We start from the raw sequence: 72089 nt of genomic DNA on the forward strand, positions 1-72089 counted from the left end.
CCTCCCCTGCTGGCCCAGTCACTCCTAACTGCCCTCACTTGCCAGCATGGTTGCCTCCAACTGCCCTCCCCTGCAGGCCTAGTCACCCCTAACTGCCCTCCCCTACCAGCCTGATTGCCCCTAACTGCCCTTCCCTGAAGACCTGTTCACCTCCAACTACCCTTCCCTTAGAACCCGCTTGTGATGGCATGGGGCAGCCATATTGTGACAACGTGGGTGTGGACATTTTGTGATGATGTGACAGTGACCATCTTGTGACAAAAGAGTTTGACAATGTTGTCACGACATGGGGTGGCCATCTTGTGATGACGTCTGGGTGCTCATAATATGAGGATGTGGGAGTGGCCATCCTGTGGCAGCCATCTTGTGAGAACATAGATGTGGCCATGTTGTGATGACGTGGGGCAGCCATCTTGTGACATTAGGGTGGCCATCTTGTGATGATGTGGTGGCGGCCATCTTGTGGCATCCACCTTGTGATGACATGTGGTGGTCATATTGTGATGAAGTGTGGCTGGCTATTTTCTCGTGGCCATCATGTGATGACATGGGGGCGGCCATTGGGTGATAATGTGAGGGTGGCCATCTGGTGATGCAAGGGTGTGAGGATCAATTTGCATATTACCTTTCTATTATATAGAATTAGTTTCAGGTTTTATATTAGTTACAGTGTTACAGAGGACCGGAATAATCATACAATGCAGGAAAGTTTGGAGTTACACTTTATTCACTGTGGTGGGCTTAGAGAAAATGAATTCAAATTCTAAGCAAAGCTACAAGCAGAACTTCCCTTTTTATTAAGGAACCAGCCCTCTGTGCAATTAGTGGTTATCTCACTGCTGTCTTTGAAAACAAGCACAGTTCTAAAAATTATGGGCATAACTAGTCTTGACCTACAAGGTCCGACAGCTAAATTTATGGGCATATCTAGTCTCTGGCCTACAAGGTCAGACAGCTAAGTTTATTGTCCTCATTATTCAAGCAGGCTAAAGCAGGCTAGAAAGCAAAGTTATTTTTTTAGAATAAGAGGCCGTCTAAGAAAAACAGCAGAAAATTCCAAACAGCAGTTTTTACAAAATAGGGTTTTGGCTTCTCAACAGAATAGTGGTCAGACAATCATATTCTTTACAATGTGTTCTCTGATATTTCCAGTACCCACCTGGCATCATACCATCATTACAACACTATTGACTATACTCCCAATTTAAGTGACAATAGGCCTAGAGGTCACTTGTATTGTTCACCCTTCCTTTTCTTTCTCACTTCTTCCCTCACTTACTTTATATAGAATTTCAAATGTCCCAGAAAGCTCAGTGAAGGCCCTGGGACATGTTAATCCTTTTTACAGACCAGGATATTGAGGCCAATTCCAGTTGCCTGTGCAACTGGACTCAGGATGCAGGGAGCCCTCACAACTGCACTCTCCACCTTTCCTAAGGGACAGCCATGAGGCAAATAGAACTAACATCCCCGGAAGGCTTCTGAGCCTTGTTCTCCAGCACCTCTTCATCGTGGATGCTCCACATCCTTTTCTCTACCTGCCCCCGCTCCTATTCTTTATGGCCCCCGCTTCTGGAGAGCAGGTGGTAGGCTTTGCACTCTCTATGCAGGCACATGGGAACTGGGGGCTTGCTTTTGTGCCAAGGCAGGCTTGCTTTTGTGTCACAGCCTCTCAAGTGTGCAGGCCACAGTGATGCCAATTAGCACTAGGAGCTTTTCCGAACCACCACATTGGGGTACCCAGCAATGAGGCATCCCTCTGCTGAGGTGGCACCTCCCCTCAAACACCACCTCATAGCTGAGGGACTGCGCACCTCCGCACCAGCATCCTTCCATATCAGCATTTCACACCGGACCAACCTGAGTCATGGGGCCACTGTAGAACCTCACTCTCTGCTGGCAAGCAGATCCCCACCTGCCCACCCCTGCCCCTGCACAAGGCCCCTGCAGTGCACCTAGCCGTGGCACAGCTCTGTGCCCCTTGGGCTACCTGCCTCCTGGCCAGCAGCTTCGCCAATGCTGCAGCGCTCGCCCTGGAGCCAATCCTCAGGCAGAAGTTTGTCTGCTTGCCTGCGGACCCCTCGGCTGTGGCTCTGAGCTGGATGCTTTGCTGAAGCTACATCTTCGTTCAGGCAATCTCCTCAGACTCCCTGTAGCTTGGCTCCAGCAGCCCCACCCCTCCGTGGCTCCCTGTAGTCAGCACCTCACTCAGCTCTCTCAGGCTGCCCACCTGTCAGGATGCTGATGTGGCAACCTTTTGAGGGCAGTGGGGTCCTGGGGCAGGGGGTGGGGGAGTAACTCCAATAAAGTTTAGTAAACCACTGGTCAGCATTGGGATTGGGCTGCAGGCCCCAGGCTAGTCTGCCTGGGTGGAACAAAATCCTGCTTAGACCTCGAGTGCCACCCTGGGGCCCCACAACCCTGCCCACCCTGTGAAAGGTCATGATGTGACGGCGTCCCGGACAAATCTGCGTATCCCTCCATTATACATATATTTAGATGTGAACTTCATAATACAGGCAGTATTTAAAACTTATCATCATTTCTGGTTTAGCTTTACCCACATACTCACCAATTTTGTGTTCACCACTGGTTCTGCATCCAGTTCCTTCATTCTGTGTCCAATAACTTTCTTGCAAAAGTGTCTCTGATTGTAGGTTCTTTATCTGAAAATGTGTTCACTTTGTCCTTATTGTCTTTAAAAATAAATGTTTGTTATTGATTTCAGAGAAAGAAAGGGTGAGAGAGACAGAGAAACATCCCCTGACTGGGAATTCAGCCTGCAAAAGGGGCATGTGCCCTGATGCTCAACCACGGAGCCAGGGCCTTTGAGTTGTGACAGTATATACAGAATATGTTTGCCTACAGATTTCAGCACGCAAGCAGCTTCAAAGAAAAAAACCGCTTGCAGAAGAGAGCAGGAGAGGAGAATAGGAGCTTCAGATACACTCTGGAAAGCCAAGCCTGTTTTATTGGGAACGTCTGGATGGTTACAACTCTCTGAAGTGTACACAGGACATTTCTTCAGGAAAGCTCCTGCCAGCCATTGCAGAGGGCAGGCCCTCATTCAGAACTTTGGCCTTGACAGTTTGGCTTTCTCCTGCTCCATGGAACAGCTATCCGTGGAGAAAATCATGACGCTTTTGAGGGAGAAGATGGAGGCCAGGACACCCAGCGGCAGCACGTAGGAGATGCGCTTACTGTGGACCATGTCTTTGTTAACAGGAAACTTAGGTGGAAACTCTAGGGTGGTTTGGCCAGAAAGGTCTGTGATAAAGTTCCAGGCCACCATTAGCGTGAGGTAGAATCAGCTGAGGTAGAGATGAAGGGCGGAGGAGTTGTAGCAGGTGCGGAAGAAGTGTGGGAACTGGGCACAGATCCAGCTGGCCCAGATCCCAGAGTGCTGAACATCAGGGACACCGGCCCCCGGAAGTTGGCCAGCAGCATCAGATCCTGGCCATAGTAGATCTCATCCGGAATGCCCAGTTCTTGTTGAGCCTGGCAAACAGGGACACCTCCAACTTCAGGCCGGACACCTTAAGGGTTTCAACATAAGAAGTTTCCCAAAGTCCAAAGTAAGAGATGTGAAAATGCATGAGATGCTAGTTTCATCATCATTTATCAGAGAGAAGAACTGGAATGACTTAAATGTCTATTAATAGAAGAGTGTTTAACTCAATTATGTTACATTCAGGATTAAAGTGCATTATTACATGACTATTACCCAGACTGAACTGTCTGAAGAAATTTCTGTATCATACCAAAAAAAAGTGCATAATAATACATATGGTATGACCATTTTGTCAAAAGAAATACATAAAGATGTAATTTTATTTATATTTACAAATAGATACATACATACTTTTTTAAAAACTAGAAGGAAGTACACAGATCAGCTGAGAGGGGAAGATTTTCATTTCTATGTATGTATTTTTTGTAATTTGCATGGTTTGTAATGGAAAACATACTTACTTTCGTAGTTAAAAATAAACATGGCCTTGAAGATTTATATGTTGCCTAAAATAAGTCATGTCTATTTACTTTTTTGCTCATCCCTCGCTCAAAATCCCACCTTTACATGTTGGCTTCTTTCGGGTGCAAGTTAAAAATATCTTGATGTGTTCTGCATGAAGCAAGTATATCGTGTGAAGCAACATCTAGATTGTGGGCCAACTTATTTGGATCTCTTTTTCATTTGAACCCAAGGGAGCAGTTGCTGGACTAACCAGAAAATGGGGTTCCCAGGGCTTCTCTCTGCTGATTAACATGAGGGAATGAGGCCCACTCAGAGTGAATTCCATAGGGAGCTCCCCAGGAAGAAGCTATTTGGCTCCTCCAAACCCTAGCTCCTTGCTGGGAAGCCTGATATGCCCAGTAGAGTATTGACTCCCCAGGGGAAAATGCCCTCTACATGTTACCCATTGGAAAGTTCCCTCATGAGATGGGATGGGTTGACAGCCTGTCTGATGACGTCCTCGCCAACAGAGGGATGAGGGAATGGATCCCAGGCCCAGTGAGTTTTGGTGGAGTGAGGGAGTCAGGGAGGAGAAGGCTGCCTTTGCAGGAAAACATGCCAGCTTGTGGACCTTTGGGTGAGTCTGTGTCTGCACCTGGGGGGATGGGGATATGTCTTTCCTGAAGACCAAATTAGAAAGTCTCCTTATATCTTATTTAGACATTTTACCAACAGTCCATGTGGAAGGGCCTGAGCGTTCAGAAGATCGGAGATGGCACATATACTTGGGAACTGCAGGGAATGGGGATGGGTGAGGAATGTCCAGCCAACAGGAAATGGTCCACCAGGAGAAAGAACCCCTAAAGTGCAAGAGCTGTGGTCAGGTAGAGTGTGGGGCTCAGAACCATGCCAGCCCATCTTTGCACCGCTTCAAAGATTTCTTACATGTGTATATTGTGTTCTGTATGGGCCATGCCCTACTTCAAACACATGAATATTAATGCATTCAGTTAATATGACCCACTAATACATATATGGCTATGAATCCATTTCATAGATGAGGATCCTGAGCACAGAGAGTTTAAGTAACCTACTCAAGGTCACAGATATATAAATAGCACACCCAGGCTCCAAAGCCCTTACTGTTGACACGGTACTTTCTGGCTGTCGTAATATGGGTTGACATTTATTCATATCAAAATAGAAAATACTAGACCTGGTCTGTGTTGCTAAGTGGGTAGAACATCAGCCCACTCTAGGGTCACACGTTCAATTTGGTAATGGGCACATGCCTGAGTTTCAGGTTCAATCCCTAGCCCCAGTTAGGGTGCATGTAGGAGGCAAATAATTGATGTATCTATCACATTAAGGCTTCTCTCTGTCTCTTTCTCTTTCTCTCTGTCTTCATCAGTCCCTGTCCTCCCTGTTCTTACACTTGTTCTAAAAACCAAGGGGTCGAATATCCTCAGGTAAGGATTAACAACAAAACATAGTATAAATGAAAAGAAAATCCCATGATCATTTTAATAATGAGCATATATTGGCTTCTCTATGCCCCATAAAAATGAAAGTGACCCTGGCTGGTGTGGCTCAGTTGATTGAAAATTGTCTCATGTACCAAAAGGTTGGCGGTTCGATTGCCATCAGGACACATGCCTGGGTTTCGGGCTTGATACTCAGTAGAGGGGTTTGCAAGAGGCAGCCGATTAACGACTCTCTCTTATCAGTGATGTTTCTATCTCTCCCTCTCCCTTCCTGTATGACATCAATAAAAATATATTAAGAAGAAAAGGAAGGAAATTTGGACATATGCTACAATATGGATAAACTATGAAGACATTCTGCCAAGTGAAATAAGTCAGTAACACAGACATAAGTACTGTATCATTTCATGTATATGAGGTACATAGAGCAATCAAACTCAGAGTGACAGAAAACAACTGTGGGTGCCAGGGGCTAGGGAGAGGAGGGTTCATTCAAGACAGTTTCAGTTTGGGGAGGTGAAAAAGTTGTTGAGATGATGGTGGTGATGATGACACAGCAATGTTAATGTCCTAAATGCGGCTAAACTGTGCACTTAAAAGTGGTTAAAATGGTCAATTTTATATTGCGTTACCCTACCTAATAGTAGACAAATATGCAAATTGACTGCACCTTCACTACGTCCAAGCCACTCCCACCGGCCAAGCCACACCCACTAACCAATCAGAACGAGTATGGCAATTACGCCAACCAAGATGGCGGTTAATTTGCATATCAAGACAGCGTAGAAAGAAAGCCAAGAGTTTCAGAAGGGAGCAAAGCTCTGGAGAAGCAAGCAAGCCAGCCTGGGGGAGGAGAAGGGAGGAGCAGAGGCGGGACCAAGGGAGAAGGAAGGAGAGCAGGGGGGCTGGTGGAGAAGGGAGAAAAACCGGCGGGCATGCAGAGAAGGCAGAGCGGGAGAGAAGAGAGGAGCCCAGGTGGGACCAGGGGAGAAAGGAGAAATTCAGGTTGGCTGGTGGATAAGGCGGGGTAGGGGAGAAGGGTAGAGCCCAGGCGGGGCGGGGGAGAAGGTAGGAGAGCAGGTAGGGTGGGGTAGAGTGCAGCAGAAACCCTATTGCAGTATTCTTCCTGCAATGGGAACGCTAGTCCTATCTAATAATAGACAAATATGCAAATTAACCATACCTCCGACACGCCCACAAGCCACACCCACCATCCAATCAGAGCGAGTATGCAAATTAACCCAAACCAAGATGGCTACAGCCACAGAGAGCAAGGTTTCCTAGGTAACAGAGGAAGCCAAGCTTTCTGCCAGCCATTGCAGGCCTAAGCCTCCACTCAAGCTACAAAGTTTCAGTTATAGAAGGTAAACAAATTCAAACAAATGGCGGCAGAATGGAGTTTAAGAGAGCAGGCCAGTTGTTGCCGCCGGCCACAGGGGAAGCAAAGCTTTCCACACACCCTGGCCGGGCCCACCCACTTAAGGCAACAAAGTTTCAATTATAACCCCAACACAAATGGCTGCGGGCCTCGGAGGGAGCCCCAGGCTTGGCTCTGCTCCAGGCTACATGGTTTCAATTGTAGAAGAAAAATAAATTCCAGATACCAGGGCCTCCGCTTGGGTTGCCAGTGGGCATGGCCAGCCTGCAAACCACCACAGGCCCCTCGCTCAGGCCGCCCCATGCCCCAAAGGAACCCCACCCTGATCAGGGACACCCTTCAGGGCAAACCAGTTGGCCCCCACCCCTGTACCAGGCCTCTATCCTATCTAATAAAAGAGTAATATACAGATTGATCATCACTGCAACACACAATATAGCTGCCCCCATGTGGTCAAAGATCCTGCCCCCATGTGGACACAAGATGGCCACCACAAGATGGCCAGCAGGAGAGGGCAGTTGGGAGGGACCTGGCCTGCAAGGGAGGGCAGTTGAGAAGGACCAGGCCTGCAAGGGAGGGCAGTTGGAGGTGATCAACCCGGCAGAAGAGGACAGTTAGGAGTGACCAGGCCGGCAGAGGATGGAAGTTGGGGGCAAACAGGCTGGCAGCAGAGTGGTTAGGGGGTGATGAGGCTGGCAGGCAGAAACAGTTAGGGGCAATCAGGAAGGCAGGCAGGCAAGCAGTTGGGAGCCAGCAGTCCTGGATTGTGAGAGGGATGTCCGACTGCCGGTTTAGGCCCAATCCCTTGAGGGGTCCCAGATTGGAGAGGGTACAGGCTGGGCTGAGGGACAACCCCCCTCCGTGCACAAATTCGTGCACCAGGCCTCCAGTCTATATATAAAAAGCCCAGTGACCACAATGACCGGAATGACTGGTGGCTATAACGAGCACTGCGGCAGCCAACCTGCCTGATCTGGGCCCCAACAGGCCCCGCCCTCTGGCCATCCCAGCCCCCAATTGGCCTCCAACACCCAGTTTGGGAGTAGGGCTGGCTGGCCAATTGCCCACGGCCCCTCCCACCCTCCAGCCCAGCTTGATTGGCCCCCATTGTGGCAGACCAGCTGGACCCACCCATGCACAAATTTGACAAATTTGTACATTGGGCCTCTAGGATGTATATGTATATATATATATATATATATATATATATATATATATATATACACACACACACACATATATATATACATATATATATATACACACACACACACATATATATATATTGCATATATATACATATCCTATATATATATATATATATATATATATATCTTATCATATATATATATACATATCATACCTAATAAAATAATAATATGCAAATTACCATCACTCCGCTACGCCCACGATTCGGCCGGCTGGTGGCGCGGGGGGTGGGATTCAGGGTGGCCGATTGGCTGGCGGTAGGAGCGGGGTGGCGGGGACTCGCTCCTCTCACCGGCTTAAATGGCTGGCGCTGCTTAGGCCGGCGCTGCGGAAGACGCAGGTGGTGAAACTCGGGGTGGCCGATTGCGTGGCTGCTGGCACCAGTTTTCCACCAGCAGCAGTTTTCCTCTGGCCACCCGCCCGATCGGAGCGCCTCCTCGATCGGAGTTCCTCTCGGGGTATCCGATCGTGCTGGCGGGAGGCGCTCTGATTGGCGGGTGGCCAGAGGAAAACTGCTGCTGGCAGATAACTGGTGCAGGCAGCCAGGTGAAGGAAAAGTCTACTGCACGAAACTTCGTGCAACGGGCTCCTAGTATATATATACATATATATATATATCCTATCTAATAAAAGAGGAATATACACATTAACTATCACTCTGCTACACCCACAAGCCTCGCCCACAAGCCATGGCCACAAGCCAATCAGGATCGAGTATGCATATCAACCCAACCAAGATGTCTAGGGCCACAGAGAGAGCAGGAGGGAGGCTTTGGTTTTCCAGCAATGGAGGAAGCCAAGCTTTCCACACACCCTGTCTGGCCCAGGCCTCCGCTTAAGGCTACAAAGTTTCAATTATAGAAGATAGATAAATCCCAACAGAAATGGCTGCCACCACCGAGCAAGCAGGAGGCTTGGCTCCATTCCAGGCTACAAAGTTTCAATTGTAGAAGATAAATAAACCCCAGATATCAGCCCTCTGCTTGGGTCGCCAGGTGTCATGGCCGGCCTGCAAACCACCACAAGCCACTCACCCAGGCCACCTCACACCCCAAGGGAACCCTGATACAGGACACCCTTCAGGGTAAATCAGCTGGTCCCCACCCATGCACCAGGCATCTATCCTATCTAACAAAAGAGTAATATGTAGATTGACCATCACTCCAACACACAAGATGGCTGCCCCCATGTGGTCAAAAATCCTGCCCCCATGTGGACACAAGATGGCCATCATAAAATGACCAGCAGGGAAGGGTAGTTGGGAGGGAACAGGCCTGCAAGGGAGGGCAGTTAAGGGGTTACCAGATTGCAGAGGAGGGTAGTTGGGATCAAACAGGTGATCAGGCCAGCAGGGGAGGGCAGTTGGGAGGAACTAGGCCTGCAAGGGAGGGCAGTTGGGGCATTCAAGCCTGCAGGGGAGGGCAGTTAAGGGGTTAACAGGCTGGCAGAGGAGGGAAGTTGGGATCAAACAGACTGGTAGGAGAGCAGTTAGACATCAAACAGCCTGGCAGGGGATTGGTTAGATGGTGATCAGGCTGGCAGGCAGAAGTGTTTAGGAGCAATCAGGAAGGTAGGCATGCGAGTGGTTGGAGCCAGCGGTGGGATTGGGCATAAACCGGCAGTCGGACATCCTTCGAGGGGTCCCAGATTGGAGAGGGTTCAGGCTGGGCGAGGGACACGCCACTCCCCCTTGCACGAATTCTGTCCACTCCCCCTTGCACGAGTTTTGTGCACTGGGCCTCTCTCTCTATATATAAAAGGCTAGGCAACTTACTGTCTGATTAGCCAGCTGGTAGGTAAGACCCATACTGACCACCAGGGGGCAAACTCTCAACGCAGTGCCTGCCGAGTGATAGCAACTTTGCAGAATGCCAACTTGAACTCTGGGACCCCTTGGGGGAAGTTGGGCTGCCAGTTTCGGCCTGATGCCCGCAGGCCAGGCCAAGGAACACCACCTCCTGGAGCGATTCCGCTGACTCTGCAGATGCCCTTTGAACCCCTGTGCTGCCCCAGGTATGGCTGGCTGGGAAGGGACCATGGGAGGTTGGCTCCAGGGCATTTCTGGCACATCTTGACAAGTCCCACCCCGTTGGCCACCTTGTAATTAATTTCCTTTCAATATCCACAGATTCATGCACCAGGTCTGTAGTCTTATGCTATATAATAAAAGGCAAATATGCAAATCGACCAAACAGTGGAGCAACCAGTAGCTATGATGCACATTGACCACCAGGGAGCAGACACTCGATGCAGGAGCTGCCCCCTGCTGGTCAGTGCACTCTCATGGGAAGCAGGCCTAAGCCATCAGTCGGATACCCATCAAGGGCTCCCAGACTTCAAGAAGGTATAGGCCAGGCTGACGCCCCCCTTCCCTCTGAGTGCATGAATTTCATGCACTGGGCCTTAGTTCTATAATAATATAACCCTAATATGAAAATTGACTAAATGGCGGAATAACTGGTCACTATGATGTGCACTGAACACCAGGGGGCAGACGCTCCATTCAGGAGCTTCCCCCTGGTGGTCAATGCGCTTCCACAGTGGGAGCACCACTCACCCAGAAGCTAGGTTCACAGTTAGTGAGGGCAGCAGCTGTGGCGGGAGCCTCTCCTGCCTCTGGGGAGCAGGCAGAAACCCCCAGGGGTCCCAGACTGTGAGAGGGCACAGCCTGGCTGAGGGACCCTCCCCCCTCTCCCCAGTCCATGAATGTAGAGCACAGGACTGCTAATCTATAAATATAAAAAGGTAGTTACTGTAATGGCCATAACGACCTAATAACTGGTTGCTATGACGCCCACTGTGGCCAGCGAACTGGCTGATCAGGAGGTGGGGCCGGCGGCCAAACTCGCAGCCCATCCCCCCTGATGGCCTGCCCCTGATCAAACTCTCCAATCGCGTTCAAGAGCGGGTCCTGCCGGCCAAACACCCCCTCCCTAACTCCCTGGCCAGCTGTGCCCCTGATCAGCCCAGCCCACCAGGGCCTGAAGCCCCTCCCCCAGGCTGGCCCGCCCCTGATCGCACCCCCCCACCACAATAGGGGGTAGGGCTGGGCAGGCAACTTCCTGCAGCCCCTACCCCTGGTCAGCCACATTCTGATGGGCCCCCACCACACTGATTGGCCCAAAGCTCCTCCCCCTTGCCAGCAACACCCCTGATTGCCAGCCCATCTCGATAGGGGGCAGAGCTAGCCAGCCAACATCCTGTTGCCCCTTCCCCTGGCTGGCCACACCCATGATGGGCCCACACCACCCTGATTGGCCCACAGCCCCTCCCCCTGGACAGCCCCACCTCTGATTGCCACCCCACCTCAACAGGGGGCAGGGCTGGCCAGCCAATCTCCTGCAGCCCCTTCCCCCCAGTTCCACCCCAGAGAGGACCCCCCATCCCAATCAGGGACAGGGCCAACCAGCCAACCACCCATGGCCCTTCCCCAGGTCACTGGCACGTGATCAGCTCACCCACAAAACCCATTTGGGGCGAGGCTGGCCAGCCCACAACCCACAGCCCCTTACCATGGCTGGCCGTGCCCCCAATCGGCCCCACAAATCAAATCAAGAGTAAGGCCCACCAGCCAGTCTCCCATAGCTCCTTCCCCCAATCATCCCAGCCCTGATTGAAGGTCCTGATCATTCCCTGATTAGGGAGGGCCACCCTCCCAACCTCCCACCATCTCCTCCTCCCAACAGGCCCAGCCCCGCAGCATGCACGAATTTGTGCACTGGGCCTCTAGTTATAACATAAAAGGATCTAAGAAAGCTGAGTATTTATAAAGAGAAATATGAGTTAGATTCATGAAAGGAGCAAGGCCCTGTGATTCGACCAAGCTATCAGCTAAGAGGCTTGTAGACCAGCCTACAAATGTGATGGTGCTCATTTCTGTCTAATTAAGGAGCCAGTCCAGGCTGGTGTGACTCAGTGGTAGAGCATTGCCCTATCAACCATGAGTTCATGTTTTGATTCCTGTCCAGGGTACATGCCCGGTTTGTGAGATGGATCCCTAGTAGGGGGCATGCAGACAGCTGACCCATGATTCTCTCTCATCATTGATGTTTCTTTCTCTCTTCCTCTCCCTTCCTCTCTCTCTAAAAGCAATAAAAACATGTTTTTACAAAAAACAAGTTTTAACATAAATGATAAACAAATAAAGGTGGCCTACATTCACCTCTCTGCAGGACTGCTGATGACAGTTAAACTGTTCACAGAGCAAATAAAGGGTTTACATGGACACCCACTCAAGAAATCTTAGGGCTCTCTTAACTAGGGTAAAAAAATAAAGCGTAATGGTTACCCAGCCAATACAGAAGGCAGGAGGAGGACGTCTCAGAGGTACAAATGGTAGCAACTGTCAGGCTGTAACAGAGATGAGGAAACCAAACATTCTTATGTTTCCGTGGCTCCCAGGGCTGGCCTGCAGGCGCAACTTAAAGGGCCAGAGGCAAGGAACAGGTCTTCAAGAGTTGAAGTCTTTATACTGTAGAAATGTCCTTTTTGAGGTCTTAGACCAAATAGTCACTGTAATCCATCCGAGTGTTAAGTAGAAAAACTGGAAGTAGAGCCATGGTGATGGGGAGCAAGTCTCATGATAGGAAGCTAGTTCCAGGCCACGGGTGGCCTCCCTGATCAGTCCTTGAACCAGGACCTTGGGGTGAAACTGACTTGGGCCCTGGCTGTCACCAGACTCTGCTTCCATTTGGACCTTACTGTCTCCCTGGAAGAGTTCCTGCTAGGAACTCACACGGGTCACGTGAGCTGGGGATGGAGGTGGGCAGGGAAGAGAAGAAAGGGCCAAAGGGGGTGGCAAACAGGGAGAACAAGGTAGCAAAAGGGCAAAGTGACTCCTGAGTCAGGAAACACTCAGCTCACAGGGCGGGCACTGTGACAGGCACCTGCTGGTGTCCTGGAGCCCAGGAGCTGCTTCTGCTTGGTCTCCCTCCACAAGTGCTCTCACCGGGACCCCTCCCTGGCTGAAACCCCAGCAGAGGCCAGGCACTGTCCTACACTGACCCCCAGCCCAAAGGCCACATGGCAGCCTCTAGCTCCTGGGCACTTTGGGAGGATCCCAGGGAGGAGAAAGAATGAGAGAAAAACCACCTGCCTCAGGTGCCCTCACTTTGTGCTGCCCTAATGGGAAAGGTGCAGGACACATTCTCTTGCCTTATTCCTGTGAAAAAATAATAAAGTGAGAACCTTAAACAGTCATTCGAAAACAGCCCTTGACAAGGGCTTGGAACTCTTTTCCCTGCTTCCCCAAAGCAGAACCCATCGTGGTGGCTGCCTCACCTGCTGCCTCTGAACCCTTATGACCTGTCCACTTGCTCTCTGTTGACAGTGAAGGCAAAGAGGGGTCAAGAGACAGCTTTCCACAGCCCCAGAGGTTCTGGCATTCCCTGTATTACCAGCAGGAGGCAGGCGCACTGCCCTGCGCAGGGTATCAGGTTCCAGAATCTGGTCCTCATCAGAAGCATGTCTCCCAAGAGCTTCCTTTTTCAAATAACCAGAGGTTTGACTCACATAAACAACACACATCTGGTTTGAAACTTATATGTCCTTTCAATCTGTTAACAAGGCCTTCTTCGGGGAATGATTTCATGGGGGGAAACATGGTGTTTACCTTGGAACCATATCCCAACCATTCCACAGCAGCAAGGAGAATGGGTAAGACATCGCCCAAGGCCAGCCCTGAATGTCCCATGGGACACAGAGGCTCCTTTCAAAGCCCCAGGATGGGGGCCAGGGTCTCTCACTCAATGCAGAGGCTCTGACTTCCTCCCAGTTCTAAGGACATTGTGCAAATCACAGCAGGCAGAGAAGGGGCAAATCACAGCAGGCAGAGAAGGGGCTTCTACCACTTTACACTTACTCTATCAGAGGAAAGAGGGAAGCATCCCTTGCCCACAGCCAAAGGATCCAATGAATATTCTAGGGTCCTCTGGCACTGTTTTTGGAACACATGTTGAAATAGCTGACAGACTTATGCCCCAGGGAAAAAGTTTGTCAGACAATCTGCTCTCAGAGACTTAAGTACTCTTTGAGAACAAAGTCATTTCATGACAGCCCTTGGATTTCTCTCCTGTAGCTCTCAAATTGAAGTGAGTCTGTCGCAATTTAAACCTATTAAAGACCTCCCGCAGTTAATGGAAGAGTTTTAATTGAGTCCCTTGAAACTTCTGCAGAGTTTTGAGCAATGGAACAGAGGGTGTGGGTCAGGTGTATGTTATTTCCCCAAAGTTCTTGACTAGATGTTTTAGAGGCACTTCTTGCCTGAAAGACATCTAGTTAATATGAGCTGAAAGAAGCCAGCAGTCAGTGAATGAGCTGAAGTTGTTGTCTCTCCTGACATGCCTATCAAAATGATTTTGGAATGTAATGTAGTAACCCTAACCCTAACCTAACCCTAACCCTGTGCCTCAGGCCTGCCCTGGGCAGCTGGGGAGGGGGGCTTACACCTTACGCATGGAGTGAGTTGGACCACACATGAAGCATGGGAGAGAAATATTTTTTCACACAGGGTATACCTATCGGGTGTGGTTCTGATAGAAGTTATCTAGATTTGTAGAAACAAGACCTATGCCAACTGGGAATCTAATTAAGCTTTAAGAGGTAGGTAGCAATTTCAAAAACAGGACAATTGGCTCCTTTTCTTCAGCAAACCAAAATCTTTTTACAAAAATAGCAAAGAAGGTGTGGAAGGGGGAGTGCTTTAAATTGAGACTTAAGAGGCAGAGTGAACATATTATGCAATAAAATAAATAAAATTATTCACTTATTTTTTATAATATATTTTTATTTATTTCAGAGAAGGAGAGAGAGATAGAAACATCAATTATGAGAGAGAATCATTGATAGCCTGCCTTCTGCATGCTCTCTAATGGCGACTGAGCTCACAAACCTGGGCATGTGCCCTTGACCAGAATCGAACCTGGGACCATTCAGTCCCCAGGCCAATGCTCTATCCACTGAGTCGAACCAGCTAGGACTATACAATTATTTTTGAAGCATTTAAAAATTCTGGTATTCCATGATAACAATAAAAAATTGTTAATTTTAAAAGTATACTATGGTTATTCAAGGAAATGTACTTTTTTTAGAGACTAGTTTTGAAGTGTATAAAAATGAAGAAATGTGATGTCTGAGGTTTTCTTTAAAGTTCTACAGAGAAAGAAAAATAGAGGAAAAGAAGGGAAGAAAGGAGAGAGAAAATGAATATGGCAGAATCATGATACTTGCTGAGTCTGGTAATGGAAGGGGGATTTTCTTCCACTATTCTGCTTTTGCACATTTGGGGAAATTGCATATACAGGTGGAGAGATGTTAGGGCCATGACATAGAAGGTCAGGTCGGTTGTGTGTAGTGGGAGTTTGAGAGGGAGTTTTGAGAATTCCAGCAACTCTCATTTCTGTACAGTAGTTGTATAACATTAGTTATTTACCCATCAAGAGGCCCAGTGCGTGAAAAATCATGCACTGGAGGGGAGGTCCCTTAGTCCCGCCACACCCCCCCTCATAGGCCAGGAGCCCTCAGGGGCAACAGGCAGCGTGGCAATCAGGGGAAGGCAAACCCCCCATCATATTTGTGCTGCTGCCACTGCCTGAAGCTCAAGCCTCAGCCAGCCCTGGTTACCTGAGCCTTTGGTGGCCCTGGGAGGTTGGGCAGCCACCAACCATGACATTCCTGTGCCTCAGGCCTCCCCTGGGCAGCTGGGGGGCTGAGGGGATTGGGGGACTCCGGAGGCCTTTGACTGATCCATGGTAGGGATTCCCTATTCACAATCCAGATCCCCAGTACTGAGAGGGACAACATCCTTCCAGCTAGTCAGAGGCTTGAACTCACAGATCCATGCCTGTCATCCCCCTGGATCCAGCCCCTGGATTGAATTAAAATAATTGTGGCCACTAAACACAGTTACATTCCTTTCAGCAAAATGCTAAGCTGGCATAAACCTTTGCTTAGTATCCGTGTCCTGTACTAAGAATATGAAACCTTTTGTGGAGGCTAGGTCATAATGTGAGAAGACTCTCCACACATGTCCCTCCTTCCCTTCAATCAAGGAGGTTGTAAACCAACTATTAGCCATAGACTTGCCCTGGGTTTTGTGTCTGAAGAGTGGACAACACCAAGCCAGTTCCGGGAGAGCATTTAGGGGGACACAGGTGAAGGTCACTCTGGGGAGTTGGGTGTATGGAGGGCCACCCTGAGGGGCAATACAACCAAGTGAAAGGGAGATGTCATTCTGTGCGGTTGGATCCCATAATCAACGGACAATCAGCTCTCCAGCAAGAAACAGGTTCCGTGTCCACATGCCACTGCATTCTGGCCCTGGGCTGTCTCATTTGGCTCACTGAGTGGCCTGCCAGAGGAGCACCTGGGAAGAAGGCCACACACCCAGGCCCAGGGGCAGGGCTCCATGTGTGCTCTCATCTACCTTAATGTGAGGGAGTCAGTCCTGCTTTTTCTCCTTCTACTGCCTCTCATGCAGTGCCAACCACTCATGTGCTTGCTGCTCTCTGCTGGGTGTAAGCAGCTTCCTAGCTTGCCACACAAAGCACCTGGCCCTTCGTACTTTTTATTGCCGTTACTTTATAAACTTCTTCCTTCCCCTCTTCTAGTTTGGGCCCATCAACTTGGGAGCATATTTTACCATTTCTTAAGTACATTTCCTATTAATTTCAGAGAGAAAGGGAGAGGGAGAGAAGGATAGAAACCGCAATAATGAGACAAAATCATTGGTTGGCTGTCTCCTGCACATGCCCCCTGGGGAGTCAGTCCTGAACTCAGGCATCAGTCCCAACTGAGAATTCAATTATGACCTCTTGGATTATAGGTCTACTGAGTCACACCGGCCAGACACACTCTGCTACTTCTATTGGGGAGAGAAAATGCTGAAATATCTATAACAGAGAGGGAGCCCCCCAAAATCCAAGAAAGAGGATCAGAGAACAAGAAAATGCTTCTCTCTTACCTCTCTCTCTCTCTCTCTCTCTCTCTCTCTCTCTCTCTCTCTCTCTCTCTCTCTCTCTTTCCTCTCTCTCTCTCTCTCTGTCTCTCACTTGCACCTTGTCTTCCTATCTCCACCTTGACAGGGAACAGTGTCCATGATGGGAATCAGAACCTCTGGAATTTCGGAAAAGTATAAAAACGGGGAGGTTCTGGGGGAGGAAGGGCGTGGGCTAAACATCGCATGATCTGGGTGTTGGTTCCTCACCACACATAGAGACTGTGTCCCATTACGTTGTGGTGAGATTCACTTGTGGGGATAACTTATGTAAAGCCCTTGTCAGCATGTCCTGTTATGGAATTGCCCACTGTTATTAGTATTAATAGTGATTATTAGCCACCAGATGCAAGTTAAGGAAGAAAAGTGAAAGTCAGTGCACCCTGGCCAGTGTGGCTAGGCATAGTCTTGTGCATTACGAAGGTCACCTGTTTGAATCCTGTTCAGGCCACATGTCCAGGTGGCAGATCTGGTCCCCAGGCAACCATTAATATTTCTGGCTCAATGTATGCTTCTTTGTCTTTCTCTCTACATTCATCTCTCTCTAAAGAATCAATTAAAAAACCCACCACATTAAAACAAGGCAAAACAAAAGAAAACTCATTGCTGCATGTTGTCCCTCAACAGGGTGTCCTGCACTTGACACTTTATTTGTTCTGGAGACCACAACACAGAAATGCAGCAAAATTCTTCATTAGAATTTGGATTTTTCCATCAAAATATTTAATTAGGCACATTACCAAGGCAATGAGTCTTAGAAAGTGCATGTTTAGATAGAGACATCATCTATAAAAATGGGCATACAAGGGCCCTGGGTAGGTGGTGACTGGTGGTGCACAGGGATCCTGTACATGAAGGCCCTATGGATGGGGGTCTCCAGGCCATCAGAAAGCAAGCAGGGAGAGTAAGGCACACATAGTCGGTTTCTTACTATTGAATGTATCCAGAGTCTACCCATCTGCACAGCAGTCAGGCAGGTTGGATTTAGGGCAGCTGGGAGACAGGGCTGTTAAAGGGAAGCCTCTGAATAAAGAAGAGCCAAAGCCTGGCCTGCTTGGCTCAGGGGTTGAGTTTTGACCTTTGAACCAGTAGCTCAGGGTTCAATTCCCAGTCTGGGACATGCCTGGGTTGTGTGCTCCAAGCCCATAGATGTCTTGTAGGAAGCAGCCAATCAATGATTCTCTCTCACCATTGATGGTTCTAACTCTTTCCTTCCTCTCTGAAAACAATAAAAATAAATATATCTAAAAATATAAAATAACTTTGGTTTTGATACCCATAATGTCCATTTAAGAAACACAAGAAGGAGCCTTTTGTCATAGTCAGAATCTTTATGCTGTTCCTTCTTCTCCTTTAATCATCCTTTCTAGTCCACTTTCCCAGAGGATTGTATATAATGTGTTCTATTCTGTACTGGGGAGTTTGCTATTGTTTGCCTTCTTGTTTTTCTCTGCACTAAAGTACATTATCAATTCAAACCTACATTGGTAAAATTTAGCTGAGTAAATTTGATGTGCAAGTGGCTTTATTAAGTGTTTCACCAACCCAGTAGCATACCAGGTAGCAATGAAAAAAGGTCTCACTGAGCCAATATGAACAGGGCTTATTCCCTCACTGCCCCCCAATCTGACATGCTAGACTTTAAAGTCCTTAAATAAATGAGGTTCCAGCTTCCAAATTTTTCAATGAATTTCACATACACTATTCTAATAAAATTAATTTTAAGAAACCACCCATTTTTGTGGTAATTTTTAAAATTAATGTTGGAAGTTTTGTTGATAACTATACACTCAACAAGCCAAGAGGTGAATTTTTGAAAACGTTTCCTGTTCATGTTTTTGGTTTACATTCATTGATAAAAATACTGAGGCCTCATGATAACTCGATGTTTGGGTGAGCATACCCTTTATGGTACCTTAAATGTCAAATAGTTGAAGAGAAAGTGCATGAGTAGTTCTACAGTAAAATACATATCCCTATCAAGGGGCACTTTTGTTCATTTCATTCAGAGGTGTAATCAGGAAAGATAACTGGTTCTGTTTAAGTGCAATCTCTGTTTCAATCTTATTATTTCCATATCAGTCAGGTGCTGATGTCGTTTCAATAAGCAAAAGGATGCTTACATTTAGATTTCTCCAAACATTGATATCATTCCATATGTAATTTTTCTTCCTACTTATACTATTCCTTTAAAAGTTGAGGACATACAAAATGCCATAGGAAGGAGGTGAACAATTGTTTTGCAGACTTGTTGGAGGTTCCTCGACACTTTTTTTCATTTAGGTTTTCCAAGGAGAATACTTAATCTGTTTCATGCACTGGGCCTCTAGTATCTACACTAATAAAAGAGAAACCTGCAAATTAACCATCATTCTGCTATGCCAAGCCACACTCACCAGCCAATCAGGAGCGAGTGTGCAAATTAACCCAAACAAGATGGTGGCGGCCATGGAGCTGGAGGAAGCAGGAGGCTTGGGTTACCCCCGGCAATGGAGGAAGCCAAGCTTCTCGCCTGCGCTGGCCGGCCTTGTCATCTGCTCAAGGCTACAAAGTTTCAATTACACAACATAAATAAATCCTAGATACTTGCTCCCAGCTGGCCCTGACCTCCACTCAAGGAGGTGCTGAAAAGAAAAAGAACAAAAGGAGGGCCTAGGACCTTGGGTCGCCCGGGGGGGTGGTGATCAGGCCAGTATGGGATGGCAGGGGTCGTTGGGGGTAAGCAGGCTAGCAGGAGGGCTAGTTGGGAGTGAGCAGGTCATCAGTGGGGGTCAGTGGAGGTGATCAGGACAACGGGGAGGCATTTGAAGTGAGCAGGCCAGCAGGGGGGCATTTGGGGGTGAGCAAGCCAGTGGGGAGGGAAGAAGGGGGTGAGAAGTCCAGCAGGGGGGGCATTTGGGGGCAAGCAGGCTAGAAGGGGGGCAGTTGGGGGTGAAGTATGAAGGGCCAGGTGCTCTGTGTTGCAAGCTAGGAAGCTGCTTACACCCAGAAGAGAGCAGCAAGCACATGAGTGCCTGGCACTGCATGATTGGCAGTAGGAGAAAAAGCAGGACTGACTCCCTCATATTAAGGGAGATGAGAGGCACACATGGAGCCCTGCCCCTGGGCTTGGGTGTGTGGCCTTCTTCCCAGGTGCTCCTCTTGCAGGCCACTCAGTGAGCCAAATGAGACAGCCCAGGGCCAGAATGCAGTGGCATGTGGACAGGGAGCCTGTTTCTTGCTGGAGAGCTGACTGTCCGTTGACTATGAGATCCAACCACACAGTATGACATCTCCATTTAACTCGGTTGTATTGCCCCTCAGGGTGGTCCTCCATACACCCAAATGCCCAGAGTGACCTTCAACTGTGTACACTTAAGTGCTTTCCCGGAACTGGCTTGGTGGTGTCCACTCTTCAGACATAAAACCCAGGGCAAGACTGTGGCTCAGAGTTGGTTTACAACCTCCTTGATTGAGGGGAAGTAGGGACATGTGGGGAGAGTCTTCTCACATTATGACCTAGCCTCCACAAAGGGTTTCATATTCTTAGTACAGGACACGGATACTAAGCAAAGGTTTATGCCAGCTTAGCATTTTGCTGAAAGGAATATAACTGTGTTTAGTGTCCACAATTATTTGAATTCAATCCAGGGGATGGATCCAGGGGGATGACAGGTTTGGCTTTATGAGTTCAGGCCTCAGACTAGCTGGCAGGACGATGTCCCTTTCCGTACTGGGGATCTAACTTGTGAATAGGGAATCCCTACCATGGATCAGTCAAAGGCCTCCGGAGTCCCCCAATCCCCTCAGCCCCCCAGCTGCCCAGGGGAGGCCTGAGGCACAGGCAAGTCTTGTTTGGCGGCTGCCCAACCTCCCAGGGACGCCCAAGACTCAGGTAACCAGGGCTGGCTGAGGCTTGAGCTTCAGGCAGTGGAAGCAGCACAGGTATGATGGGGGGTTGCCTTCCCCTGATTGCCAGGCTGCCTGTTGCCCCTGAGGGCTCCTGGCCTATGAGGGGGGGTGGCGGGACTAAGGGACCTCCCCTCCAGTGCATGATTTTTCACGCACTGGGCCTCTTGTTGGGTAAATAACTAATATTATACAACTATAGTGCAGAAATGAGAGTTGCTGGAATTCTCAAAACTCCCTCTCAAACTCCCACTACACACAACCGACCTGACCTTCTATGTCATGGCCCTAACATCTCTCCACCTGTATATGCAATTTCCCCAAATGTGCAAAAGCAGAATAGTGGAAGGAAACCCCCCTTCCATTACCAGACTCAGCAAGTATCATGATTCTGCCATATTCATTTTCTCTCTCCTTTCTTCCCTTCTTTTCCTCTATTTTTCTTTCTCTGTAGAACTTTAAAGAAAACCTCAGACATCACATTTCTTCATTTTTATACACTTCAAAACTAGTCTCTAAAAAAAGTACATTTCCTTGCATAACCATAGTATACCTTTAAAGTTAACAACTTATTATTGTTATTATTGAATACCTACTTTTTTTAAATGCTTCAAAATTAATTGTATAGTCCAAGCTGGTTCGGCTCAGTGGATAAAGCATTGGCCTGGGGACTGAAAGGTCCCAGGTTCAATTTGGGTCAAGGGCACATGCCCAGGTTTGTGAGCTCAATCGCCAGTAAAGAGCATGCAGAAGGCAGGCTATCAATGATTCTCTCTCATAATTGATGTTTCTATCTCTCTCTCCTTCTCTGAAATAAATAAAAATATATTATAAAACATAAGTGTACAATTTTATTTATTTTATTGCATAATATGTTCACTCTGCCTCTTAAGTCTCAATTTAAAGCACTCCCCTTCAACACCTTCTTTGCTATTTTTGTAAAAAGATTTTGGTTTGCTGAAGAAAAGGAGCCAATTGTCCTGTTTATGAAATTGCTACCTACCTCTTAAAGCTAAATTAGATTCCCAGTAGGCATAGGTCTTGTTTCTACAAATCTAGGTAACTTCTATCAGAACCACACCCGATAGGTATACCCTGTGTGAAAAAATATTTCTCTCCCATGCTTCATGGGTGGTCAAACTCACTCCCTAGGTAAGGTGTAAGCCCCTCCTCCCCTACTAACATCCTCATCTCATTACATTCCAAAATCATGTTTATAGGCATGTCAGGAGAGACAACAACTTCAGCTCATTCACTGACTGCTGGCTTCTTTCAGCTCATATTAACTAGATGTCTTTCAGGGAGAAATGCCTCTAAAACATCTAGTCAAGAACTTTGAGGAAATAACATACACCTGACCCACACCCTGTTCCTTTTCTCACAGCAGTGATGAAATTTCAAGGGACTCAATTAAAACTCAACCATTAACTGGGGGAGGTCTTTAATAGGTTTAAATTGAGACAGACTCCCTTCAATTTGAGAGCTACAGGAGAAAAATCCAAGGGCTGTCATGAAATGACTTTGTTCTCAAAGAGTACTTAAGTCTTTGAGAGCAGAGTGTCTGACAAAATTTTTCCCTGGGGCATACGTCTGTCAGCTATATAAACATGTGTTCCAAAGACATTGCCAGAGGACCCTAGAATATTCAATGAATCCTTTGGCTGTGGGCAAGGGATGCTTCCCTCTTTCCTCTGATAGAGCAAGTGTAAAGTGGTAGAAGCCCCTTCTCTGCCTGCTGTGATTTGCCCCTTCTCTGTCTTATGTGATTTGCACAGTGTCCTTAGAACTGGGAGGAAGTCAGAGCCTCTACATTGAGTGAGAGACCCTGGCCCCCATCCTGGGGCTTTGAAAGGAGCCTCTGGGTCCCATGGGACATTCAGGGCTGGCCTTGGGCGATGTCTTACCCATTCTCCTTGCAGGTCTGGAAGGCTGGGAAATGGTTCTGAGGTAAACACCATGTTTCCCCCCATGAAATCTGTCCCCGAAGAAGGCCTTGTTAACAGACTGAAAGGATATATAAGTTTCAAACCAGATGTGTGTTATTTATGTGAGTCAAACCTCTGGTTATTTGCAAAAGGAAGCTCTTGGGAGACATGCTTCTGATGAGGACCAGATTCTGGAACCTGATACCCTGTGCAGGGCAGTGCGCCTGCCTCAGGCTGGTCACAAGGGTAATTCCAGAACCTCTGGGGCTGTGGAAAGCTGTCTCTTGACCCCTCTTTGCCTTCACTGTCAACAGAGAGCAAGTGGACAGGTCATAAGGGTTCAGATGCAGCAGGTGAGGTGGCCACCACAGCGGGTTCTGCTCTGGGGAAGCAGGGAAAAGGGTTCCAAGCCCTTGTCAATGGCTGTTTGGGAATGACTGTTGAAGGTTCTCACTTTATTATTTTTTCACAGGAATAAGGAAAGAGAATGTGTCCTGCACCTTTCCCATCAGGGCAGCACAAAGCGAGGGCACCTGAGGGCGGTGGTAATTCTCTCATTCTTTCTCCTCCCTGGGATCCTCCCAAAGTGCCCAGGAGCTAGAGGCTGCCATGTGGCCTTTTGGCTGGAGGTCAGTGTGGGACAGTGCCTGGCCTCTGCTGGGGTTTCAGGCAGGGAGGGGTCCCGGTGAGAGCACTTGAGTAGGGAGACCAAGCAGAAGCAGCTCCTGGGCTCCAGGACACCAGCAGGTGCCTGTCACAGTTCCCGCCCTGTGAGCTGAGTGTTTCCTGACTCAGGAGTCACTTTGCCCTTTTGCTACCTTGTTCTCCCTGTTTGCCACCCCCTTTGGCCCTTTCTTCTCCTCCCTGCCCACCTCCATCCCCAGCTCACGTGACCCGTGTGAGTTCCTAGCAGGAACTCTTCCAGGGAGACAGTAAGGTCCAACTGGAAGCAGAGTCTGGTGACAGCCAGGGCCCAAGTCAGTTTCGCCCCAAGGTCCTGGTTCAAGGACTGATCAGGGAGACCACCCCGTGGCCTGGAACTAGCTCCCTATCATGAGACTTGCTCCCCATCACCATGGCTCTACTTCCAGTTTTTCTACTTAACACCCTGACGGATTACAGTTACTATTTGGTCTAAGACTTCAAAAAGGACATTTCTTCAGTAGAAAGACTTCAACTCTTGAAGACCTGTTCCATGGCTCTGGCCCTTTAAGGTGGGCTTGCAGGCCAGCCCTGGGAGCCATGGAAACATAGAATGTTTTGTTTCTTCATCTCTGTTACAGCCTGGCAGTTGCTACCCTTTGTACCTCTGAGACGTCCTCCTCCTGCCTTCTGTATTGGCTGGGTAACCATTGTGCTTTATTTTTTACCATAGTTAAGAGAGCCCTGAGATTTCTTGGGGTGGGGTGCTGGTGTGTATGTAATCCATTCATTTGCTCTGTGAACGAGTTAACTGTCACCAGCAATTCTGCAGAGAGGTGAACGTAGGCCACCTTTATTTGTTTATCATTTATGTTAAAACTCTTCTTTTGTAAAAACATGTCTTTATTGCTTTTAGAGAGAGAGGAAAGGAGAGGGAGAGAGAGATAGAAATATCAATGATGAGAGAGAATCATGGGTGAGCTGTCTGCATGCCCCCTACTAGGGATCCATTTCACAAACTGGGCATGTACCCTGGTCAGGAATCAAACCACGAACTCCTGGTTGATAGGGAAATGCTCTACCACTGAGTCACACCAGCTGGGACTGGCTACCTTAATTAGACAGAAATGAGCATCATCACATTTGTAGGCTGGTCTACAAGCCTCTTAGCTGATAGCTTGGTCGAATCACAGGGCCTTGCTCCTTTCATAAAACAAACACATATTTCTCTTTATAAATGATCAGCTTTCTTATGTCCTTTTATGTTACAGCTAGAGGCCCTGTACACGACATTCATACACTGGGGAGAGGGGAATGGTCCCTCAGCCCGGATGTGCCCTCTGGCAGTCCTGTACCCCTTGGGGACTTCCTCCTGCTCCCCAGAGGCAGGAGAGGCTCCGCCCACTGCTGCTGCCCTCACTAACTGTGAACCTAGCTTCTGGGTGAGTGGTGCTCCCCCTGTGGGAGCTCATTGACCACCCGGGGGAAGCTCCTGCATTGAGCGTCTGCCCCCTGGTGGTCAGTGCACATCATAGTGACCAGTTATTCCGCCATTTAGTCAATTTGCATATTAGGATTATATTATTATAGAACTAAGGCCCAGTGCATGAAATTCATCACTCAGAAGGGGGTGGGGGTGTCAGCTTGGCCTATACCTTCTTAAAGTCTGGGAGCCCTTGAGGGATATCCCACTGATGGCTTAGGCCTGCTTCCCATGAGAGTGCACTGACCAGCAGGGGGCAGCTCCTGCATCGAGTGTCTGCTCCCTGGTGGTCAATGTGCATCATAGCTACTGGTTGCTCCACTGTTTGGTCGATTTGCATATTTGCCTTTTATTATATAGCGTAAGACTACCGACCTGGCGCATGAATCTGTGGATATTGAAAGGAAATTAATTACAAGGTGGCCAACGGGGTGGGACTTGTCAAGATGTGCCAGAAATGCCCTGGAGCCAACCTCCCATGGTCCCTTCCCAGCCAGCCCCACCTGGGGCATCACCGGGGTTCAAAGGGCATCTGCAGAGTCAGCGGTATCGCTCTGGGAGGTGGTGTCCCTTGGCCCGGCCTGCGGGCATCAGGCTGAAACTGGCAGCCCCACTTCCCCCAAGGGGTCCCAGAGTGCAAAAGGGCACTCTGCAAAGTTTCTATCACTCGGCAGGCCCTGCGTTGAGAATTTGTCCCCTGGTGATCAGTATGGGTCTTACCTATCAGCTGGCTTGTCAGCCAGTCACTTGCCTAGTCTTTTGTATATATAGAGAGAGGCCAGTGCACAAAACTTGTGCAAGGGGGAGGGGGGTGTCCCTCAGTCCAGCCGCAACCTCTCCAATCTGGGACCCCTCGAGGGTTGTCCGAATGCCCGTTTAGGCACAATTCCGCCACTGGCTCCCAACCACTCGCCTGCCTACCTTCTTGATTGCCCTCTAACTGCTCCCCTGCCTGGCTGTTTAATGTCTAACTGCTCCCCTGCCAGCCTGTTTGATCCCAACTTCCCTCCTCTGCCAGCCTGGTAAAATCTTAACTGCCCTCCCCTGCAGGCTTGATTGCCCCACCTGCCCTCCCTTGGAGGCCTGGTTTCTCCCCTGCTGCCTGATCGCCTGTTTGATCCCAACTACCCTACTCTGCCACTCTGGTAACCCTTTAACTGCCCTCCCTTGCAGGCCTGGTCCCTCCCAACTCCCCTCCCATGCTGGCCACTTTGTGATGGCCATCCTGTGTCCACATGGGGGCAGGATCTTTGACCACATGTGGGCAGCCATCTTGTGTGTTGGAGTGATGGTCAATCTACACATTACTCTTTTATTAGATAGGATAGAGGCCTGGTGCATGGGTGGGGGCCAGCTGGTTTACCCTGAAGGGTGTCCTGGATCAGGGTTCCCTTGGGGCGTGGGGTTTCCTGGGAGAGAGGCTTGTGGTGGTTTGCAGGATGGCCATGCTCCCTGGTGACACAAGCAGAGGCCCTGATATATGGGGTTTATTTATCTTCTACAATTGAAACTTTGTAGCCTGGAACCTAACCAAGCCTCCTGCTTGCTCCGTGGTGGCAGCCATTTCTGTTGGGATTTATGTATCTTCTATTAATGAAACTTTGTAGTCTGTAGCAAAGGCCTGGGCCAGACAGGGCTGCAGAAGCTTGACTTCCTCCATCGCCAGGGGCACACCTAGGCTCCTGCTCTCTCCAGCTCTGTGGCCGCAGCCATTTCTGTTGGGATTTATGTATCTTCTATAACTGAAACTTTGTAGCCTTAAGCGGAGGCCTGGGCCAGACAGGGTGTGTGGAAAGCTTGGCTTCCTCCATTGCTGGGGAAACCCAAGCCTCCCTCCTGCTCTCTCTGTGGCCCTAGCCATCTTGGTTGAGTTAATTTGCATACTCGATCCTAATAGGCTTGTAGCCATGGCTTGTGGGCGAGGCTTGTGGGTGTAGCGGAGTGATGGTTAATGTGTATATTACTCTTTTATTAGATAGAATATATATATATATATATATATATATATATATATATATACACATACATACATGCATACATACATATACATCTTAGAGGCCCATTGCACAAATTTGTCAAATTTGTGCATGGGTGGTGTCCAGCTGGTCTGCCACAATGGGGGCCAATAAAGCTGGGCTGGAGGGAGGGTGGGGCCGTGGGCAATTGGCCAGCCAGCCCCACTCCCAAACTGGGTGTTGGAGGCCAATTGGGGGCTGGGTTGGCCAGAGGGCTGGAGGATGTTGGGGGCCCAGATCAGTGTGGTTGGCTGTCGCAGTGCACGTCATACACACCAATCATTCCGGTCATTGTGGTCACTGGGCTTTTTATGTAGAGATAACACAATATAAAATTGACCATTTCAACCACTTTTAAATGCACAGTTTAGCCGTATTTAGGACATTAACATTGCAGTGTCATCATCACCACCATCATTTCAACAACTTTTTCACCTCCCCAAACTGAAACTGTCTTCAATGAACCCTCCTCTCCCTAGGCCCTGGCACCCAGAGTTGTTTTCTGTCACTCTGAGTTTGACTGCTCTATGGACCTCATATACATGAAATGATACAGTACTTATGTCTGTGTTACTGACTTTTTTCACTTGGCAGAATGTCTTCATAGTTCAACCATGTTGTAGCATGTGTCCAAATTTCCTTCCTTTTCTTCTTAATATATTTTTATTGATGTCATACAGGAAGGGAGAGGGAGAGATAGAAACATCACTGATAAGAGAGAGTCATAAATCTGCTGCCTCTTGCAACCCCCTCTACTGAGTATCAAGCCCGCAACCCAGGCATGTGTCCTGAGGGCAATCGAAACGCCAACCTTTTGGTACATGAGACAATTTTCAATCAACTGAGCAACACCAGCCAGGGTCACTTTCATTTTTATGGGGCATAGAGAAGCCAATATATGCTCATTATTAAAATGATCATGGGATTTTCTTTTCATTTATACTATTTTTTGTTGTTAATCCTTACCTGAGAATATTCGACCCCTTGGTTTTTAGAACAAGTGTAAGAGCAGGGAGGACAGGGACTGATGAAGACAGAGAGAAAGAGAAAGTGACAGAGAGAAACCTTAGTGTGATAGATACATCAATTGGTTGCCTCCTACATGTACCCTAACTGGGGCTAGGGATTGAACCTGATACTCAGGCGTGTGCCCATTACCAAATTGAACGTGTGACCCTACAGTGGGCTGAAGTTCTACCCATTAGCAACACAGACCAGGTCTAGTATTTACTCTTTTGATATGAATAAATGTCAACCTATATTAGGACAGCCAGAAAGTACAGTGTCAACAGTAAGGGCTTTGGAGCCTGGGTGTGCTATTTATATCTTGTGACCTTGAGTAGGTTACTTAAACTCTCTGTGCTCAGGATCCTCATCTATGAAATGGGATCATTTATATGTATTTGTGGGTCATATTAACAGAATGCATTAATATTCATGTGTTTGAAGTAGGGCATGGCCCATACAGAGCACAATATACACATGTAAGAAATCTTTGAAGCGGTGCAAAGATTTGCTGGCATGGTTCTGAGCCCCACACTCTACCTGACCACACCTCTTGCATTTCAGGGGTTCTTTCTCCTGGTGGACCATTTCCTGTTGGCTGGACATTCCTCACCCATCCCCATTCCCTGCAGTTCCCAAGTATATGTGCCATCTCCGATCTTCTGAACGCTCAGGCCCTTCCACATGGACTGCTGGTAAAATGTCTAAATAAGATATAAGGGGACTTTCTAATTTGGTCTTCAGGAATGACATGTCCCCATCCCCCCAGGTGCAGACACAGACTCACCCAAAGGTCCACAAGCTGGCATGTTTTCCTGCAAAGGCAGCCTTCTCCTCCCTGACTCCCTCACTCCACCAACACTCACTGGGCCTGGGATCCATTCTCTCATCCTTCTGTTGGCGAGGAGGTCATAAGACTGGCTGTCAACCCATCCCATCTCATGAGGGAACTTTCCAATGGGTAACATGTAGAGGGCATTTTCCCCTGGGGAGTCGATACTCTACTGGGCATATCAGGCTTCCCAGCAAGGAGCTAGGGTTTGGAGGAGCCAAATAGCTTCTTCCTGGGGAGCTCCCTATGGAATTCACTCTGAGTGGGCCTCATTCCCTCATGTTAATCAGCAGAGAGAAGCCCTGGGAACTCCATTTCTGGTTAGTCCAGCAACTGCTCCCTTGGGTTCAAATGAAAAAGAGATCCAAATAAGTTAGCCCACAATCTAGATGTTGCTTCACACGATATACTTGCTTCATGCAGAACACATCAGGATATTTTTAACTTGCACCCGAAAGAAGCCAACATGTAAAGGTGGGATTTTGAGTGAGGGATGAGTAAAAAAGTAAATAGGCATGACTTATTTTAGGCAACATATAAATCTTCAAGGTCATGTTTATTTTTAACTACAAAAGTAAGTATGTTTTCCATTACAAACCATGCAAATTACAAAAAATACATACATAGAAATGAAAATCTTCCCCTCTCAGCTGATCTGTGTACTTCCTTCTAGTTTTTAAAAAAGTATGTATATATCTATTTGTAAATATAAATAAAATTACATCTTTATGTATTTCTTTTGACAAAATGGTCATACCAAATGTATTATTATGCACTTTTTTTTGATATGATACAGAAATTTCTTCAGACAGTTCAGTCTGGGTAATAGTCATGTAATAATGCACTTTAATCCTGAATGTAACATAATTGAGTTAAACACTCTTCTATTAATAGACATTTAAGTCATTCCAGTTCTTCTCTCTGATAAATGATGATGAAACTAGCATCTCATACATTTTCACATCTCTTACTTTGGACTTTGGGAACCTTCTTATTTCAAAACCCTTAACGTGTCCGGCCTGAAGCTGGAGGTGTCCGTGTTAGCCTGGCTCAACAAGAACTGGGGCATTTTGGATGAGATCTACTATGGCCAGGACCTGATGCTGCTGGCCAACTTCCTGGCGCCGGTGTCCCTGGTGTTCAGCACTCTGGCGGTCTGGGCCAGCTGGATCCACGCACAGTTCCCACACTTCTTCCGCACCTGCTACAACTCCTCCGCCCTTCATCTCTCCCTCAGCTGCTTCTGCCTCATGCTCACGGTGGCCTGCAACTTTATCACAGACCTTTCCGGCCAAACCACCCTGGAGTTTCCACCTAAGTTCCTGTTAACAAAGACATGGTCCACAGTAAGTGCATCTCCTATGTGCTGCCGCTGGGTGTCCTGGCCTCCATCTTCTCCCTCATAAGCGTCATGATTTTCTCCATGGATAGCTGTTCCATGGAGCAGGAGAAAGCCAAACTGTCAACGCCAAAGGTGTGAATGAGGGCCCGCCCTCTGCAATGGCTGGCAGGAGCTTTCCTGAAGAAATGTCCTGTGTACACTTCATAGAGTTGTAACCATCCAGGCATTCCCAATAAAACAGGCTTGGCTTTCCAGAGTGTGTCTGAAACTCCTATTCTCCGCTCCTGCTCTTTTCTGCAAGCGGTTTTTCTCTTTGAAGCTGCTTGCCTGCTAAAATCTGTAGGCAAACATATTCTGTATATACTGTCACAACTCAAAGGCCCTGGCTCCGTGGTTGAGCATCAGGGCACATGCCCCTCTAGCAGGCTGAATTCCCAGTCAGGGGATGTTTCTCTGTCTCTCTCACCCTTTCTTTCTCTGAAATCAATAAAAACATATATTTTTAAAGACAATAAGGACAAAGTGAACACATTTTCCGATTAAGAATCTACAATCAGAGACACTTTCACAAGAAAGTTATTGGACACAGAATGAAGGAACTGGATGCAGAACCAGTGGTGAACACAAAATTGGTGAATATGTGGGTAAAGCTAAACCAGAAATGATGATAAGTTTTAAATGCCTGTATTATGGAGTTCACATCTATATATATGTATAATGGAGGGATACGCAGATTTGTCCGGGACGCCGTCACATCATGACCTTTCACAGGGTGGGCAGGGTTGTGGGGCCCCAGGGTGGCACTCCAGGTCTAAGCGGGATTTTTTTCCACCCAGGCAGACTAGCCTGGGGCCTGCAGCCCAATCCCAATGCTGACCAGTGGTTTACTAAACTTTATTGGAGCTGCTCTCCCACCCCCTGCCCCAGGACCCCACTGCCCTCAAAAGGTTGCCACATCAGCATCCTGACAGGTGGGCAGCCTGGGAGAGCTGAGTGAGGCGCTGGCTACAGGGAGCCATGGAGGGGTGGGGCTGCTGGAGCCAAGCTACAGGGAGTCTGAGGAGATTGCCTGAAGGAAGATGTAGCTTCAGCAAAGCATCCAGCTCAGAGCCACAGCCGAGGGGTCCGCAGGCAAGCAGACAAACCTCTGCCTGAGGATCGGCTCCAGGGCGAGCTCTGCAGCATTGGCGAAGCTGCTGGCCAGGAGGCAGGTAGCCCAAGGGGCACAGAGCGGTGCCACAGCTAGGTGCACTGCAGGGGCCTTGTGCAGGGGCAGGGGTGGGCAGGTGGGGATCTGTCTTGCCAGCAGAGAGTGAGGTTCTACAGTGGCCCCATGACTCAGGTTGGTCCGGTGTGAAATGCTGATATGGAAGGATGCTGGTGCGGAGGTGCGCAGGCCCTCAGCCATGAGGTGGAGTTTGAGGGGAGGCGCCACCTCAGCAGAGGGCACCTCATTGCTGGGTATCCCAATGTGGTGGTTCGGCAAAGCTCCTAGTGCTAATAGGCCTCACTCTGGCCTGCACACTTGAGAGGCTGTGACCCCTGCTATTGCCTTGGCACAAAAGCAAGCCTATTCCTGCCCCCAGTTCCCATGTGCCTGCATAGAGAGTGCAAAGCCTACCACCAGCTCTACAGAAGCGGGGGCCATAAAGAATGGGAGCGGGGGGCAGGTAGAGGAATGAATGTGGAGCATCCACGATGAAGAGGTGTTTGAGAACAAGGCTCAGAAGCCTTCTGGGGATGTTAGTTCTTTTTGCCTCATGGCTGTCCCTTAGGAAAGGTGGAGAGTGCAGTTGTGAGGACTCCCTGCATCCTGAGTCCAGTTGCACAGGCAACTGGAATTGGCCTCAATATCCTGGTCTGTAAAAAGGATTAACATGTCCCAGGGCCTTCACTGAGCTTTCTGGGACATTTGAAATTCTATATAAAGTAAGTGAGGGAAGAAGTGAGAAAGAAAAGGAAGGGTGAACAATACAAGTGACCTCTAGGCCTATTGTCACTTAAATTGGGAGTATAGTCAATAGTGTTGTAATGATGGTATGATGCCAGGTGGGTACTGGAAATATCAGAGAACACATTGTAAAGAATATGATTGTCTGACCACTATTCTGTTGAGAAGCCAAAACCCTATTTTGTAAAAACTGCTGTTTGGAATTTTCTGCTGTTTTTCTTAGACGGCCTCTTATTCTAAAAAAATAACTTTGCTTTCTAGCCTGCTTTAGCCTGCTTGAATAATGAGGACAATAAACTTAGCTGTCTGACCTTGTAGGCCAGAGACTAGATATGCCCATAAATTTAGCTGTCGGACCTTATAGGTCAAGACTAGTTATGCCCATAATTTTTAGAACTGTGCTTGTTTTCAAAGACAGCAGTGAGATAACCACTAATTGCACAGAGGGCTGGTTCCTTAATAAAAAGGGAAGTTCTGCTTGTAGCTTTGCTTAGAATTTGAATTCATTTTCTCTAAGCCCACCACAGTGAATAAAGTGTAACTCCAAACTTTCCTGCATTGTATGATTATTCCGGTCCTCTGTAACACTGTAACTAATATAAAACCTGAAACTAATTCTATATAATAGAAAGGTAATATGCAAATTGATCCTCACACCCTTGCATCACCAGATGGCCACCCTCACATTATCACCCAATGGTCGCCCCCATGTCATCACATGATGGCCACGAGAAAATAGCCAGCCACACTTCATTACAATATGACCACCACATGTCATCACAAGGTGGATGCCACAAGATGGCCGCCACCACATCATCACAAGATGGCCACCCTAATGTCACAAGATGGCTGCCCCACGTCATCACAACATGGCCACATCTATGTTGTCACAAGATGGCTGCCACAGGATGGCTACTCCCACATTCTCATATTATGGGCACCCAGAGGTCATCACAAGATGGCCACCCCATGTCGTGACAACATTGTCAAACTCTTTTGTCACAAGATGGTCACTGTCATATCATCACAAAAGGTCCACTCCCACGTTGTCACAATATGGCTGCCCCATGTCATCACAAGCTGGTTTTAAGGGCAGGGTAGTTGAGGGAGAACAGGTCTTCAGGGAAGGGCAGTTAGGGGCAATCAGGCTGGTAGGGGAGGGCAGTTAGGGGTGACTAGGCCTGCAGGGGAGGGCAGTTGGAGGCAACCATGCTGGCAAGTGATGGCAGTTAGGGGTGACTGGGCCAGCAGGGGAGGTCAGTTGGGGGAGACCAGGCTGGTAGTGGAGGGTGGTGGGGGAGACGTAAGCCTGCAGGGGAGGGCAGTTGTGGGGGACCAGGCCAGCAGGCGAGGGCAGTTGATGGGACCATGCCTGAACGGGAGGTTACTTGTGGGGGACCAGGCCTGCAAGGGAGGGGAGTTGGGAAGAACAAGGCCTGCAGGGGAGGGCAGTTGTGGGGGACCAAGCCTGTAGGGGAGTGCAGTTGGGGGCGACCAGACCAGCATGAGAGAGTAGTTAGGGGTAATCAGCCTTACAGGGCAGGGCAATTAGGGGTGACTGGGCTGGCAGGGGAGGGCAGTTAGGGACAACTAGGCCTTCAGGGAGGGCAGTTAGGGACAATTGGGCTGGCAGGGGAAGGCTGTTGAGGGGGGACAGGGATATAGGGGAGGGTAGTTGGGAGGGACAATGCCTGCAGGGGACAGCAGTTGGGGGAGACCAGACCAGCATGAGAGAGCAGTTAGGTGCAATCAGCCTTACAGGGCAGGGCAATTAGGGGTGACTGGGCTGGCAGGTGAGGGAAGTTAGGGTCAACTAGGCCTTCAGGGAGGGCAATTAGGGACAATTGGGCTGGCAGGTGAAGGCTGTTGAGGGGGGACAGGGATATAGGGGAGGGCAGTTGGGAGGGACAATGCCTGCAGGGGAGAGCAGTTGAGGGGGACGAGGCCTGCAGGGGGGGCTATAATGCTATCAAGGGATGGCAGTAAGGGGTGACTGGACCAGCATGGGAGATCAGTTGGGGGAGAGCAGGCAAGAAGTGTTGGGCAGTTGGGGAGGACCAACCCTCCAGGCGAGGGGTGTTGGGGGGGGACCAGGCCTCCAGTGGAGGGGAGTTGGGGGGACCAGGCCTGCAGGGGAAGGCAGTTGGAGGAGACTTGCCGGCAGTGGAGGACAGTTCGTGGGGGACACAGGCCTCCAGGGGAGGGTGGTTGGGAGATCAAGGCCAGCCAGGGAAGGCAGTTGGGGGGTATGAGGCCAGTCATGGGGAAACCCAGGACTGCAGCAGAGGGTCATTGCAGGGGACGATGCCTGCAGGGCAGGGGAGTTGGGGGGGACCAGACCAGCAGGGGAGTGCAGTTGGTAGGACCCAGACCTGCATGTTTGGTAATCACGGGAGACCAGGCTGCCAGGGGAGGGCAGTTGGGGGCAATTAGGATTGCAGGGGAGCGCAGTTAGGGGTGACTGGACCAGCAGGGGAGGTTAGTTGGTGGAGAACAGACAAGATTGTGGAGATAGCTTAGTACTTTGTTCAAAGTTAAACACACATACAGTTACAGCATGACCCACGCACAGGTCTCACTCCTACCTAACACTCCAGAAATGAGAACATACACCATGCAAAGGTTTAGACACAAATGTTCTCAGAGATGGAAGGTGTAAGAGCCAAAACTTAAAATGGATCTAAATGTTCCCAAACTGACGAAGGGATAAACAAACTGTGGTATATCCATACAATGGAAGATGGCTCTGCCATTGAAAGGAATGGTCTACTCCCAGGAGCTACAATACAGATGAACCTTGAAAATATTATGCAAAGTAAGAAGGGCAGACACCAAACGTCACACCAAGTGCAACTTGGCTGCACTTGTAAGGTTGGTATGGAGCTCCATTGTATGGATGTAGCATACATTATTTCACCAAACCCTACTGTTGGGTTTGCCATGGTTTCCCATTATTTAATGTAACATAGCACTGTGATGCCCATCTCTATCTTAAAGTATTTGTAACCAATTTTAATTGGGTCTTTCAAAAAATGTCCATAGTGGAACTGCCTGTTTGAAAGTTTGTACATATTTTTGCTGAATTTTGAGACAGAGAGCGCGGAAGGGAGAGAGGAAAAGAAAGGAGGAAGGAGGCAGAGAGAGAGGGAGGAAGGGAGGGAGGAGGGAAGAGGGAGGGAGGGAAAGAAGGTGGGAGGGAAAGAGGGAGGCAGGGAGGAAGGAACATTCACTTGGTGTTCCACTTACCGATGCATTCATTGGTTGCTTATTGTATGTGTACTGACCAGGGATTGAACTAGCAATTTTGGCCTGTTGGGAAGACGCTCTAACCACTTAGGAACCCTGCAGGGTGAAAGTCTGCATATTTTAAGGCTTTCAGTAAAAATTGCCAAAGGACCCTTCCCCAACAGAGCATGAGGATCTTCATTCTGGAATATGGAATTTCCCTCTCCAATATCGCCCTGCTCATCCCCAGGCGGCGGTTCCAGGCAGGTGGGTCCCACCCTCAGGATGCTCTCTATTGGTTTACAGTTCCCCGGGACACATAGCAAAGACCTCGCTGATCCACAGTGCCAACTGCCAAGTAGCGAGTTTCATTGTCACCACCTTAGGATGAATCTTATCCATGACTTGCATGGGACTGGCTGAGTGGCGGGTTTGGTACATGGAGAACAGCTCCACCCCCTCCCCAGGGCTGGCCTGTGTAGGGATGTGGAAGGTCTGCACTTACCAGTCCAACAGCCTCCAGAGCAGAGCCATAGCGTGTCACCACTACCCCTACAGTGACACCTACTGACTGCTCAATATCCGCATCTCTCAGCACCTCCTGCTGGCCGCCAAACTCCTGGATCTCTTGGGGAAAGTGCTCATGGTCATGAGCCTGCAGAGAGTGTGCGTGGCTCATCTTCAGAAGGAAAACACCTGCAATCTCTTCTTGGCTTCCGGAGTCCTGAGCATCATAGCTGGCACATTAATCTTCATTGCTGTGATATGGAACTACCACTCTGTGATGAATGAAGAGGGCATATGCTTCCCGCCATCCTTCCACATCCCCTTCAGGCCCGACCAGCAGTAGATGGGCAGCACCGTCCCTGTGGTGGTTCTGGCTGCCATCCTGATGCTGCTGAGTGGGCTGTTTACCCTCTCTTACCAGCTTTCCCCCAACAGCCCAGTGTACCCCAAGTTCTCAGAAGTGTGAAAATCCCACTTGCATAGCTTTGCAAATCCAACATGAGCAGTTTATGGGGGTGAAGTATTATCTGATGCTCTAGGAAATAGTTCCAAGGACTCACGACAATAGAAAAGGCCCTTTTAAGTTCTAAGCCCTTGTCAAGGGCTCTTTGGGAATGACTGTTTAAGGTTCTCACTTTATTATTTTTTCACAGGAATAAGGCAAGAGAATGTGTCCTGCACCTTTCCCATCAGCACAGCACACAGCGAGGGCACCTGAGGGAGGTGGCATTTCTCTCATTCTTTCTCCTCCATGGATCCTCAAAAAGTAGCCAGGAGCAAGAGGCTGCCATGTGGCCTTTGGGCTTGGGGCCAGCGTGGGACAGTGCCTGGCCTCTGCTGGGGGTGCCAGGCAGGGAGAGGTCCCTGTGAGAGCACTTGAGGAGGGAGACCCAGCAGAGGCAGAACTTGGGCTCCGGGACACCAGCAGGTGCCTGCCAAAGTGCCCGCCCCGTGAGCTGAGTGTTTCCTGACTCAGGAGTCACTTTGCCCTTTTGATTCCTTGTTCTTCCTGTTTGCCAGCCCCTTTGGCCCTATCTTCTCTTCCCTACCCACCTCCATTCCCAGCTGATATGTCCCTTGTGAGTTCCTAGCAGGAACTCTTCCAGGGAGACAGTAAGGTCCAACTGAAAGCAGAGTCCGGTGACAGCCACGGCCCAAGTAAGTTTTGCCCCAAGTTCCTGGTGCAAGGACTGTTCAGGGAGGCCTCCCCCTGGCCTGGACTAGCTCCCTATCATGAGACTTGATCCCCATCACCTTGCTTTCTCTTCCAGTTTTTCTACTTAACACTCGGATGGATTACAGTGACTATTTGGTCTAAGACCTTAAAAAGGATATTTCTACAGTAGAAAGACTTCAACTCTTGAAGACCTGTTCAGTGACTCTGGCCTTTAAGGAGCCTATTGTCATAGGCCTGCAGGCCAGCCCTGGGAGCCATGGAAACATAAGAATGTTTGGTTTCCTCATCTCTGTTACAGCCTGGCAGTTGCTACCATTTGTACCTCTGAGACGTCCTCCTCCTGCCTTCTGTATTGGCTGGGTAACCATTGCGCTTTATTTTTTACCCTAGTTAAGAGAGCCCTGAGATTTCTTGTGGTGTGGGGGTGTCTATGTAATCCATTTATTTGCTCTGTGAACAGGTTAACTGTCATCAGCAGTCCTGCAGAGAGGTGAAGGTAGGCCACTTTAATTGTTCATCCTTTATGTAAGACTTGTCTAGTTTAAGAACATGTTTTTATTGATTTCAGAGAGAGAGAGGAAGGGACAGGGAGAGGGAGAATAAACATCAATGATGAAAAACACGGATTGGCTGCCTACTGCACCACTCCTACTGAGAATAGAGTATCCAACTGACCAGGAATTGAACCTTGACCTCCTGGTTCAGAGGTTGACTATCAACAACTGAGACACACCAACCAGGCCCACAATGCCATTTAAAGTGTTCCTTCCACAGGTTGTTCAGGGTTATCTGGCCCGAAAGAATGATCGTTATAAATAAGGCAACTTCCATGAAAATCTGGCCATGAGATGGAATTTCTGGTATCAGCCTGGGAGTTCTCTCCTCCTGTCCCTCCCACTGTGGGGCCTCTCAGCATAAAGCCCAAATCCCTCAAAGCTCTCCATGCACTGGCTTCGATGCCCACTACTGTTCATCCTTTGTTCATTTCTATTCTTGTATTGCTGTACATGCCCCCATTTATCTACAACTTAAAATATACAAATATCCCTGGTAATCCCAGTAGATGCCATCTTGTTTTCTCTTCCCAGTGTATTTCAGAATGGGCAAAAATAAGATCCTGCTACACTCTTATAATTTTCTTATCCTCATTTTATTTATTTTTAGTTTTGTATTATGAATTTTAACTGAATTTTAGAGAGAGAACAAGGGAGATAGAGAATAGAAACATCTGTCAGCTGCTTCCTGCATGCCCCCTAAAAGGGACCATGCTGGCACCTCAGATATGTGTCATGACCAGAAATCAAGCCAGCAACTTTTTGGTACACAGGACAATGCCGGTGGTGGGTGCAGCTAAGCCACCTCAATCAGGGATCTTATTTCAATTTTAAATTCAACCCACCATGACCTTTTCCCATGATACTGAATTCTCTTCTCCTCTCATGTCTGCTGGGTACTACAGGGAATGAATTACTTTAATACTAAGTATTGCAACATATTTGTGTGCCAGAATTAATTCTCCATTGCTTCCTAAGTTTTTTTATTGTTTTTATTTTAAAAAATTATGCTCATGATAAATAACGTAAAGTTTTAAACAGCCACAGATTATTTAAAAAATCAGCCTGGTCAGGGTGCCTCAGTGGCTTAGTGTTGACCTATGAACCAGGAGGTCATGGTTCAAATCCCAGTCAGGGCACATGCCCGGGATGAGGGCTTGATCCCCAGTAGGGGATGTTCAGAAGGCAGCAGATCCATAATTCTCTCTCTTCATTGATGCATCTATCTCTCTCTCTTTCTCTCCCTTTCTCTCTGAAATCATAGCCTTAGTTCATGGCGCAAAGGAAGCCATTTACACAGGAATGCCCTTGGCACAATTCCTGTCTTGAAAAACAGGCAGAAGGGAACCAAGGTGTTTGGGGATTCCTGCTGAGGTGGGAAACTAAAGACAAGCAAGAAACCAGAGATATTACCTCTTTTAAGCTGAGGGGTGGCAATAGGTGTATTTACCCCTTGACAGGTCATAGAGCTGTACACTTAGATTTGGTGCATTTTTCTATATGAATGTGATTCTTTACAATATAAATAGCTTTAAAGCTCACCGTCCCTCTGATCCCATTGTCTGTAGGAGTTTGTAACATGCTGCTTGCACTTGGTATATTGTGGACATCTTCCCTTTGGTCACATTACATTCTACTTTTTATTTTATTTTACTTTTAAATTTCTCTTTGTGGTTGAAAATATTACAGATGTCCTTTTTCCCTGTCCCATTAACTACCTCCACCCTGAACCCACTCCAGGCATTCACTGAACTATTGCCTATATCCATGAGTTATGCATATACATTAAATGATTAATCTTATCCCATCGACCCACCCCCCTCTACACAACACACACACACACACACACACACACACACACACACACACACACACACCATCCCTCAGAGATTTGACATTCTGTTCTATGCTTCCATGTCTCTGGATCCATTTTGTTTATCAGTGTGTTTTTTTAATCTTTATTGTTGAAAGATTACATATGTCCCCCTTTTCACCCATCAACCCCCTCTAGCACATCCTGTCCCACATCCCAGGAATTCAGCACCCTATTGTCTGTGTTCATGTATTCTGCATATGCAAACAAGTTTCTGAGTTAATTACCTCCCACCCAATCACTTCCCCTTGCCTTTCTTCCAAGACTCCGCCCTCTGTTCCATGCCTCTATGTCTCTGGATTTACTCTGTTCATCAGTTTATGTTACTTATTAGATTCCACATTAGAGTGAGATCATGGGATACTTGTCCTTCTCTAACTGACTTCTTTTGCTTAGCATGATACTTTCCAGGTCCCTCCATGCTGTCTCAAAGGGCAAGAGATCCTTGTTTTTGATAGGTGCCTAGTATTCCATTGTGTAATCAAAAACTGTTAAAAGTTGGAGAAAGTGCAGAGAAATTAGAACCTGAATATATAGCTGGTGCGAATGTAAAAAACTCCCAACGGGCAGTTCCTACATTCACTGCAAAAGTGTAGCCACTTGGGGAGGCAGCTTAGTACTTTGTTCAAAGTTAAACACATACAGTTACAGCATGAGCCACGCACAGGTCTCACTCCTACCTATCTACACTCCAGAAATGAGAACATACACCATGCAAGTTTTAGGCTCAAATGTTCACAGCAATGGAATTTGTAAGAGCCAAAATTTAAATTAATCTAAATGTCCACACACTGACGAAGGGATAAACAAACTGTGGTACATCCATACAATGGAAGACGGCTCTGCCATTGAAAGGAATGATCTGCTCCCAGGAGCTACAATACAGATGAACCTTGAAAACATTATGCGAGGTGAGAAGGGCCAGACAACAAACATCACACCAAGTGCGCCAAACCCTACTTTTGGGTTTGACATGGTTTCCCATTGTTTAATGTAACACAGCGCTGTGATGCCCATCTCTATTGTAAAATATTTGTAGCCAATCTTAATTGGGTCTTTCAACAAATGCCCATAAGTGGAACTGCCTCTTTGAAAGTTTGAACATATTTTTTGTTGAATTTTGAGACAGAGAGGGGGAAGAAATAGAGGAAAAGAAAGAGGGAAAGAGGGAAGAACAAGGAGAAAGGGAGTGAGTGAGGGAGGGAGGGAGGGAGGAAGGGAGGGAGGGAAAAAGGGAGGCAGGGAGGGAGGTGAGAGGGAGGGATGGAGGGAGGGAGGAAGGAACATTGACTTGGTGTTCCACTTACAGATGCCTTCATTGGTTGCTTTTTGTATGTGCACTTACCAGGGATTGAACTAGAAATTTTGGCCTGTAAGGAAGACGCTCTAACTACTTAGAAACACTGCAGGGTGAAAGTCTGCATATTTTAAGGCTTTCAGTAAAAGTTGCCAATGACCCTTCCCCAGCAGAACATGGGGGTCAAGTATCTCCATTCTGAAATATGGAATTTCCCTCTCCAATACAACCTCGCTCATTCCCAGGGCGCGGTACCAGACAGGTGGGTCCCACCCTTATGACCCGCTCTATTGGTTTGCAGTTCCCGGGACACATGGCAATGACCTCGCTGGTCCACAGTGCCAACTGCCAAGTAGCGGGTTTCATTGCCACCACCGTAGAATGGATCTTCTCCATGACTTGCATGGGACTGGCCGAGTGGTGGGTTTGGTACATGGAGAACAGCTCCGCCCCCTCCCCGGGGCTGGCCTGTGTAGGGATGTGGAAGGTCTGCACTTACCAGTCCAACAGCCTCCAGAGCAGAGCCATAGCATGTCACCGCTACCCCTACAGTGACACGTACTTGCTCCTCAATATCCACATGGCTCAGCACCTGCTGCTGGCTGCCAACCTCCTGGCTCTCTTGGGGAAAGTGCTCACGGTCATGGGCCTGCAGAGAGTGTGCGTGGCTCATCTTCAGACGGAAAACACCTGCAATCTCTTCTTGGCTTCCGGAGTCCTGAGCATCATAGCTGGCGCATTTATCTTCATTGCTGTGATATGGAACTACCACTCTGTGATGAATGAAGAGGGCATATGCTTCCCGCCATCCTTCCACATCCCCTTCAGGCCCGACCAGCAGGAGATGGGCAGCACCGTCCCTGTGGCGGTTCTGGCTACCATCCTGATGTTGTTGAGTGGGCTGTTTACCCTCTCTTACCAGCTTCCCCCCAACAGACAAGTGTACCCTGAGGTCTCAGAAGTTTGAAATTCCTGGTTGCATAGATTTGTAAATCCACAATGAGCAGTATATGGGGGTGAAGTATTATCAGCATGATCTAGGAAATAGTTCCAAGGACTCACCACCATAGCAAAGGCCATTTTGAGCAGAAAGTGGGCATTTGCTTTATGTCCAAATTGGGCTCATTGATTGGTTAATGAACTTCCATTAAAAAAAAAATCCAAGCCAACCACTGTCCACCCATCTTTATTATGATTGGGTAAACTATGGGCCTCGTGCCCAAAGATTCGTGCACAGGGGGTTGGGGTCCCTCAGCACAACGTGCACCCTGTCCAATACGGGTACCTTCAATGAAGTCCTCTCCAATCCCAGGGTTTCTGTCTTTCTTTGCAATCATATGTGGGGATTGTCTGAGACCCCAACCCAGTTTGGTTTGGTGTTCACAGCTTCATAGAGGTCTTTTTTTTTTTTTCTTTGATCCATTGGTGGAGATTTCCTATAAACGGCAGGATATCTTTCCTTTAATATTTCCTCAAAACTGTGATGTCTCTTACTTACGTCTCTCACTTTTGCTTTCCCTCCATCCCCTATCCTCAACAGTAACTTGCTCTAGACTCACTTTGCTCTAGTGTTTTGGAGATCCAACAATGCGTCTGCCATCAGAAATATGATTCCCAGAATCCCTGGTGCTCCCCACGCTCTTGGTTTCACTTCTGGTCCATCGGCTACACAAACCAAAGGACTTTGAATGCCAGCCACCCCCAGGCAGGGCTGACAGGATAAGACAATCCAGTGGCATCCCCTGGTCCCTGGCCGCTTGGCATCTTACCCCAACTCAAGCTGCTCTGTGCCTGCATGCTTAGGCTCGGAGCTTCAGGGGAACTGGAACACACACTGCGTCACAACAACGACGCAGCGGGCGCCCCGCTCTGCTCCCAGCCGCTTGTTGCCTGTGTGTGTTCCCTCTGCCCACAGACCCGCCAACTTCATTGGGTGAATTTGCATATTCACCCCTGATTGGCTGTGTGCTTCGCGGAGGTATGGTCAATTTACACATTTTTCTATTATCCTTTCTAATAATAGAGCAATATGCAAATTAACTGTCCCTCTGTGACAAAAATGGCGGCCCCCATAGCCACCAGATGGCGGCGCCAATTCCCCTCAGCTCTGCTGCTGGGGTGTCCAGCTTGTCCGAAGGAGCAGCGAGGCTATATCCACCTCTGGAGGGGTTTTTGATCCGCCCCCAGACACGGCAGTAACAGCCTGAACAGCAGGGCATGGAGGCTTCCTTAGCGCGGCGGCATCAGGGAAGCCCCAGGCCCTGCAAACAGAGCCCAGAAAGCAGGCCATGGAGGCTTCCATGCCAGCGGAGAAGCCCCAGGCCCTGCAAACGGAGCCCGGACAGCAGGGCATGGAGGTTTCCTTAGCACAGCGGCAGCAGGGAAGACCCAGGCCCTGTAAACAGAGCCCAGAAAGCAGGGCATGGAGGCTTCCACGCCAGCAGGGAAGACCCAGGCCCGGCTAACAGAGCCAGGACAGCAGGGCTTGGGGACTTCCTTAGCGCAGCGGCGACAGGAGCACCCCCAGGTCCGGCAGTCAGAGCCCAGACAGCAGGGCATGGAGGCTTCGGCAGCAGCAGGGAAGCCGCAGGCCCAGCAAACAGAACCGGACAGCAGGGCTTCCCTGCTGCCTCCGCGCTAAGGAAACCCCCATGCCCTGCTGTCAGGGCTCTATCTGCTGGGCCTGGGGGTGTCCCTGCCGCCTCTGTGCTAAGGAAGACCCAGGCCCAGCAAACAGAGCCCAGACAGCAGGGCTTGGGGGCTTCCTTAGCAAGGTGGTGGCGGGAACACCCCCAGACCCCACAGACAGAGCCAGGACAACAGGGCATGGGGACTTCCTTAGTGTGTTGGTGTTGGCGAAGCCCCCAGGCCTGGCAGACAGAGCACACTGCAGGGCATTGGGGCTTCCTTCGCATGGTGCATGGTGGAGGCAAGCAGAGAGTGGAGAGCAGGGCATGGGGGCTTCATCTCCTTGGCTGCAGTGAAACCTCCAGGCCTGCAGAGAGCAGAGAACCACGGGGAGTGGGCCTAAGCCATCAGTAGGACATCCCCTGAGAGATCCTGGATTGTAGAGGGTGCAGGGTGGGCTGAGGGATGCCCATGCATGAATTTTGTGCACCGGGCCTCTAGTTATTATAGATAATCAATGTTATAAACCTAGTGTGTGAAAATGAGAATTGCTAGGATTCTCACAGCTCCCTCTCAAAATCCCACTAGAAACAACAAACCTGACCTTCTTTGTTATGGCGCTAACACCTTTCCACCTGTACATGTAATTTCCACTAATGTGCAAAAGCAGAATAGTGTAAGGACTATTAAAGGACACAGCAATTATCTGTCCTTTCATTAAAGGACACAGCAATTATCATTATTCTGCCATATTCATTTTCTCTCTTCTTTCTTCCCTTCTTTTCATCTATTTCTCTTTCTCAGGAAGATCTCCGAAGCAAACCCCAGACATCACATTTCTTCATCCTTATACACTTCAAAACTAGTCTCTAAAAATAGGACATTACCTTGCATAAACATAGTATGCCTTTAAAGTTAACAACTTTTTTGTTGATATTATCAAATACTTAGAATTTTTAAAGCTTGAAAAATAATTGTACAGTCCTAGCTGGTTCGGCTCAGTGGATAGAGCCTCAGCCTGCAGACTGGAAGGTCCCGGGTTCAATTCTGGTCAAGGGCACATACCCGAGTTGTGTGCTCAATGCCCAGTGGGTGCGTGCAGGAGGCAGTCTATCAATGATTATCTTTCATCATTGATGTTTCTATCTCTCTCTCCCTCTCCACTCATCTCTGAAATAATAAAGATATATTTTTAAAAAATCTTCTCTAATAAAATGGTAATATGCAAATTAACCATCACTCCGCTACATAAGCCACGCCCACCAGCCAAGTCACGCCCACCAGCCAATCAGGGCGAGTATGCACATTAACCCCAATCCAAGATGGCTACAGCCACAGAGAGCAAGGTTTCCCAGGTAACAGAGGAAGCCAAGCTTTCCATAGCCGTTGCAGGCCTAAGCCTCCACTCAAGCTACAAAGTTTCAATTATAGAAGGTAAACAAATTCAAACAAATGGCGGCAGAATGGAGCTTGAGAGAGCAGGCCAGGGTTGCCGGCGGCAACAGGGGAAGCAAAGCTTTCCGCACACCCTGGCTGGGCTCACCCGCTTAAGGCTACAAAGTTTCAATTGTAGAAGGTGAATTAACTGCCACAGAAATGGCTGCCGCCCCAGAGGGAGCAGCAGGCTTGGCTCCGCTCCAGGCTACAAACTTTCAATTGTAGAAGGAAAATAAATTCCAGATACCAGGGCCTCCCCTTGGGTTTCCAGGGGGCGTGGCCGGCCTGCAAACCATCACAGGCCCCTCGATCAGGCCACCCCACACCCCAAGGGAACCCCCACCCTTATCTGTGACACCCTTCAGGGCAAACCAGCTAGCCCCCACCCGTGCACCAGGCCTCTATCCTATCTAATAAAAGAGTAATATACAGATTGATCATCACTGCAACACACAATATAGCTGCCCCATGTGGTCAAAGATCCTGCCCCCATGTGGACACAACATGGCCACTACAAGATGGCCAGCAGGAGAGGGCAGTTGGGAGGCACCTGGCCTGCGAGGGAGGGCAGTTGTGAGGGACCAGGCTTGCAAGGGATGGCAGTTGGAGATGATCAACCCTGCAGGAGAGGGCAGTTAGGGGTGACCAGGCTGGCAGAGGAGGGAAATTGGGGGCAAACAGGCTGGCAGGGGAGCAGTTAAGCATCAACCAGGCTGGCAGCGGAGTAGTTAGGGGGTGATCAGGCTGGCAGGCAGAAGCGGTTAGGGGCAATCAGGCAGGCAGGCAGGCAAGCAGTTGGGAGCCAGCAGTCCTGGATTGTGAGAGGGATGTCCGACTGCCCGTTTAGGCCCGATCCCAGCCTAAACGGGCAGTCGGACATCCCTCCAGGAGTCCCAGATTGGAGAGGGTAGAGGCTGGGCTGAGGGATAACCCCCCGCCATGCACAAATTTCGTGCACCGGGCTTCTAGTAAGTGTATAATTTTATTTCTTTTATTGCATAAGATGTTCACTCTGCCTCTTAAGTCTCAATTTAAAGCACTCCCCTTCAACACCTTCTTTGCTATTTTTGTAAAAAGATTTTGGTTTGCTAAAGAAAAGGAGCCAATTGTCCAGTTTTTGAAATTGCTACCTACCTCTTAAAGCTTAATTAGATTCCCAGTTGGCTTAGGTCTAGTTTCTACAAATCTAAGTAACTGCTCTCAGAACCACACCCGATAGGTATACCCTGTGTGAAAACATATTTCTCTCCCAGGCTTAATGGGTGATCAAACTCACTCCCTGGGTAAGGTGTAAGCTCCCCCTCCCCTTCTAACATCTTCATCTCATTACATAACAAAATCATGTTCATAGGCATGTCAGGAGAGACAACAACTTCAGTTCACTCACTAACTGGTGGCTTCTTTCAGCTAATATTAACTAGATGTCTTTCAGGCGAGAAGTGCCTCTAAAACATCCAGACAAGAATTTGGAGACATAACATACACCTGAACCACACCCTCTGTTCCATTGCTCACAGCTCCACAGAAGTTTCAAGGGACTCAATTAAAACTCAATCATTAACTGGGGGAGGTCTTTAATAGGTTTAAATTGCGACAGACTCACTTCAATGAGAGAGCTATAGGAGAGAAATCCAAGGGCTGACATGAAATGACTTTGTTCTCAAAGAGTACTTAAGTCTCTGAGAGCAGAGTGTCTGACAAAATTTCAACCTGGGTCATAAGTCTATCAGCTATTTAAACATGTGTTCCAAAGATATTGCCTGTGGACCCCAGAATATTCATTGGATCCTTTGGCTGTGGGCAAGGGATGCTTCCCTCTTCCCTCTGATAGAGCAAGTGTAAAGTGGTAGAAGCATTCTTTAGGAAATGCCCCTTTCTGCCTGCTATAATTTGCACAATGTTCTTAGAACTGGGAGGAAGTCAGAGCCCCCGCATTGAGTGAGAGTCCCTGGCCTGCATCCCAGGGTCCCATGGGACATTCAGGGCTGGCCTTGGGCCAAGTCTTACCCATTCTCCTTGCAGCTGTGGAAAGGCTGGGAAATGGTTCCTAGGTAAACAGCACGTTGCCCCCCATGAAATCTGTCCTCAAAGTAGGCCTTGTTAACTGACTGACAGGACATATAAGTTTGAAACCAGACATGTGTTATTTAAGTGAGTCAAACCTCTGGATATTTGCAAAAAAGAGGCTTCTGGGAGACATGTTTCTGAATTCCACACATTGTCCAAACACATTTCTTCACCATTTCCTCACATTGATAAATGATTAACAATTCTTTTCCAAGTATTTCCTACAGTTTACAGTTGCTTTTCGTGATTCTCTGTGATTCCTTAGACTGGAGTAAAGTGTGCTTTCTGATCTTTCACTGGGATTTTCCCGCATTAGACCAACTTCTTTCTTCCCTCTGTGCTCACATTGAGGAATGCTTTTCACTTGTTTTTCAAAGCTTTGCATAGTTTACTGTTGCTTTTCAGTGAGTACTCAGAGGTTTCTAACACTGCTATACTCTGCTTTCTGCTCTCTTTCCTGGATATCACCACACTGTACAAGCACATTTCCACTTTCTTTCTCCAAAGAGCAATGTGACTTTTACTCATTGTCCAATCAGTTTGTGTAAATAAGTGCTGATTTTCAGTTACTATTGGTTTCTAACACTGTGCTGTGATGGGCTTCTGCTCTTTAGCACAAACTTCCCCACATTGTAAAACAGCTTTCTACAGTCTTTCCTCATGTTCATAAGTGATTTGCATCTGCTTTCTGTCTGTATTGTAGATATTATAGCTGCTGTTCAGTGATTTCAATGTGCTATCAAAAGTGTTCTCTAATGTATGTGTTGCTCTTCATCACTGATTTCTCCTTGTGCTCAAACACTGTTCTTCACTCTTTCCTCACATTCCAAAAGCTTTTCAATTGTGTTCTAACAGTTTAGTCGTTTACTGATGCTTTTCAGTGAATTCTCATTGGTTTCCAACTCTGTGCCATGGTGTATATATTGCTCTTTTTCTTTGATACAACCACCTTGTACAAACACCTTTAGAGGCACTTTCCTCACACTCCTACATGACTTTCACTTGTCTTCTCACTTTTAAGTGTATGTCACTGCTGATTTTCAGGGTATCCCTAGGGCTTCTAACACTGTGCTCTTGTGCATTTATAGCTGTCTTTCCATGATTTTCCTGCATTATACAAATATCTTTCTTCACGCTTTCCTCACAGTGAGGGAAAATGTACACTTTTCTTCCCACTATTTAGTATCCTTTCCTGCTGCATTTCCGAAGTTCTCGGTGGTTTCTTAGATTGGGGCAGAGTGCGCTTTCTGCCCTTTACCCAGGATTTTCCCGCAATGTACCAACTTCTTTCTTCCCTCTGTGCTCACAATGGGAAATCATTTATTGTTGTTTTGCCATTCTTTTAGATAGTTTACTGTTGCTTTTCAGTGAGTACCCATAGGTTTCTAATGCTGCTATACTCTGCTTCCTGCTCTCTTTCATGGATATCACAATGTACAAACACATTTCTAGACCCGTTTCTCACGTTCCAAAATGACTTGCACTTGTGTTCTATTTGGTGTTACTGCTGGTTTTCAGCGAATTTCTAGGGCTTCTTAAACTGTGCTCTCCTTGTTTTACAGCCTTCTCAAGGGATTTTCCCGCATTGTACAGAAACCTTTCTTCCCTCTTTGCTCACAGTGAGAAATATATACTTGATTTCCAACTATTTTGTATTGTTTACTGTTGTGTTTTTGAGAATTCACAATGTATCCAACACACTTATTGTATGCTTACTGCTCATTTCATGGATATCACCTCCTTTTGCCAATTCCTTTCTACATTCTTTCCTCAGATAGAGAAGTGAGTTTTACTTGTTTCCTAACCATTGATATCAGTAATTGCTGCTTTCCAATGAACTACTGGTGTTTTTTCATACTGTGCTATAGTGTGCTTTCTGCTCTATTCCAGGTATTTCCACTCATTGTACAAACATTTTTCTTTATCATTTCCTCATATTGATAAATGATTTACAATTCTTTTCCAAGTATTTTCTACAGTTTACTGCTTCTTTGCGTGATTCTCAGTGATTTCTTAGTCTGGGGTAGAGTATGCTTTCTGCTCTTTACACGGGATTTTCCCTCATTGTACAAAAACCTTTCTTCACTCTTTCCTCACAATGAAAAATGATGTACACTTGTTTTATAACTATTTTGTGTCCGTTACTGCTGCATTTCAGTGAATACAGAGTGATTTCTACCCAGAAATAGTATGCATACTGCTTTATTTCATGGATATCTGCACATTTTACAAACATTTTTCTACATTCTTTCCACAAATAGAGAAGTTTGTTTTACTTGTTTTCTAACATTTTTGGGATCAGTTATTGCTGCTATCCAATGAAATACTGTTGGTTTTTATCACTGTGCTATACTGTGCTTCCTGTTCTATGTAAAAGATTTCCACACACTGTCTAAACACCTTTATTCTCCATATCCTCACATTGACAAATGATTTACAATTCTTTTCCAAGTATTTCCTACAGTTTACTGCTGCTTGGCGTGATTCTCTGTGATTTCATAGATTGGGGTACAGTGTGTTTTCTGCTCTTTTCATGGGATTTTCCTGCATTGTACCAAATTCTTTCTTCTCTCTGTGCTCACAATGGGAAATGATTTATTCTTGTTTTGCAACTCTTTTATATAATTTACTGTTGCTTTTCAGTGAATACCCAGAGTTTTCTAATACTGCTATACTCTGCTTTCTTCTCTCTTTCATGGATATCACCACAATGTACAAACACCTTTTTAGACTCTTTCCTCACATTCCTAAATTACTTTCACTTGTGTTCTCTCTATTTGGTGTTAGTGCTGGTTTTCAGCGAATTCCTATGGTTTCTATCACTTTGCTCTAGTATGGTTAGTTCCATCTTCAAGGGATTTTCCCTCATTGTACAGAATCCTTTCTTCCCTCTTTGCTCACAGTGAGAAATGATATACACTTGTTTTCCAATTATTTTGTATTGTTTACTGCTGTGTTTTAGAGAATTCACAATGGTATCCAACACAGTTATCTTATGCTTACTGGTTGATTTCATAAATATCATCTCCTTTTACAAACTCCTTTCTACATTCTTTCCTCACAAAGAGAAGTGAGTTTTGCTTTCTTTCCTTTGGTATCAGTTACCACTGATTTCCTATTTATTACTGGTATTTTCTATCACTGTGCTACAGTGTGCTTTCCGCTCTTTTTTTTAATTTTATTTTTTATTTTTTGCTTTCCGCTCTTTACACAGGATTTTCCCGCATTGGAATAAATTCTATCTTCCCTCTGGGCTCACATTGAGAAATTATTACACTTGTTTTCCAATGCTTTTGTATTGTTTACTGTTGCTTTTCATGGAGTATTCAGAGCTTTCTAATACTGCTGTACCCTGCTTCCTGCTCTCTTCCATGGATATCACCACATTTCACAAACACCTTTCTACATTCTATCCCCACAGGACTATGTGATTTTTAGTCGTTGTCTGAAGCATTTTGTATAAGTTACTGATGTTTTTCATTCAGTTACTAGTGGTTTGTAACACTGTGCTATGGTGTGCTTCTGTTCTTTAGCACTCAGATGCCTACATTGTCAAAACTTTTGTGCAGTTTTTCCTCATGTTCATAAGTGAATTCCACCTGTTTTCATCTCTATTGTAGATATTAAAGCTGCTGTTCACTGATTTCACAGTGCTTTCAAAAGTGTTCTCTAATGTGTGTACTTCTCTTCATCACTGATTTCTCCTCGTGCTCAAACACAGTTCTACACTCTTTCCTCACATTCCAAATGCTTTTCAATTGTGTTATAACCATTTTGCATTTACTGCTGCTTTTCAGTGAATTCTCATTGGTTTCTCTGTGCCATGGTGTATGTATTGCTCTTTTTCTTTGATTCAATCACCTTGTACAAACACCTTTCTAGACTCTTTCCTCACATTCATAAGTGACTTTCACTTGTCTTCTCTCTATTAGGTATATGTCACTGCTGATTTTTAGAGAATTCCTAGGGATTCTAACACTCTGCTCTAGTGTGTTTACAGCTTCACTTGATTCTCACGCATTGTACAAATACCTTTATTCACGCTTTCCTAAAGGTGAGGAAGGTGTACGTTTGTCTTCCAAACATTTAGTATCATTTACTTCTATGTTTGTCAATACAGAGTGGTTTCTATCACAGTTATGGTATGCTTATGTTCTATCTCTTGGACATCCCCCCATTTTACAAACTCCTTTCTATATTTTTTCCTCACATAGAGAAGTTAGTTTTGTTTTCTAACCATTGGTATCAATGATATTCACTTGTTTTCTAAGTATTTCCTACAGTTTACTGCAGCTTTTCATGATTCTTGGTGATTTCTTGTAGAGATTACAGGTGCTGTTCACTGATTTGAAAATACTTTCAAAAGTGTGCTCTAATGTGTGTATTGCCCTTCAGCACTGATTTCTCCTCATGCTCAAAAACCGTTCTGGAGTCTTTTCTCATTTTCAACAGAGATTTTTACTTGTTTTCTAACTATTTTGTCATTTACTGCTGCTTTTCATTGAATTCTCATTGGTTTCTATCACTGTGCTATATTGTGCATATTCCTCTTTTTCATTATTTCATGGACTTTTATATTTAACTTTATGGACTCTTTCCTCTCATTCAAAGTGACTTTCACTTGTCTTCTCTCTATTTGGTGTACATCAGTGCTGATTTTCATCAAATTCCTAGTGCTTCAAACATTGTGCTCCAGTGTGGTTACAGCTGTCTTTAAGCGATTTTCTCGCATTGTACAAAAACTCCTTTTTCACTCTTTTCTCACAGTGTGAAGTGAGGTACATGTATTTCCAACAATTTTGTATCACTTACTGATGAGTTCAAGTAAATTCACAGTGGTTTTCTGGAATAGTTTGACAATCCTTACTGCTCTATTTCACATACAACACCGCATTTCACAAACTCCTTTTTAAGATTTTTTCCTCACATAGAGAAGTTAGTTTTACATGTTTTGAAACCATTTGCATCAGTTACTGCTCCTTTTCAGTGAATTACATTGGGTTTTTAACACTGTGCTACATATAGAGTGCTTACTGCTCTACTGAAGGGATTGCCACACATTGTAAAGACATTCTATCCCCACAAGACATAGAATGTTTTTTTATTCACCATTTCCTCACATTGAGAAATGATTTACACTTCTTTTCCAAGTATTTCCTACAGTTTACTGCTGCTTTTCTATAATTTTCCAGTGATTTCTTCGTTTGGGGTATATTGTGCTTTCTGCTCTTGACCTGGGATTTTCCCAAATTGTACCAACTTTTTTCTTCCCTTTGTGCTCTCAATGGGAAATGATTTACTCTTGTTTTCCAACCCTTTTATATAGTCTACTGTTGTTTTTCCGTGGGTACCCAGAGTTTTCCAACACTGCTATGCATTGCATCCTGCTCTCTTTCATGGATATCACTTCATTTTACAAACACCTTTCTACTTTCTATCCTCACAGAGCGATGTGATTTTTACTTGTCTTAAGCATTTTGTATAAGTTACTGGTGTTTTTCATTCAGTTACTAGTGGTTTGTAACACTGTGCTATGGTGTGCTTCTGCTCTTTAGCACTGAAATACCCAAATTGTCAAACACTTTTGTATAGTCTTTCCTCATGTTCATAAGTGATTTCCACCTGTTTTCTGCTGATTTCAAAAGTGCTTTCAAAAGTGTGCTCTAACTTATGTATTGCTCTTCATCACATGTCTCCTAGTGCTCAAACACCGTTCTACACTCTTTCCTAAAATTCCGAAGTGATTTTTCACTTGTTTTCTATTTTGTCATTTACTGCTGCTTTTCAGTGAATTCTCATTGGTTTCTAATATTGTATTATGTTGTGCATATTGCTCTCTTTTATTGATTCAACCGCATTGTACAAACACCTTTCTAGACTCTTTCCTCACATTCCTAAGTGACTTTCACTTGTCTTCTCTCTATTTGGTGTTTGTCACTGATGATTTTCAATGAATTCCTAGGGCTTCTAAGACTGCTCTAATGCGGTTACAGCTTTCTTTATGTGATTTTCCCACATTGTACAAAAATCTTTCTTCAACATTCCTCACATTGAGAAATGCTTTACAATTCTTTTCCAAATATTTCCTACAGGTTACCTCAGCTTTTTGTAAATTCTCAGTGATTTCTTATATTGGGTATAGTGTGTTTTCTGCTGTTTATATGGGATTTTACCACACTGTATCAACTTCTTTCTTCCCTCTGTGCTCACATTGAGAAATCATTTACTCTTGTTTTCCAGCCCTTTTCTATAGTTACTGCTGCTTTTCAGTGAGTACCCAGAGGTTTCTAACACTGCTATATTCTGCTTATTGCTCTCTTTCATGGATATCACCACATTGTACAAACACCTTTCTAGACACTTTCTTCATGTTCCAAAGTGATTTTCACTTGTCTTCTCTCTATTCCGTGTATGTCACTGCAGATTTTCAGTGAATTCCTAGGGCTTCTAACAATGGGCTCTATTGCGGTTACAGCTGTCTTTATGTGATTTTCCCACATTGTACAGAAACTTACCTTCCCTCATTCCTCACAGTGAGAAATGATGTATACTTGTTTTCTACTGATATTGTATCGTTTACTGCTGCGTTTCAGTGAATACAGAGTGGTTTCTAACACAGTTATAGTATGCTAACTGCTCTATTTCATTGTTGGAGACTGGGTGTAAGCTGACAGAGTCCTTGCACCCGAAGGGACCGACAAGAATGAGTCCCTTCCCACGCAGTGTCCCCTGACTTGTTTTGATCTAACTTGTTTTGATGGCACATTCCTATTGTCAGCAGATGAGTAGAATAAGAGAGGCCTTTCATAGCTTATCAAAATTCTGTAAATATTTACCAAGAACTTGGCCTCTTGCTTTACCTTACAGATTAAGAAGAACAGAGCGTACATTCCTCTTTGTTGACCTCCTATTCAGTATTTGTGTATAAAAGGCATTGTATAGTCAATAAAGCGAGCTGCAGTAGTTCGTCAGCTTGCTGAGGTGCAGTGGATCGATTACTACCTGCAGAGTCCTCCTGATCCAGCTGTCCTGTCTTTCTTTCTTTTCTCAATTCCCACCTCCCTACCTCAAACTGGTTCAACCTGTCAGGCTGGCCCTGTGAAATTGTCACCACAAAAAGGGACCTGAGGACTTGGGAAGCATGGTGAGGAACTCCTCAAGGTAAAGAGTGTACTCAATAAGAAGCGAGGAGAAATGTTTTGATAGTCGGGAGTAAAGCATGGGACAAGTAGAGTTTAGAGAAAATGCCTTTTATGGGAAAATGTTGAAGTCTATGTGATCACAAAATAATGTTGTTTCTTGTTCAAATTAGAATCTTAGTGTGTGTAAGGAATTTAAAATCTGTAATAAGTGGAACTCCACTGCTAAAACTGCCTCTAGTGAGGAGAGATTCAAAGGTGGCAGGAGAAGGCAGGGCTATCTGCTCTCCTGCAATAAGATTACTTGCAATGAGATTACTTAAGGTTACATTTAAAAATTATAAGAGAACTCCGAGGGAAATGCTAATCTTGGCCAAATTGGGTGTGAGTTATTACTTCAGAAAGCCAAAAAGAAAGAAAAAAATGAGATCTGTCTATCTTTAAGCATGAAAAGAAATTTGGCCAGATCTCTTACTAACGTTTCCCCTGAAGTAAGCAGGATGTGGGGGAAGGGAGAGACGCGTGACAATCCAATATGGACACCCACTCTCCCAGTATACATATTTAAAGTTTCCTTTCTCGCCATGAAAAAGTCTTAAAAATTTAGAAATGTGTCTGGAATTTCTGTATTAGTGGGGAGAGAACTTAGCTGTAAGACAGAATGCGCGCATAGTCTGATTTCAGACATTTAGATTGTTTTCAGCTGGAATCTCTCTGCAAAAGCTATAGAAAATTATAAACCCAGAACTGGTTCTCTTTCCTAAGAAAAATGGCAAAAATGTCTTCTTGAAAGAAATTCAAGCTAATTCCAGCAGCAGGATTCGCATTTCCATAATAAAGAGTAGTTTTTAAGATACTAATAAACCTCAGTCAAAGTTAACTTTTAAAGCCTTCAAGAAAATAAGTAAATTTATCTGTCATAGAATTTATTCAAAGTGATGCTTTAAAATAATTATAATTGACTCTAGAATCTCAAAGAAATTGTTAAAATATAGATAAATAATGCATTAATTACAAAGATCTAACTAGCCCAGATAACTGGCTATGACCTTTACTAATAGAGGAAGAAGGCCGCTTGCCTTTCCCCCAGCAGACAGGTCAGACTCCTGCCAGTAGCCATTTTAAGGAATGTGGTAGTTTACATTTAAATAAACCAAACCTGGTTTTCCAGAGCCACTGGCAAATAAAAAGTAAAGTTTAAATTTGCCTCATAAAAAACCTAGAGGACAGAATTAAGGCTATTGATTATGTCTCGCTTTTTTCTTAGAAATATAAAAGTGTTGTTAATGGAAGAATTACTAAATATTTAACTTACAAGCTTTGAAAGTTTAAAGTACAAATTATATTAGGAGAAATTATATAATTGTGGTAATTAAATATCTAAAGTATAAGAACTTATTTTTGAGAAAATAAAATGTATTTTCTCTAATAACAGTTTAAGATCTAATTGATATGTTAAGATAATTATAAAAGGTATTATAATCTTTAAATCATATATAGATATAGATAAATGTATTTGATAGTTTTTTTTTCCATGTTAAAATTTCAAGGTCTTAACAGAGATGGTTCTTAGAAAGCTCCAAGGGCCTGGAGTTATACAGGAAATTTATTCTCTCTTCTTAAAGGAAATCTTTTAAAAACAGACCTAATATACTTGGGGTTACATAGAAAACCTTGTCAAGTAGAAATTAATAAATATTTTGTAAATATTATAAATCTTTTGACCTCTTAAGAAGGGCAAAGTGAAGTAACTAAATATTTCTAAATATTACTTCCAGTTTGAAATTGAATTGCCATGGCCTAGAGCAAAGAATATCCTTACATAACATTATTTTACAAAGTTATTATAATTTTTGATATTTTACAACAGCATATTGTACAATTATCCCAAACAAACTTACAAACTAATTCTTTGAATGTTTGGCAGCAATTTTAAGAAGGAGTTGAGGCCTCTTAGGAAGGCACTTGAGCATTCTATATTGGCCTCTCTTGCTCTTTTTGCCAAGAGGGACTCTCCCACAGCTGTTGCCAGAGCTTTCTGTTCATGCTGAGGTTGAAGTATCATAGTGGATGGTACCATACTTCTGTCTCTTGCCCAATGGCATGAGCTGGGCCCTCCCTGGAGAAGAAACCTGGGTTCCCCAAGATATATGATCAGTGCCGGGGCCCCGCTAGCAGGCGAGGGGATCCCAAGGCAGGTGCTGGGCGTGGAGGCCACAGGGGCATCGGCTACCAAGGAGACAGAACTGAACCTCACATCACCCTGCTTGGCCCCGGAGGATGGCTGGTTAGCCAGAGATGGGTAAGATTCCTCAAGGAAGGAACAACCTAAGATAGGCACAGTAGCAGAGGGGCCATCAGGAGAGAACTTGGGGGTCAACAGAGGTGAGGCACAGAACCTCACCCCCCCCCCAACATTGCAGGGGCCTGAACACTCGCCCCTTCTGAGGGAGGTCTCCTGCCCCATGGCTGCTTCGCGCTTTCCATGCCCAGCTCAGATTGGGACCCAGACAGCAGGGACAGGCTTGGCTGGCAAAAGCTGCCCTATATCTAAATCCAGCTTAACACCAGGAATGCTCAGGGCATTCTCAAGGATGCAAAATAGTTCTTTCGATTAATATTTACAGGGTAAACTAAGATTGTTATTAGAGTATCAAATTTAACAGTAAAATAGTAGTCAAGTTTTCAGATTAATTTAAATTGGCTAATTGAAATAAGTGAATAGTTCATCTCATAGTAATATTGCTTAACATGCAATGAACCTAAAGCAGTCATATTTTTGTGAAGAAAATTAAAATTTAAAGTTATCAAGACTACATTATACAAATTTTCCAAAAGCCTTCTAATAATTAAATCAAAAAAAGGGGAGATAGTGGAAAAATATTCTGTGAGGAAAAATATCCTAAAAGTAAATTACATGTAGAAAAAAAAATTTACTTTGAAAATTAATTTTCATTTGTAATACTCACAGCAAGACACCCATAAAATCTTATGGTGTCATAATAAGCCAAAGGAAAATCATTTGGGCAAAAAATAAAAAAGGATCCTAAGTCAAATTTATAGAAAAGATTTATTTATTAACCTTTGGTCTAGAATACGTTTGTATATTTCCACAAAAACCCATATAGATTCCTGCAACAACGAATCCCAGAGAGGACCTGATAGAACTGTTCCAGCCACAGAATAGGTAGTGGCCCATAAGAACAGAGGAACAATAGTCCAGAAATAAAAATAGTAAAAATGCCTTACCTTGCTAGCAGTCAGTACCTATACATTGCTGCAGGTAGCCCAGGACCACAGGGCAAGGAAGGTCAGTGTGCGTACTTCCAGATCATGTGTGCACACTCTTCTGCATAGAAATAAAAATATTTGATGTTTTGTGTTCTACCAGGACCCCTGACTTATGGGCTTGGCTTATTTCTAACATAGGGAATAGTATTAACTGCCACATTAAAAGAAATGTTATACCTCAGGCATTAACCATTTTTACAGATAGATCCAGTTCTAAAAAGCCTGGATCTACTACAGCAGGGGAGCAAATGTCCTTCAAACCCCTTATATTTCAGTAGAAATACAAGTTCTCATTTATACCTTAACAGATTTTGCTACAGAGCCCATCAACCTATAGTAACAGTGCTTATGTGGTAAGTATAGCAAAAAATTATTGAAACAGCTACTATAGAGCACACTAATTCAGAGGAACTTTTCATTTAATTTTCAGTGTTTAAAATATTATTGGAGAACAACAATTTCCATATTTTATTAGAAGCATTGTCCTCAATATATTATCCACCTTCCTGTGCCAACTTTAGGGGTAAATCCCTGAGGACTTAAACATAATCAAATCTAGCAAAATAAATATCACTCAATTGTAGAAAGATCCAATCGTACTCTTGAAATAATTTACTAAAAGAAAAAGGGGGAGACAGTTGTTATGTGTCACCTCAAGAGAAGCTCAGTCATGCTTTTGATACTTTAAAAATATTTTGAATTGTGATGCAGAGGATCGTACAGCAGGTGAAAGGCATCAGGCCTCCTGTACAATAGCCTCCTCCGAGTCAGCTAGGTGGAAGGAAGCATAAACCAGAAAAGAGTTTTATCAGATTCAGTAATAATGTGGGGAAGATGTTGTATTTTATATCTTTCCAGAATGAGCAATACTGCCAATTCGGGTACCAGAGCGTTACGTGTGCCCAATGGACCCAGAGAAGCTCCTTTGTCCCTTCCCTCAAAAGGACTAAGTACTGCCCTAATGACAGCAAAGTGGAGGAAGAAGAAAACTGAAAGCTACACAAGGGACTGAGATACCAACATAGAGTCATCTGAAGAAGTTAACGACTAAAGTACAGCAGATTGTGGAAAAGCAAGAATTTGAAGCTACTTCTTCAACCATGTTCCTATACACCAGCAGAAAAGAGACTTACTTTCTTTTAGTAGCTAAAAATGTTAACATGTCCATAGTTTTGATTTCTCTCTTATTGTTTTGTTATTATTTAATAGCCAGAGTTTTGCTCTTGACATTCAAGTTTTGAAATGATAACATGTATGTAGTTCAGTTTTGGATTGGCATTGTTTGCAATTATTTTAATATTAGAGCTTTATTATTAACTAGAGGCCCAGTGCACTGGGGAGGGTGTCCCTTAGCCCAGCTTGCACCCTCTCTAATATGGGACCCCTCGGGGGATGTCCAACTGCAGGTTTAGGCCCAATCCCTGTGGAATCGGGCCTAAACCTGCAGTTTTACATCCCTCTCACAATCCAGGACCGCTGGCTCCTAACCGCTCACCTACCTGCCTGATTGCCCCCTAACTGCTCCCTTGCTGGCCTGATTGCCCCCTAACTGCTCCTCTGCGGGCCTGATTGCCCCCAAATACCCTCCCCTGCTGGCCTGGTCACCCCCAAGGCTTTTATTAGTATAGATATGACCCTGCAAAGAAAATATTACTAACCCTGCTTTACAATAAGGGCTTGACAATTGAATCATTAGGACCAGACACCAAGATTTCCTTTCTTTGAATAGTGGAGGGAATACTTATCTTGTATTTAAATTGTCCGGAAATTAAAATGAGATAATGACCTAGAAAAGTATAAAAGCACCATATAAAGACAACTGTCTTTTTAATGAAGTGGTAAAATGAAAAACACTATTTTTATTCTCCCCTTCCTTCCTTTACAACTTTTAGTTAAACTTTGAAATTTATAAAAATTTTACTCCAATTTTCATTTCTTTACATTCAACATTATTTTGTATTGGTTTCAGGTTTTATATTAGTTACAGAATAGTGGTTAGACAATCATATACTTTACAAAGTGTTCCCCGATATTTCTAGTACCCACCTGGCATCATACGATCATTACAACACTATTGACTATATTCCCTATTTAAGTGACAATGGGTTTACAGGTTCCTTTCAGTCTTTCTTTTGTGTTGCTCGTCCTTCCTTTTCTTTCTCACTTCTTCCCTCATTTTCTTTATATAGTATCTCAATTGGCCATCAAAGCTCAGTGAAGGCACTGGGACATGCTCCATCCATTTTACAGACCAGGAAACTGAGGCCAATTCCAGTTGGCTGTGGAACTTGACTCAGCACACAGGAAACCCTCAGAGCCATGCTCTTTGCGCTTCTTAAGAGGCAGCCGCCCGGCAAACATAACAAACCTTCCAGTCAGGCTTCCGAGCCTATTTCTTAAGCACCTCTTCATTGCGGATGCTCCACATTCTTTCCTCTCCCCATCCCCTGCCCCGCATTCTTTACTGCCCCAGCTTCTCCGGAGCAGGTGGAAGGCTTCACACTCACTGCCTAGGCATGCTCTGCCATGGGGCAGGGCACCCCGGGCTTGCTTTTGGGTCAAGGCGGGAGCAGGAATCACTGCCTCTGAAGTGTGAAGGCCGCCTGGGTGAGGCCAATTAGCACTGGGAGCTTTTCTGAAGCACATCAGTCAGGCCAGTACCCTGCAGTGCAGCACCCCTCCACTGAGGTGGCACCACCCCTCAACCCCCGTCTCAGGGGTGAGGGTCCTTGCCCCTCTACCAGGAGTCCTTCCATGCCCCTTGATCCCTGGCTGGGCCCACCCACGTCTTGGGGGCACTGCAGAACCTCTGTCTCTCTGCAGAGGAGGCAGATCCTTGCCCTAGGTCTCCGCAAAGCTATGAATCTGTGGCCGGAGGCCTGGTCTGGGTCTCAGCAACCCCATGCCTGCAATGTTCCTAGGGACCCCTGGAGCGGCTGGGTGGGCCCGGCCACGCCCTCCCCCCCTCCCGGTTGCCGAACTCCCCAGGGACCCCTGGAACTAAGGGGACTGGGCGCTGCCATCTTGATCTTCTCAATGGCCGGATAGGCCACCCCAAGTCCCGCCCCCCAGCCTCCCGCTGGCCCAATCGTGGGTGTAGCAGAGTGATGGTTATTTGCATATTACCATTTTATTAGGTAGAATGTTAAAATTTTACTTTTAATATTAGTAGCTTAAAATAAATAGAGAAGGGGGAACTGTTGGAGACAGGGTGTAAGCTGACAGAGTCCTTGCACCCGAAGGGACCGACAAGAATGAGTCCCTTCCCACGCAGTGTCCCTGACTTGTTTTGATCTAACTTGTTTTGATGGCACATTCCTATTGTCAGCAGATGAGTAGAATAAGAGAGGCCTTTCATAGCTTATCAAAAGTCTATAAATATTTACCAAGAACTTGGCCTCCTGCTTTATCTTACAGATTAAGAAGAACAGAGCGTACATTCCTCTTTGTTGACTTCCTATTCAGTATTTCTGTATAAAAGGCATTATATAGTCAATAAAGCGAGCTGCAGTAGCTCGTTGGCTTGCTGAGGTGCAGTGGATCGATTACTACCTGCAGAGTCCTCCCGATCCTGCTGTCCTGTCTTTCTTTCTTTTCTCAATTTCCACCTCCCTACCTCAAACAGGTTCAACCTGTCAGGCTGGCCCTGACATTTCTAGGATATCCCCACATTTTACAAACTTCTTTCTACATTCTTTTATCACAAAGAGGTGACTTTTACCTGTTTCCTAACCAGTTGTGATCAGTTACTGCTGCTTTCCAATGAATTACTCGTGGTTTTAACACTGTTCTGTAGTGTTCTTCTTGCTCTATTTGAAGGGATGCTTACGCATTGTACAAACAACTTTCTTCAACATTGCCTCACATTGAGAAATGCTTTACACTTCTTTTCCATGAATTTCCTAAAGTTTACTGAAGTTTTTCGTGATTTCTCAGTGATTTCTTAGATTGTTGTAGAGTGTGCTTTCTGCTCTTTACATGGGATTTTCTCACATTGTACCAACTTTCCTTCCCTCTGTGCTCACATTGAGAAATGATTTACTCTATTTTTTTCCCATTTTTTTATTAAGGTATTATATGTGTACATATTTGACCATTGCCCCCGCAACCCACTCCCATACATGCCCTCACCCCTCAGTGTTTTGTGTCCATTGCTAATGCTTATATTCATGCATACAAATCCTTTGGTTGATCTCTTATCTCCCCCACCTTTCCCTAACCTTCCCACTGTAATTTGACAGTCTATTTGATGCTTTTCTGCCTCTGTATCTATCTTTTTGTTCATCACTTTATAATGTTCTTTATTATCCACAAATGAGTGAGATCATGTGGTATTTTTCTTTCATTGACAGGCTTATTTCACTTAGCATAACATTCTCCAGTTTTATCCAGGTTGCTGCAAATGGTAAGAATTCCTTCTTTTTTGTGGCCGCATAGTATTCCATTGTGTTGATGTACAATAGTTTTCTCATCCAGTCATCTGCTGATGAACACCTAGGCTGTTTCCAAATCTTATCTATTGTAAATTGTGCTGCTATGAACATAGGGTTGCATATATCCTTTCTGATTGGTGTTTCTATTTTCTTAGATACATATCCCTAGGAGTGGGATTACTGGGTCAAATGGGTGTTCCTTTTCAGTTTTTTGAGGAAACTTCATACTATTCTCCACAGCGTCTGCACCAGTCTGCATTCCCACCAGCAGTGCAAGAGGGTTCCTTTTTCTCTGCATCCTCGCCAAAACTTGTCCTTTGTTGATTTGTTGATGATAGCCATTCTGACAGGTGTGAGATGGTACTGCATTGTCGTTTTGATTTGCATCTCTCAGATAATTAGTGACTTTGAGCATGTTTTCATGTGTCTCTTGGCCTTCCTTCTGTCTTCTTTTGAAAAGATTCTATTTAGGTACTTTGCCCATTTTAATATTAAATAATTTATCTTCCTTTTACTAAGTTGTATAAGTTGTGTGTAAATGTTGGAGAATATAACTTTATCAGTGATAACATTTGCAAATATGTTCTCCAATACAGGGGGCTTTCTTGTTCTTTTGTTGATGGTTTCTTTTGCTGTGAAAAAGCTTTTATTTTTATGTAGTCCCATTTGTTAATTTTCTCTTTAGCTTCCATTGCCCTCGGAGCAGTATCAGTGAAGATGTTCTTTCAGCATATGTCTGAGATTTTGCTGCCTGTGGATTCCTCTAGTATTTTTATGGTTTCCTGTCTTATGTTCAAGTCCTATATACATTTTGAGTTTATTTTTGTGTATGGTGTAAGTTGGTGGTCTAGTTTCATTTTTTTGCATTTATCTGTCCAATTTTCCCAATACCATTTATTGAAGAGACTGTCTTGAGTCCATTGTAGGTTCATGCCTCCTTTGTCAAACATTAATTGAGCATAGTGGTTTGAGTCAATATCTGGATTCTGTTCCATTGATCTATATGTCTGTTCTTGTGCCAGTACCAGGCTGTTTTGAGAAAAATGGTTTGTAATACAGCTTGAAATCTGGTATTGAGGTGCCTCCTACTTTATTACTCTTTCTCGGGATTGCTGTGGCTATTCGGGGTCTTTTTTTATCACGGATGATTTTTTGCAGAGTTCTTTCTAGGTCTGTGAAATATGCTGTTGGTATTTTAATGGGGAGTGCATTAAATCTATAGATAGCTTTGGGTAGTATGGGCAATTTAATGATGTTGATTCTACCAATCCATGAACATGATATGTTCTTCCATCTTTTTACTTCTTCCTCTAACTCTTTTTTCAGTGTCCTGTAGTTTTCTGCTTATATTTCTTTTACCCCCTTAGTTAAGTTTATTCCTAGGTATCTTAAATTTTTTGGTACGATGGTAAATGGGATTTCCTTTTTAGTCTCTCTTTCTGTAAGTTCACTATCGGTGTATAGAAATGTAATAGATTACCTGGCATTAATTTTGTATCCTGCTACATTTCCCAATGCATTTATTAAGTCTATTAGTTTTTTGATGGAGTCTATTGGGTTTTTTTATGTACAATATCATGTCATCTGCAAATAAGGACACCTTTACTTCTTCTTATCCAATTTGGATTCCTTTTATTTATTCTTCTTGTCTAAGTGCTGTGGCTAATACTTCCAGAACTATGTCAAACAGGAGTGGTGAGAGTGGGCATCACTGTCTTGTTCCTGTTCATAGGGGAAATGGTTTTAGATTTTGCCCTTTGGGTATGATGTTAGCTGTGGGTTTATCATATATAGCTTTTATTATGTTGAGGTATGATCCTTGCATTCGCACCTTGTTGAGAGATTTTATCAAGAAAGGATGTTGAATTTTGTCAAATGCATTTTCTGCATCAATTGATAAATCTATGTGATTTTTATCTCTCAATTTGTTTATGTGATATATCACATTTATTGACTTGAGGATATTTTACCATCCATGCATTCTTGGGATAAATCCTACTTGGTCATGGTGTATGGTCTTTCTGATGACTACTGGATCAAATTTCCTAAAATTTTGTTGAGAATTATGGCATCTATGTTCATGAGGGATGTTGGCCTGTAATTCTCTTGTTGTTGTCTTTATCTGGTTTTGGTATTAGGGTGATGCTGGCCTCATAGAAGGAGATTGGAAGTGTTCCTTCACCTTGAATTTTATGGAATAGTCTGAGGAGGATAGGTTTTAGTTCTTTTTTGAATGTTTGGTAAAACTCCCCTGTGAACCCGACTGGCCCCAGGGTTTGTTTGCCAGAAGCTTTTTGATGACTGCTTCAATTTTTTTCCATAGTTATTGTCCTACTGAGCTGTTTAGATTCTTTTTGACTGAGTTTTGGAAGGTTATATTTTTCTAGGAATATGTCCACTTCCTCCAGGTTGTCCAGTTTGTTGAAATGGAGTTGTTCATATTATTTTTTAACGATCCTTTTGCATTTCGGTGAGGTCTGTTGTTATTTCTCCTCTTTCATTTCTGATTTTATTTATTTGGATCCTCTCTCTTTGCTTCTTGGTGACCCTGGCTAGAGGTTCATCAATCTTGTTTATCCTTTCAAGAACCAGCTCTTGTTAGTTGATCTTTTGCATTTTGTTTTTGTCTCTGTCTTTTATCTTTGCTCTGATCTTTATTATTTCCTTCCTTCCACTTACACTGGGCTTTTCTTGTTGCTCTCTTTTTAATTCTTTGAGTTGTAGGGTTAGGTGATTTATTAACATTGTTCCTTGTTTTTTGCAGTAGGCTTGTAGAGCTATGAACTTCCCTTCAAGACTGCTTTAGCTGTGTCCCATAGATTTGGGATTGTTGTGTTTTCATTGTAATTTGTTGTCATGTTGTTTTTTTTATTTTTCCTTTGATTTCTCTGATAACCCAGTCATTGTTTTATTGCATGCTGTTTAGTCTCCATGTATTTGATTTTTTTGGATTGTTTTTATTGTAGTTGATTTCCGGTTTTATGCCATTGTGATATGATTTATATCTTCTTGAATTTGCAGAGACTTTGCCTGTGACCCAATAGTTGGTCTATCTTTGAAAATTACTCATATGCACTTGAGAAGAATGTATATTCTGTGGCTTTGGGGTGAAATCTTCTGAAGATGTCAATTAATTCTATTTGGTCTAGAGAGTCATTTAGGATTGATGTTTCTTTGCTGAATTTTTTTTTTAGAGGATTTGCCCAATGGTGATAGTGAAGTATTAAAGTCTCCTACTATGATTGTATTGCTGTCAATCCCCCCCTTGATATCCTCCAGGAGTCTTTTTATGTATTTGCATGCTTCTGTATTGGGTGTGTATATGTTTACCAGCGTTATTTCTTCTTGTCTGATTACTCCCTTTAGTATTATGAAGTGGCCTTCCATATCTCTTTTTATGTCCTTCACTTTGAAATTTAATTTGTCAGATATAAGTATTGCTACCCCAGGTGTTTTTTTTGTGTGTTTTTTTTTTCATTTCTATTCACCTGGAAAACCTTTTTCTATTCCTTTACCCTCAGTCTGTGTGCATCTTTTTTTCTGAGGTGGGTTTCTTGTAGACAGCAGATATATGAGTCATGTTTTCTTATCCAATCTGTTACCCTATGACTTTAGATTGCGGCATTTAATCCACTTACACTTAAAGTTATTATAGATAGATTCTTGTTAGTCATCATTTTTATTATTAACTCCTGTGTTTCTTCTTCGGTTCCTATTCCTTTTTTGTTTTTCAGCAGACCCTTTAGCATTTCTTCCATTACTTGTTTGGTGGTAATAAACTCCCTTATTCATTTTTTGTCTGTGAAGCTCCTGATTTCACCTTCAATTTTGATTGATAGCCTTGCTGGGTACAGTATTCTTGGATTCAGACCCTTACTTTGCATGACTTTGTATATTTTATTCCATTCCCTCCTGGCATGATGTGTTTCTGTTGAGAAATCAATTGCTTTTCTGATGGTGGATGCTTTGTAAGTAACTTTCTGTCTCTCTCTGGCCGCTTTTAAGATTCTTACTTTGTCATTGGTGTTTTCCAATTTAATTATAATGTGGCGTGGCGTCATTCTTTTGGGGTTCACTTTGCTTGGGACTCTGTAAGCTTCTTATATTTGTGTGGGTTTTTTCTTCCCTATATCAGGGAAGTTTTCCATCATTATTTATTCAAACAGGTTTTCTATTCCTTGCTCAGTTTCCTCTTCTTCTGGAACCCCTATTATGTGGATGTTATTTCGTTTTGTGCTTTCCCAAAGTTCCCTTTGGCTCCCCTGCTTTTTAATTTATTTTTCTAGAAGCTTCTCTACTTGGACATTTTTTCCTACGTGGTCTTCTAGCTCACTAATTAGGTTCTCTGCTTCTTCTAGTCTACTCTTGATGCTTTCTATTGAGTTCTTTACAGTGGCAATATCATTTTTCATTTCTTCTTTGTTCTTCTTCATTTCCTCTTGGTTCTTACACATATTGTCGAATTTGTCTTCCATTCTTTTCAGCCACCTCATGACCATTTCTCTGAATTCTTTCTCTGACAGGTTGCTTTCCTCTATATTGTTTATTCCTTTTCTGGTGATGCCTGCTTTTCTTTCATATGTGGGCTATTTCTACGGCTCCCCATGATCTCACTTCTCCAGGTGTCTGGTTATGTAGATCTCTCTCCCCTACATTGGTTTAAAGGCACAAAATACAACACAACCAGGTACAATGCACGAGGCACTGAAAATAAATGTATTCATGATATTAATAACCCCAAATAAAGGTGATGAACAGGGAAAGGTGAATTGCATGATAGGAGAGAAAGAAGAAGAGAGAAAAGAAAAGGAATACAAAAATGAAATTGGGAAAAGGATAAAAAAGTAATAGAGAAAACAATGAGAATAAGAAGAGGGGAGCCGAAACCGGTTTGCTCAGTGGATAGAGTGTCGGCCTGCGGACTCAAGGGTCCCAGGTTCGATTCCGGTCAAGGGCATGTACCTTGGTTGTGGGCACATCCCCAGTAGGGGGTGTGCAAGAGGCAGCTGATCGATGTTTCTCTCTCATCGATGTTTCTAACTCTCTATCCCTCTCTCTTCCTCTCTGTAAAAAATCAATAAAATATATTTAAAATATTTTTAAAAAAAGAAAGAAGAGGGGAACATACTATATATATGGGGAGAAAACTCGAATACAACAGCCACTAATCCCAACAAAAGCCAGCAACAAGTACTTGGAGATAAATGCACACTACAAACAAGAACTAATATTAAGTGTGGCAAGGAAAAAATGAAGAAATAAAACAAAGAAATACAAAACAAAACAAACAAAAAAAGGAATAATAAAAACAATCTCAAAAACAAGCATAAAAATCGATGTAATCAAGAATCAAGCAAACAACAACAAAGAAAAAATTATTGGATAGTGAAGAAAAAGAAGAGAGAGGTGTGTATGGACTTGGAGCAGGGAATTGGAATATAAGTAGGGTGAAATTTAAACAGGGGCTAAAAGAAGTGATAGGGAAAATCAAAAGCAGGAATAGGGTAAGAGAAACAGGACAACAACAGGGGAAAAGTGAGGAAGAGAGTGATGGCATAAAGGTAAAGATGAGATGGAGTAAAATGATGCTAAAGGAAAGATGAAAATAGAATGTAGAACACTAATCCCAAAGTAAAATAAAGAGAAAATAAAATGACACTTTAAAAAAGGGAAAAATAGTAGTAGCAATAATACTGATGGAAAATAAAAGTGTAATAATTAAAAAGGTAAAATCAAGTGAAGAAAAAAGAAAAAAATAGTTTCTTAATTAAAAGATGAATAAAATTTAAATAAAAATGTGCAGTAGTGAAGGCCATTCACTTCCTCTACTGTTCTGTTTGGCAAACCTGTTTCCTAGTGAGGACAGTGTTGAAGTTCCCTGAGTTCCACTGCTCCTCCGTGTTGTAAGCCAGTCCTGAGTTTTAAGCAGGCAGTACATTTCTATTTCTTGTATTCCTTTATTTGTGTTTACACAAGAGTCTATTTGTGATTCAACCCCTGGGTGGCAGTGTTTCTGGATTGACCTCCGGGTCTATAGGTTCTCTCTAGCTGGTGTTTAGATTTTGTTTTCCCTGTGGCACTTAATACTTGTTTTTGGGAGTGGGTTGCCCCAGAGCTGTTTCTCTGATGGTTATTCCCCGCTCTGATCCCCAGGTCCCCGAAAAACAACCTTCCCCTGCAGTCTCTTTGGGTGTCCCCAATTGGGCAAACCTATGTATTGGGCTTAGTAATCAGAAGCAAGGACTTAAAGAGAAAAAAAAAAAAAAAGGAGTCAGAGTAAGTGTGCAAACTCCAGGGCTGCGCTCAAGTCTGTGCAGTCTTTGTTCCTCTTGGGTCTAAGCAGCTGGCACACTTTTAAAATTTTTTAGGCTGTCCTTTGGCATCCAGATCAAAATGAGTTGCATTTTAGAGTTCCCTTCTGTTACCAGCTCTGAGGACCCCCTTCCACATTCAGGGATCATGCCAGCCCCAAGGGCCACAAATTTTTCTAGGCACAGACTTCCCCAGGTTCTCTAGCTTCTGCTGTGTAGGAGTTTCTCTCTCCTGCTGGGACAATGAACCTCACCTTATCCCAGGCAAAATCTGACCATTCTGTGAAGGAGTGTAGAGCTCCTCTGAATCTGCCGGCTTGTACCAATTGGGGACCTGTATTCTCAGGTTCACAGCTGTAAGGTGGGTGCCATAGTTGTAGACTCCCCGGGCTTTTCATGCTTCAGATAACATCCACTTTCCCCTTCAGTATAGCATGGTCTCCGCATCTGAGCTGGTCACTCTGGGAGGGAACCCAGTACCAGAGGGGGCTGCCTGTTCAGGGAAGCCCTGTCCAGCAGTGCCCCCACAGTCTCCTGAAGTATAGCTGTCCCTCAACTCACCAACAAACACTTCCCGTGTGACCACACACTCTCCCTTCGTTTTCTCACTCACATACTATCTTGCAGTCTGCCTTTCTGTCAGCAGCCATCTTCTGTCTCTCCTTCAGCATCTTGTAGTTCTCTGAGTAGTGGTCTTTTACCTCCCTACTTAAGTTTATTCCTAGGTGTCTTAATTATTTGATGGGATGGTAAATGGGATTTTTTTTTAAATTCTCTCTTCTGTAAGTTTAATATTGGTGTATAAAAATGTCATAGATTTCATGGCGTTAATTTTGTATCCTGCTACATTGCCAAATTCATTTATTAAGTCTAATAGTTATTGATGGATTCTTCAGGGTTTTCTATGTACAGTATCATGTCATCTGCAAATAACAGCAATTTTACTTACTTTTTTTCCCAATTTGGGTGCTATTTATTTCTTCTTCTTGTCTGATCACTGTGGCTAGCACTTCTAGTACTGTGTGGAACAGGAGTGGTGAAAGCAGCATCCCTGTTTTGTTCCTGTTCTTAAGGGAAATGGTGTTAGTTATTACCCATTGAGTAAGATGTTGGCCATAGATTTGTCATATAAGGCTGTTATTATGATCCTTCTAGTCCCACTTTGCTAGGCGTGTTTATCAGGAAAGTGTTTTGGGCTTTGTCCAATGCCTTTTCTGCAACGATTGATATGATTATATGATTTTTTTCTCTCAGTTTGTTCATGTGATGTATCACATTTATTGACTTGTGGATACTGTACATGCCTTGCATCCCTGGAATAAATCCCACTTGTTCATGGTGTATGATCTTTCTGATGTAATCCTGGATCTGGTTTGCTGGAATTGTGTTGTGGATTTTAGCATCTATGTTTATCCGGGATATAGGCCTGTAATTCTTTTTCTTTGTGGTGTCTTTATGTGGTTTTGGTATTATGGTAATTCTGGCTTTATAGAAAGACCTTAGAAGTATGCCTCTCTCTTGAATTTTTTGGAATAATCTGAGAAGCATTGATTTTAGTTCTTTTTGGATGTTTGGTAAAACTCCACTGTGAAGCCATCTGGTCCAGGGCTTTTGTTTGCTGGAAGCTTTTTGATTACTGTTTAATTTCATCAGTAGTTATTGGCCTTTTAATTTTTTTTTATTCTTCCTGATTGAGTTTTGGAAGCTTGTATTTTTCTAGGAATGTGTCCATTCCGTCCAGGATGTCCAGTTTGGTGGATGCATGTCTGCTCAAAGGCTGGGTTAAGAGAGCTGAATGTGGGAAAGCCCATGCATGGGGACTGATCCCCAGGGCCTGTGAAGGCCCACAGAGGCAGGGCTTGCTCTGGAACCCAGGAAGGGCATCCTCCAGCCTCCTTGGTGCCTCTGTGAATCCAGGAAAGCAGCTGGGGAGTTGTTTTTCCTTCTGCACATTGTAGCCTGTTATGTTCTCCAAAACAGCTCAGATGAATTGGAGAGAATTCCTGATTTCTGTGAACAGTTGGTGTCCCCAGAATCAGGATCATGAGAGGTTGGCTGACATTCCAGGAATGCATAAAGAGGGCTTCCAGCCTTGGGAGCACATTCTAAGGACAACCCTCCCCACCCCCCCGACACACACACACACACACACACACACACACACACACACACAAGATCAGAAGGGCATATGCCTTGGGCTCACAATAGGAATCATGTGCTCAAAGGCTGTTGTGGGCTGTACATAAGTGAGAGCCATGATGAGGGCAGGTGACCAAGTTGTGCAAAAATATCCCCAGATTTATGTATGGGTGCTGGGAGTCGGCGGGGCCTGTCCAACACTGGACAGAAAGGACAGCCCTTGATGCAGGTGTGCTCCTGCCTCCAGTGCCACAGCTCATGCTCTGGGAAAGCAGGGTCTGCATGCGGGAGGGAAGAGGAGTGGTTCTTGCTCAGGAAGAAGGCATGTTCTGCTGAGACTTTGTTTCTAGGTCATTCTAAAAGGTCCCTCCTGCCTCCTTGTATCTCCTGGGCCTGGGATCTAATAAAATCTGCCTGAACTTGAACTCCTACAATTTTCCAGATTTTGCCTGGTGCATGCAATGTCAGTGTTAAAGAGAAATACAGCCCACAGGTGGCACCACTCGTGCTGAAAGTCCAGGATACAAGTCTAGATTAACTTCCTAAACTCATTAAAGTTTAAACCTCTTCCAGAAATCTAATTAACCAGTCTAAAATTTTCTGGTGAACACCACTGTGATAATCTTACACATGGTCCATATCCCTGGAATATGAGAGTTGTTTGGGCATCACATTGCAGGGGGTAGAAAAGAGCCTGCAGAAAAGTCTCTCTCTCTCTCTCTCTCTCTCTCTCTCTCTCTCTCTCTCTCTCTCTCTCTCTCGTGTGTGTGTGTGTGTGTGTGTGTGTGTGTGTGTGTGTGTGTCTGCCTCTCTCAATTTCAAACGATCCAATGTGTGACTCAGTGCAGCATGGGATATCCCAAAAATTTGGCAGATGCTTACATGTCAAATACAAGTACAGCTTGAAAACATTTGAATGCGAAGGTGTATCTGTGCACTGTGCTTAATCCTGAGAGAGGACACTCTTCCCTCACAATCTGAGGGAGAGTTTTAGTCCTGGGCCCAGAACTACCTTTTTGAAGCCAATTTGCATGGATTGTTTTATAGGGTTGAGCAAACATTTGTTATCCATACAGACTTTGGCAGTCATGTTTAGGGCCAGGCCCCTGGAACTTACCTGGGCCTAATATGTTTCCTGTGGAAGGTCGGGATGTGAAAAAGGAGGCCTGAGCCAAATAAAATGCCCTCTGGGAGCAGCTTCTTGATAAGGATACATAGGTGTTTTGGCCCACGTATATTTTTCTCTGTGCCTCCAAGATTCCAAAGAGCCCAGGACTCTCGCCCCTCAGTGGCTTTCAGAATTGGATAAGTCACTTCCCAGGTTCCGCTGCTACACCTCTCCTCTGGCCTCTGCACAGCCCACATTTTTACATTTAATTTTCTGAAGCCAGTTTTCTGAGCTCATCGGGCTCTTCTGGAGGAAATGCCCTTTACCTCCACAAAGGGAAGGTGATTGAACCGCCTGCCTGTACTCCCCACCAGCTTGGGTTTAAGGGATGCACCATATTTTCTTCTTAACCACCAGCCTTTTAAGTTCTCAAGTTTATCCAGTCAGAGTCTGTGATTTTCCCAAATATGCACCCTGTCTTTAGTGATTCCCTTGGTCCCATTACAAACATGCAGCCCCTCCCTTCTCCTGATTAATCCCTAGATGTGATTTTGGCCCTACCTCCTTTGGGGAAGGCTTGATCCTCAAAATCTGGAAGACCAACTGTCCCTCTGTTCCTCTTTGAATGGGCAAGGATTTGCAATTGAGGTAACATCAAGTGTCAGGGAGTATTTGGTACTCAATACTGTTGCATTGTATTCCTTTTTCTCTTGAGAGGATACCTTGTCTGCCTAATGGTGTGTTAACACAAACATTAGTGAATTTAGATGTGGTACCATCAACCCATCAAATCTACTTCCAG

General features: G+C 45.2%; 1 protein-coding gene across 1 annotated transcript; it reads left to right on the top strand.

Annotated features, from left to right (window-relative positions):
• Window positions 1-23175: 23175 nt before the first annotated feature.
• On the top strand, window positions 23176-41701 carry LOC307096557 (claudin-34-like; the record flags this gene model as incomplete). Its single annotated transcript, XM_079766202.1, has 4 exons — window positions 23176-23184; window positions 24745-24915; window positions 29834-30154; window positions 41036-41701. The coding sequence occupies 4 exons, from the start codon at window positions 23176-23178 to the stop codon at window positions 41699-41701; spliced, it is 1167 nt and encodes a 388-aa protein (XP_079622328.1).
• Between the last annotated feature and the right edge of the window lie 30388 nt (window positions 41702-72089).

The sequence above is a fragment of the Cnephaeus nilssonii genome (assembly GCF_951640355.1).
Source record: "Cnephaeus nilssonii genome assembly, chromosome: Y".
Lineage (NCBI taxonomy): Eukaryota > Metazoa > Chordata > Mammalia > Chiroptera > Vespertilionidae > Cnephaeus > Cnephaeus nilssonii.